We start from the raw sequence: 72,089 nt of genomic DNA, 5'->3' as shown, positions 1-72,089 counted from the left end.
TGATTTCTCAGCATCCAGCTAGTATTTCACACATAAACTGGAGCTTAATAAAGTCTTATTAGATTCCAACTGGATTGCAGTATGGTAAAATTGACCATTTCCTTGGCCATCAATACTTGTACTCTAAACTCCACCATAAATTTATCTCTCTTTCTTCCTCTGCACCCACCTCACTTAAAGTACAGTTTTAATGGAACACCATGGAATATTGGATGGTGGGAGATAAAGATGGAAACCTAGACTTGTGCCAGATGGAGAGAAATATAAAGCATGGCTTTTCTTTCCCATTGCTAGACACACAGCATTAAAGTGTTAAGGGACCTGGCATGCCACAAATATTTTGAAAGCTCGATGGGTTGAGGAGGAAAGACCTTCAAAACCAAGTGTCCATGAGAGATGGACCTAGCCGTTTGTACTACCATACAGCTTGCCTGGATAAAATATCTTTAATTTCTCTTCTGCAAATATTTATGGAGATTTTCTTATTAAATTTAACCTGTGTTCTTTGAAATATGTGGGATTTTGTAAGCATTCACTGATGATATGGAAGTGAAGTTAGAAATAGATGCTCCAAACTTATAAAAATATGAACCCAGAAAGTTTAGCTTTCGGATTCAGCTTTAATTAAATATTTGTCAGGAAATAATGTCAGCCACTTCAATAAAATATTACACTATAAAAGGAAGATCATTTCGCTGTTTAAAAAACTTTCAGTGAAATATGTAGCCTTGTTCCAATAGCATTGTGCCACATTTCATCTGGGCCACAGAAAGTGTTCTAAATATAGTCCCATAGAGGGATCCCAGGAATGGAGCAAAATATAGCCTGGGAAGCTGCTATGCAAAAAAAAGAAAAACACAGATGTACCAAACTTGCAAAAGGTCTTGCACTGTGATACCTCTCACCCCCAGAGAGCATTGCATATAAATTATTACACACAATGTATTTGCTAGAATAGACAGACAGCAATTTTACTCTATTACATATGCTTCACCTTGCACTGGCTTGTCTTAACAGGAATGCAAATTTGCTGGTCTAAGGGACTATTATTCTATTTTTAAAAAAACCAGTTGCAATAAAGTAGGCCTGTTTATCCAAACTTGGGATATTCCTAACTTTTTCCAGATCCTCTAGTCTACTTAGTTTTAAAATCCTTCTCACAGAAGTAACATAAAAGAGAAGATCAATAAACAGTTCAGTTTCATAATGAAGTACTTCCTCGACATCTCCTCAGAGGAAATTTTACACTTGAGAAAAGGTGAGCATCTCTAGAAAAGTAATTGATTTTGTCAGAATATCTTCCCATTCACTTGGCTACAGCTGAAATGTGTTTTAATAAGGCCTTTCTCCTTTATAAGCCCAGTCCTCTTTCTGCTTGATCCCCCAGCAGAAAGAAGAGGAAGATGGCTCTCAGATATTCCTTTGTTACACTAATCAGAGCCAGAAGAGCAGTATTGACTTTCAGCCCTTGGGGAGTTGTACTTCTTTTGTATCTATCTCGTCCAAGAAATCAAGTTTGATTAATTTGTCATAGACGAAAATGTGTGATCTCCTCTGTGCCACTCTTTGAAGAATATGTATGAACTTGAACTGAAAGAAAAGGTCAAGGTCAACAGGTGAAACAAGAGGGTTTGGGAATTTAACAAACTCTTTTCTTTAAAAGCTGCCTCCTTTCATTTAAAACAATTTTGCCCCTTTCAGCCTAGTGATCTAGGGTTGGGCTCTTTTTTCTTTTTTCTTTTTTTTCTGTTCAATGATTTTTTTACAAAGTTACCAGAAGTCTGGGGCATAAGGTAACACCCAGAAAATAGTCACTTCAAGAAGCATGGGTGCGGAATTATTTGACCTTATTTTAGTCTTAAAAGACCACAAAGTGAGTGGAAGAGCAGAGAGGGTTGAGCCTAATGTCATCATGTGTTTCTGGAATGAATAATCTGGGAAAGGGTCTCCAGATGGGTCACATCACAGATGCACATTTCTGGTACATTGGACATGATAATACACCCTTCATTTGCCTCTTAAATTGCTTAAAATGAATAGTATTGCCCTAAGATAGTATATATAAATATATATATATATACTTACTGTCATATTTCCTACTTTGTTATATAAGTTTTATAAAAAAATTGAAAATTCAAAAACAACTTTTACCAAATTAGACAATGTAGTCATTCACCTATCTATGCATTTAACATATTGGTACAAGGAGCTTTATATGACAGTTATTCTTTAGGTATTTTTCTAAAGTTTATATACGTGTTTATGGATATATGTATATATGCATGTATGTATGTATGTATGTATGTGTGTATATATATATATATATATATATATATATATATATATATAACTTTTATTTAGTTTCTTGTCCATTGTTGTTTGCTCTGAGAGAATGTAAACTCGTTGAGGGCAAGGTCTGCTTTAATTTTCCATACATTTGAACTGCCTAGTCCACAGTATTCCTATCATGCAGAAGTACTTAGTAAATGTTTGCTGAAAAAAAGATGGGGAAGGAAAAGAAATAAGCTTTTATGTTGCACCTATTATATGCTAAGTGCCTTCCAAATAACACCTCATTTAATGAATGAATGGATGGATGGATGGTTGAATGAAGAGTGTCTCTACTAACATCCTATCTCCAAAGCCTCATATTTGTCTAGAGATAACCCTGTTAAGCCAAAGAACCTTGCTACTAGCAGGTCTAAGATTTTCAGTACAGTCTGATTATAGACTGTATGTCTCAGTGAAGCAAAATTTCAACATGAGAAGGTAAACCACCACATGATGCATAACATGTTGTCTTTGAAAGAATGGAAGCTCCTAAAATGCAGGAACTGGTTTTTTTTGTCTGTTTCACATATGCAGTGCCTACCTAGAACATGCTTGGTACATAGTAGGCATTTAATAAATGTTTATTGATTGCTTTCTCTTTTCCATCAGAGCAAGTCATGCATGTAATTCAGTAAAGCATAGAGAGGGATCAAGATCTGAATCAGGGAGCGTGGTCTGTAATGGTGAAATTGAAGCTCTTGTAATAAGGAAGTAAGCCCCTCATGGAAACATGAAAACACAATGAATTCACAGGCAATATAAAAGGACGCGGTTTATGGATATGTTTGAAAATCAATAAAAAATTGACAAACAGTTTTCTTCAATAATCATATCTATCAGGAAGAAGGATGTGCACATAGTATTCCATAAAGATTTTTCTTTTGGCTTATTCATGTGTTGGGGACTGTTTCATTTTTTTTTCCCCCATGACTACTTAATCAATATTTGTTGGTTTAAGAGATTTCCTGGGGGCGTCTAGGTGGCGCAGTGGATAGAGTACCGGCCCTGGAGCCAGGAGTGCCTGAGTTCAAATCCAGCCTCAGACATTTAATAATTACCTAGTTGTGTGACCTTGGGCAAGCCACTTAACCCCATTGCCTTGCAAATAAACTCAAAAATAAGTTTTCCTGGCCAAGGAATTGATTTTTAAAAATGGGAAAAAAACTGCACATGTTCAAAAATATTTATAGTAACATTTTTTATAGTGGCAAAGAATTGGAAATTGAGGGGAAATGCCCATCAATTGGAGAATGGCTGAACAAGTTATAGTATATGACTATTATGGAGTACTATTGTTCTTTAAGAAATCATGAGCACCCAGACATTAGAGAAGCATGGAAAGACTTGTATGAACTGATGTTTAATGAAGTGAACAAAACCAAGAGAACACTAAACACATTAACAACATTGTGAGATGATCAACCATGACGGATGCAGTTCCTTTCAGCAGTTAAATGATCAAGGACAATCCTGAGAGATTTGTTATGGAAATTGCCATCCACATCTAGAGAAAAACTATGGAGTCTGTATGCAGAGCAAAGCATACTATGTTTACTTTTTAAAACTTCTTTTATGATTTTTCTTCCTTCCTCATGATCTTCCCCCTCCGCTTAACTTCTAATTCCTTTTCAAAAACATGACTAATGTAGAAATATGTTAAACACAATTGTTTTACCAGATTTTACCAAGTTTTACCAGATTGTTTGCTGCTATGGGGGAGGGGGAGAAGGAACAGCTATAGAAAAATGTGGAATGCAAATTTGTACATGGAAAAATGTTGTAAATTATCTTTACATGTAATTTGGAAAAATGAAATGAAATGATAAAGGGAAACTTTTTTAAAAGACTTTTCATGATGTTGATTCAGTTTTTAAAGGTAGATTAAAGCTCCAGAATGATGACCCTTTCAAATAGGAACAATATTTGAAAAATTCAAAATCTTCATAAAATTGATAATATTGACTTATATCCATAGTGATGGATCAGAAGCATGACCCTCAAAATGGAGGTCTTTTGGTGACTACTCATTACTTCTGTAGTGAAATCCAAATTCCCAAGGATGGTAATTTCCACAACCTAGCTCCAACCTTCATTTCCAATTTTATCTCAAACTCTGCTTCCACCAAACCTAACTTCTGCTTAATCCCTCTCCCTAAACAGACCTTTGCTTGTTCCAGAAATATCCTCCCCGTCCATTTCTACCTAGCAATGTCCAAATCCATTCTTCAAGGTCCAGATCATGTTACCTCCATGCATGTGGTTTATGCCTCTTTTTCTACATGAAGACCTTTGTGATTCCTGTCCCCCTCCCCATCCAACTTAAAATGTCCTTCTGCTAAAAATGTGTAATTATTTTGCATATATCTTTATGTTCTTATATTTGTATATTTGATCTCCTCTGATAGCATGCAACCTACTTGAGGGTAAGCTTTAGTTCATTCTCTGTTTCCTCATCATCTAGAACAGAACCTGGAAATACTTAATGTCTACAGTATTGACTCTATTGATTTCCTGATCTCATCCTTGGCAGAAACAATGTCTTCTTCCTCTGAACAGCTTCAGCAGATATCTTATTGCATTAATCCCATTGTTTTGTATTATAGCCATTTATGAATATCTCTCAACTCTCCTATTAAAATGTAACCTCTTGAAAGCAGCACCAATTTGGTTTCATTCATCTTTGTAGCCCCCCATTGCACAAAGGTATAGTGCCTTCTTCTTAGAAAGAACTCAGGAAATGTTTTTGAGCAAATGAATAGCTATACAAATGAATGATTGAATGGTGTACTTGTCCCATTTCTGGGGTTTGGAAGAGTTATAAAGAACAGAAACATTTTCAGACGGTAGACAGCAGTTGAAAACTGACTTTTAATATGGTATAGACTACATCAAACATGTATGGGTATGCATAAAAGACATTAAAAGGAATATGCAATCCCATCAATGTGAATATTTTTAATTATGCAGTATACATCCCATCCATGCCAGCCAGCCATGTGATTCTTGTCCTTGTCAGTTGAGATTAGCTCTTGTTTAATGTGGTATTAATGTCCTTAGAACAAATATCTCACTTTGACCATATTGTAAGTGGAAAGAACACTGGAGAGCACAATTCTAGATGATTTTTTTTTGCCAGTAACCAGTTATATGAATTTATACAAGTTATATGAATTTATGTGTTTCTACATAATAATGAGGTTTGACATCACAAATTCTCACAAATCTAGCTTTTTTATCACTTCATGCTGAAAATACTATCTATCCATCATCTGCAGTCTTAACATTTCATAAGATTTAAAATTTTCAGGGAATAGAAATTATTGGACTTTTTTTAAAGTTTCAAATTAATAAGCCATTCGACCTTTTCTATTGTTTGAAATCCTCTGATCTTAGGGAGCTAGAAAGGACCCCACAATTTATGCTTAGATATACGGATAAGGGAACACAGGCTAGAGGTGAGTTCACACAGGGAGGGAAGCCACGAACTCCAACTATAAAACTAGGATCTATTCTACGATATAACCCTGTTGGCAAAAGAAGTGCATGTTATTTCATGTTTTATTTCCCAAAGCATGAAACTTTTTTCTACAGTTTTATTTTCTCAACAGTCTATTTTGGGAGGGAAGAAGGAAACGATTGGTTTTTTGAGATGCAAATGAAACTCCTGTGAGGAATTGTCCACATCTTTATGGGTGGGAGCAACATGAATTTGGCTGAACTATCTATATAAATGCTGCCAGATCCCAATATACCTATTATTATTCTAAAGGCTTATGATTTATGATTACTGTTTTAATATGCTTATGATTAAACTTATTTTTACTGGCATAAAATCAGCTAGTCAGCATAAAATAAAGTCTTGACAGTTTATAGAAAGTATATACACAGATATATGTATATATGTATGTGTTTATGTACATTCCTCAATGTATATGTAATTAACTTGCTGTATTGTTAATGCTTCTTTTCCATAAATAAAATATTCATCTTTCTAAAGGTCTCAAAAAATCAATCAATAATCATTTACTAAGCATCTCTTACGTGCTGGTTGCTATACTAGTCACTAGGGCTAAAAATCCTACAAAGGAAACGATCTCTATTTGCTAGGAGCTAACATTTGAATGGGGGACGTAAGTTCATTGACAGGTCTATAGAGAATAATCATATAGGAGAATAAACACAAATAAATACAAGATAGTGAAATAGAAGATGGCATATGAGAGAGGGCACTGGCAATTTTGGGGACTGGGAAAAGCTTCATGGAGAAGATGTTGTTTCAGCTGTTCTGGAAGAAAGATACTAGGAGTTGAAGATGACCCAGAGTGCATTTCAGACCCAGGGTGTTGCCAAAGCATAAAGAGGTGAGCAATGGAGGGTCAGATGTGAGAAATGGAGAGGCTCTTTTGGCTGCATGGGAAGAGGAATAACATTTCATGAAGTTAGAGAGCTTGGTTGAGGGCCAGTGGCGGAGGGGCTTTAAAAGCTAAACAGGGGAGCTTTATTTTATTCTAGAGTTGATTGAGCAGGGGGAAACCATGGTCAGTTATGGATTTAAGGAAAATCATTCTGGCATTAATGTGCAGGATGGACTAGAATGGGGAGAGGATTGAGGCAGGGAGAACAATCTAGACACTGTTGCAGTCATCTACTTGATAAGGAATGAGGACCTGAGTGATTTAATAGCCAATCTGTATGAAAATCAAAAGTAGTCATAAAGGTTATTAATCAGGCTGTTACATGAGGAGGGGAACAAAACAATTGGAGCCTGGAAGCCCTGGATTTGAATCTTAATCCCTAACATTTAACTACTTGTAAGAACATGAGCATTTCTTTTACTACTCATCTGTTGGATGGGGATTATAATACTCATACCTGCCTCAAAGGATGATTGAAAGGCTAAGGTGAGAGCATATTCATTTTTATGCTTTTTATGCCAGTGTGGTATAGTGGACAGATCACTGAGTCAGAGGGCCTGTATTCAGATCTTACCTGTGATACTACCTGTGAGCCTTTTGGTAAGTCACTTAATCTCTACATGCCTCAGTCTCTTCATCTGTTAAGTGAAGAAGATAAATTAGATGACTTTCTGAAGTCCTTTCTGCCACTAGAGCTTGTACAGGCTCCAGTTTGCTAAGATGGCATCATATGCACAAAGAATGCCATCTTGGCAAATGGATGGGCTCTGTACATGGGCTAGATCCTATCACTCTCCTATGAACTTAAAGTGCTACACATCAGTTTTAAGTGTGAGTAAAGGACATGCAAAAAGAAGCAAAGTTCCAGCCTGCAAGGAACTAGCAACCTTGCTGGAAAGACAGATAGTGAACCTCTTTCAAAAGGGTGCCAAAAGAGTAAAAAAAAGAGCATCTAATTGCTAGCGGTAAAGTTTTATTTAATCACAGAAATAAAAACTAAGAAACTGATCCTAGAATTTTTAACGCCTTCTTGTTTTTAATGTTTTACTCTACACTTTAAAAATTTTGAACAAATTGCATAAATCTATTAAGTCTCTCATCCAAAAACTATTTCATTTCTAACAAAAGGTTAGTTAGGTGGTGCAGTGGCTAGGGAACTGATCCTGGAGTCAGGAGAACCTGAGTTCAAATGCGACCTCAGACATTTAAAGCTTACTTAGCTGTGTGACCATGGGCGAGTCACTTAACCCCCATTGCCTTGCCTATTAATAATAATATGAAATGTGGTTTTATTTTAAAATGACAGAAATAGTCAAGAAGTACTTATTTCATCTACAAACCCAAAGAGAATGGGAGGTTGTGTTAAAGGTGAGAGAAAGTGGCCATTTAAATTCAAATAACTTGACTATCAAGTGAAAAGAAGAAAACTAAAAATAAACGGCAAACAATACAGAGAAGATTTAGTCATATTAATTCTGTCATATTTGAAAAGAAGAGTTGATTATTCTGAAGATGAATGCCCAGACACCTACACTGGTACCAGCTGAGAAACAAATAACATATTTAAGTTATTTTTGTTTAAACACTATGGAAGAGAAGAACAATGTTGGGTCAAGAGATACACATAAAATGTCTAAGGATTGGAAGGTGGGTCAAGAAGTCCCATTTTCTAGGTTCACTTATGCCCATCTCCCAGGGCTTTTGGGAGGGTCAAATGAGCTAATGGATGTAAAACACTTGGTAAACTTTAAGGCACTATATAAATGTCACTTTGGGTTATTTTTCTTTACTGAATAACAAAGACCATTAAGTATGCATTCAAATGGAAAAGCTGTAGAATGAGGCAGAACAAGTTCAGTGCCATATATAGTTGTGAACTATTTAATGGCTTAGTTCATTGGAGTGTTATGCCCAAGGTTGGAACAAAATCTCCATCACTTTTGCAGTAAGGACTCAAAAGTTTGTAGTAAGCACATACACTGACAGTAGATTGCTTTATTTTTGAAAAATGAAGTCTAGTCTTACCTGATTGTTGTAAAAATGCTGGAGCAAAAATGACAAACATAAAACCCCCCACTTTTCACATGTATCTGAACATCAAACAAAACACACAATATAAAATCAGAAATAACTAGAACAGAAAAGTTTTAAGTCTGACCTTAAAAATATCGAGCAAATCACTACTTGAAGCAAGATCAAAAGGAAGGGCATTGCTCCAGCTTGTAGCCAGATGTGAAAGAACCCCAACTGCATGGGGCACAGATGGTATGAAAGGGGGGTAGGGGGAAAGCAGATTCAAAACATAAGGCAAATAAACCTGGTTCAACTTACACAAGTAAGACAGACAGTTCTAAAGAATGAATAATTTTGAATAGAACTGATAAGATTTTAAATTTGGGACAAATGGTCCAAGATGTTCCCATCAAAAGTCGGCATGCCCATTTAAGTCCCGAAATACCTTTCAATAATATTTTAATTATTACAAGGAAAAGCTAAATAATCAATATGGGAGAGTTTTGAATGATCTTGATAAAAGAAGAAAACAATATTTTTTCATACTTAACCTTGAAGTTATTTTTAGCGTCACCCAGAATATCAGGGGACAGGCAATTTCTGCCTGTTTAGTTTTTTAAAAAAGAAAGGATGCATTATTCTCTTTGGAGCAGGAATTGTATGAAATAGTAATTATGTTATCCAAAATCCATTAAATTGATTTTGAATGTTGAAAATTTCTATTTGTTTAAAGGCTTTGAATAGTTAAATTTAAATTGGTTCATGTTTATTCCTTTACATATTACTTTCTCATACAGAACAGTCAATAGAATAATGAAATTTATATCTTCAGATTGGTCGTTTTATAGAAAATTCTTTCCCAAACTCATATTTGACTTGATCTATATCTCTATACACTTAGTTCCTAATTGTATAATCCAAACAATGCATGTATGCAAAGTAAAATTACAAGAAACATCAAGTTTAATTGTTAAGAGTTTGACAGTTGGCTTTTAAAATATGCATTTTATATATATATATATACACACACACACACATTAAAAATGTTAGAAAGCTTTTTTAAAAAAAATAGAAGCTTTTTAAAACTTAACCATCAACCAAAAAACATATTTGCCATGATAAATTTCCTCATCCTTAGGATGGAGAAACAGAAAATATATTGAACAGTATTTTACAGAGTATTCAAATGGTAAATTTAAGAAACTTCTGTGCCAATAATGAAAATAATCTTACTAAAAATTTGACTTCCTGACATTTTCTGATCATTCATGCAGTCTTGCTCATTCTTAGATTTGACAACTTTCTCTATTAATAAAACTTCTGATTTAGTTATTACTTTACTGAGCTACTATTAGAAGTGACAATTAATTTTAGTAAAAATTCATCCATAGGCAACTTTGATAGTCATTTCAACAGTTCTGTTATTTTATACGCACTTTTATAGCTCTATAACATGCATTTAATCTTGTTCAATGATGCTGAACCCCAGATGCCATAAGACATTATAGAAAAGTAGTTACTGTACATATGGAGTAACCACTTTTTCTGAACATTAATTTTCTCCTCTAAAAATACTGAAATAATATATAAAAAATAGGACTTGCCATTCTATTGAAGAAATTTACCTATATTATTTTGTGACCCCAGATATCCTTATTATTTATAAGCATTATCTGTGCACATCTAAACCATGACAAGTTTCCTTCCTTAACACTCACAAGATTATTGGCAATATAAATATGAACTAAGTAATTTTAGGCAGTTTGAGGAATTTCTTTGAAACAACTCCCAACTATAGGCAAAATGGAAATATTATAAATAGTTGTAAAATAAAAGATTATGGATTTTTTCTCTTTGTTCTTCTAACATATAAATATTCTTCTATTCACTCACTCAACAAAGCTGCTTATGAATTTTTGTGTTTACTTTATGTAGAGCATTGAAGAAGATAGTGTTGATAGAACCCTTAAACCAATAAATAAGTCAGAGAGACACAGTTACATATATCTATATACCTATATAGATTTATATTTATATAGATATATAGATAGATGTATATGTACATGGTATCTATATGTGTGTATGTATGTATATAGTACATGGAGCTTAAGGTCCAGTAGACAAAACAGAACTTTAAGATATATCAATGCAACATAATTGCATGATGGATGTTGCATGAAAATTGAGAAAGTTTTCTGGAAAAACTGGCCTTTGGGTTAGGTTTTTAAAGAATGATTAAGAATTCAGAAGGTTAAGAAAGCAAAGAAGTTCATTTCAAGTATAGAGAACAGTGTAAAAATAACAAAATATATGTTAATGTACAAAGTAACTTAGTTTAGACTTTTGGTGAATAGACATTTTAATTTTGAATGTGTCTCTAAGGAATTTTTTTTGGCCCAATTTCATTAGATCAATGTGACCATCAGAAACACAGGAGGCCAACCTGTCCAATGCTCTCATTTTACAGATGAAGAAACTGAGCCCCAGAGAGATTAAATTGCAATCCTGAAAGCAGCAATTGTCAGAACAGCTCGATTGGTCTCATATCATCTAAAATGTTGGTAAAATTATGGCTTCATCCAAGTTGCTTTCTGAAATATTCCTCTGGGGAAAAAATGTCAATAAGTATAAATGTTTTGTTTTGGTTTGTTTTGACAGAAGTAACATCTTCTTTTCTAGCAAGTGTTCAAGAATTAACTAAAAATCACTTCCCAAATCAGGCCAGTGACTTAAAAGTCTTATAAAAACAGAGGATAGCAAGGTATTAATGGGGAAAACTTACCTTAGCCACAAACACCTGGTCCAATTTCCTAACTGTGAGACACTGGCTAAGCTGCTTAGTCTCCCTCAGTGCTCCAGATCACTTTTTAGGAATATATACCCTGCAGGGAAGTTATTGATTTGATTTGCATTTTTAAAGGGGGAACTTCATCGCTAGGTATTTCCTTTATCAGTGAATTTGGAAATCAGAAAGATTTGGTGATTCAAGTCTCACTTCGGTTTTGTGCTTCTGGGTAAATTCTTTCTCTGAGTCTCAATTTCCTCATCTGAATAAGGAAGACATTGAACTAGTTGGGCACAGAGGTCCTTTCTAGTTTAAAGCAATGATCCTATGAGCAATTAAGAAAGAGGAAAGCCTTCTGTGGGATATTGTGACTGCAGGAGTAATTCTTGTTGATTATTGAGATGTAGCTAGTGACTAGAGGGAGTCACCAGATATGTTCAATCTAGCCTCAGACTTTTACTGACTGTACATTCAAAGTCAAGTAAAAATTTCTCAGAGCCTCACTTTCTTCATCTGTAAAATGGAGCTGAAATTATTTAAACTGCCTGGCTCATTGCCTGTTAATGTATGCAAAGTACTTTTTTCCCTAATACCTATGTGTAGTTTTTCATGTATTCAGTTAATTACCAGGATAAACTTTCACTATTTCCTTTGATGTTTGCCCTCATCCCAGTTCCAGTTTACAAAACTGCCCTTATCCCAATTTTTGCCTCTTTGTAATGTTCAGTTGTTTAATAGATATGCAAATGAATATTATACATTTATAAAAAAATCACAGAGGACTATTTCCAGTGACCAAATAATCTAGCTGTCACCAAGATATCTGAAATGATTAGAATAAAAAACAGAATATCAGGTAATTTTTCATCAAATAATACCTAAAATTTCATTCCAGTTTGAAATCTGGTGACTAACTGTTGGGGTAGTTATTCTTCCCTTGTCACCCAATAGTGGACTCCCCTTGCTCCACTGCTTCCCAGAAGTTACCTGGTACACCTCTTTCAACTACTTAATTTTATGAATAAAGAAAATAAGGATCAGAAAGCTTAACCTCAGGCCTGAGTAAGCTACTGGAGGGGAATAATTTGGATATTTGTCTTTGTATTTATAGCTCAAAATACAGAACCAGGTTTGTTCGACAGAACTGAATAAAGCAGCAGAGCCAGAATTTGAATCCAACTTGTCTGACCTTAAGTGTAATACTATTGTATGCCAAACTTGCAAAACTCCCAAGAGTGTCCTGAACCAGATGAAAATCTTAATAGGGAAATGTATAACAAAATAAATAAAAATACATTATGATACAGTGTTGATTTGTGGCTAAGTGAATATGTAACCTTCAACAATCCATTTCTATTTGAGTTTGAAATCACTGATCTGCTTTACTAAGCTCCCAACACACTTTAGGTTTATTCAATATACTGCTTTGACAAGAAGGGGGAAGTCTGTTAACTTTAAAAGTTGCCCCAATACTAGTTGCAGGAGAAATATCTCAAAATAGCAGCATGAACGGACATGTTTATTGTATTTTAAGGCTTAAAAAACATTTTTCTCATCATGATTGTGTGAGATACATAATACAAGTATGGCATGTTTTACAGGTGAGTAACCCAAGTGGGGCAGCAAAAGTAGAGCAGCGGTTAGAGTGTTGGGTTTGGAGTTAGGAAAACCTGAGTTCAAACTTAGCCTTTGACACTTACTAGTTGTGTGGCAAGTCACTTAACCCTGTTTGCCTCTGTAAAAGGAACTGAAGAACAAAGAGGCAAACCCCAAATGGGATCAAAGACACAACTGAACAACACAAAGCTAAACTACCCATAGTTATATGGCTAATAAGTGAAGTGGGATCCAAACCTATGTCTATTTGCCTCCAAATCTAGTTATTTCCATGAAATTAGACTTGTGATTTAGCATTGACTTACAGTTCAGCTGTATATTGTGCTTTCTTAATTCAATAAAAGATGCAGTGGGCCCAAGACTTAAAAGATTATCATTGCAAAAGTATTTAGGGAAAATTTTGAGGAGCAAACAATCTTATCAGTCACATAGCCTTGTTCTGTGAAAATAAAGGCAGTTCTTGGGCACAAAGTCCATGATAGGTTATACTCACTTCCAAAGTCATTCACTCTCATGGCCTTCTGGAGGAAATACATTTTAGAGTCTGGGTGGTTATGGATTTGGCACCTGCAATGACTTGGCTACAAATATCAGAATTCTAATGAAAGTCACCGCTTCAACTTGGGTGAAGATTAGTAAAACAGACTGAAAAGAAAGGCACAAACCACACAAAATGCTTACTTGCATCTCTACCTATCATTCCCCTCTTTAATCTAGGAAGTTAATGAGAGGTTTTAAAACTGATTAAATCGGCTTAGCTCATTCAAAGGATATTATGAACCAAATATTCAATTAAAACAATTTCCAAAGTAAAATTTGACAAAATCCTCTTCTAAGGTAATTAAGATGATAGGTTCTTAACATTATGTAAATTAAAGTCTTTTTAACAGTCACTAATTTTGAAAGGTGCTAAAACAATTGCTAAAGTTCATTTGGCCAAAAAGTCATTCAATGTGCCAAAGTCATGTTTTTTTACCTAAATAATGGAAATTAACAAAAATTAAACTAAGCTTCATATTACTATTTTTACTTAGAAAATCTACACACCACATTTGACATATATTTAAAAGTAAAAATGTTTCAGATTCAATTAAGAAAATTTTGTTAAAGATAAATTTCTTAAGCATAACTGCTTGATAAAAATTTAAGAAAATAGTTGAATGTTGGTGAATTTATTAAATAAATGTATCCTTGTCTCCAGAAAAACAGGTCTAATTTCACTTAAATGCAATTTGAAATCAATAAAGCAACTCAATTTTATAAAGTTTTTTATTGATAATGTAAGTGAAGTGCACAATTTATTATTTATAAATACAACTAGAATTCTAAAAATGTTAAATGGAAAATTTCATTTATTTATAAACATATATTTCTGATGACTATCAGAAGTCATATCTCTGCTGTTCAACTTTGCAAAGAGGAGCTAGAAATGTTGGGCAAAACAGTGGTGCTGAACATTGCCCTGTCACAAGATTTATAACCTTGTGCTATTTACTAACAACCCTGAAATAAAGCAACAAAAAGCAACAACTTCCAAAAAAAAAGCACACCAAACAAATCTTGTGCTTTTTTTTTTCAGGTAGGTGAAGGCAGAGACTTCCTAGGATAAAGATAGGAATATCAGTGCAATATGAACAATTCCCAAGTGAAAAGACCAATTTCATTCAGTGGGGACAATGGGGATGCATATTTGCTTCTACCCTGTACTTTCTTATTTACAAAATAAAAAGTAGAAAATGAAATGGCTAAAATCAATAGTTCTTTGGTAGCATAATAAAATATATAAACAATTCCAATAATTAATATGGACAAAATGCACTCAGAATTCAACTTTGTAAATATTCACATTCACACTGCAAATGAGAATTAACTTCCTGCTCCTAAATGAAAAAGGAAGGGAAAAAACTGTCTCCCTTAGAGCACTGTCAATGATATGAAACTACACAGAACACAAGTTAGAAATGAGAATCCATTTAGCAAAATGCGTTATGATTGATTCAAGAAACCTTAAGTAGGTATATATACCCTGAATTCAGAAGGCAGCAAACTTAATTCTAAGCAATTACGTTATCACCTCCCTTTTAAATAAGAAGCATCAGATTTCCTATGAAGAGAAAGCTAGCTCTCTCTTCCATTCTTAAGTAATGCTTTCAAAAAAACAAAATGAAGTCCTAGCTAAAAATTATTTCCAGAATAGATTGATAAGAAAAGGTGCTCATGGTATTCACTCAAAATCATTTCTTGATCTTACTTTTTGTATAAAAACAAACAAAAAAAAAGACCAACCCCTAACCCTCAACCCAACCTATGCATGTACTCTTATCAGTGCAAAATCAGTTCACTTTGTTAGAACAAGTAGTTCAGTTTCCCTTTCTCCTGAAACAAAGACAATGAGCAAAAGCTTCATTGATCGGAATGTTTCATGACAAATAATTAAAATGCCTGGTTCCCCAATCCAGTCTCCTCTATGGACAACATGATCGGGAAGAGCAGCAGTGTCAGGGCTGTGCCTATTTGCCCTTTCAAGAGAAACCAGAACCTTGTACCTCAAGGAGACAGGTCTATGTAAAACAAAAATTAGACTGAAGAGAAAAATAAGAAGATAGGGGGAGTTGGGGAGAACAACTAGAATTAAAAGAGCAGAGAAAGAATCTAAAAGGCCCAAAGCTAGTAATATCACATTCGAAGTCAATCAACACAAGTCTGCCACCACCTGCAAATTGGGAGTATTAAATGCCCAATCTGAAAGGATGAAAAACACAGTTAAAATGGTCATCATCTTGCTTCTTCTCTCCACTTTCCCTCCATGCTTAGATCATGCCCAAAACCAATCAGCAAAGGACCAAGAATTCTGTACTGAGTGCAATTAATGTTTTCCACGTCCACCTTCAAAAGCATGATGTTCTTCATGGGCTAAAAGGGGAAGGAAAAAAGAAGGGAAAGAAAATTTTAAACAAAGAATGGAGTAATCCTTTTTTAATAATCTTATTTTATTTTCTAAATTTATTACTAAATTTCAAACACGTATTTCCCCAATAAGTGTTCACTAACACACTTGTTTCCTGGGATATGTAATTAAAATAAAAAACAAAGCAGAAGGAAACAATAGTAATGCTGTCTGATTCTTTTTGTTGTGTCCAAGAAACTAAGACAGGACAGGATGATGAAGTAAATATGTTGCTCCAAGTGAGACCCATAAATTAAAATATGTTACATGAAACATATCAGAAAAATTACCCAGCTAAGACAATGCTCCCTACAGTCTTGTTTTAAAACACAAACAAAAAACCAGAGTAAAAACAACATGAGATAATAACAATGGCTATGTTGTTCAGTCAGAATACAATCAAATGGTATTTCGAAAAGTTAATACATTTTTGCCCTGAAGTTTTCTTCTGCTTCATTCTCTACAGGGCCAAAAAATAATATCTACGATACTGGTAATCCTTAGACTTCCCCCAACTGTTTAGTCCAGCTGACATGGAGGACAACTACAGGGTGCCGTGCTACATCATCAGCCTCAGTCTCTCTTACAAAGTCATCTGTGTCCAGTGGTCAGATATGAATCAGTACTACTGGAGATGGCCCTGGATGCTAGGTAATCAGAGTTAAGTAACTTGTTCAACATCAAAGAGGTAGTAATCTTTACCTCAGAACTAAGGTAGAAAAGTGTGAGTTATACCACAATCTGTATCCTCCTAAGGGTGCTTCAAGCCTCATACTTTCCAGATACTTCAACTTTGCATCATGCAATTGTCATATTTATATGCATTCAGTTAAATATCCTTTTTTTCCATTTTATTGCTATATTTTGTTGTGACCCAACAATTACTTCCCAAAAAACAAATCCCTACTTTGTTTTTTTTATTTTTTAAAGATTTTGAGTTTTATAATTTTTCTCCCAATCTTACTTCCCTCCCCCCCACACCCACCATGGAAAGTAATCTGTCAGTCTTTATTTTGTTTCCATGTTGTACATTGATCCAAACTGGGTGTGATGAGAGAGAAAAATCATATCCTTAAGGAAGAAACAAGTATAAGAGACAACAAGATCAGACAATAAGATATCTGTTTATTTTTTCTAAATTAAAGGGAATAGTCCTTGAAATTTGTTCCAACTCCACAGCTCTTTATCTGGATACAGATGTTATTCTCCATTGCAGACAGCCCAAAATTATCCTTGGTTGTTGCACTGATGGAACGAGCAAGTCCATCGAGGTTGATCATCACCCCTATGTTGCTGTTAGGGTGTACAGTGTTTTTCTGGTTCTGCTCATCTCACTCAGCATCAGTTTATGCAACTCCCTCCAGGTTTCCCTGAATTCTCATCCCTCCTGGTTTCTAGTAGAACAATAGTGTTCCATGACATACATATACTACAGTTGGCTAAGACATTCCCCAATTGAGGGACATTTACTTGATTTCCAATTCTTTGCCACCCTAAACAGGGCTGCTATGAATATTTTTGTACAAGTGATGCAAAACCCTGCTTTGTAAAGAACACTCCCTTAAATCAATTTTTCAATTGACTACAAGGAGGGATATGTGCTTTAATTTTGATTATATAACACAAATAGTGACATTAGTGATTGATTAGAGTTTTGTTGCTTCTCCACATTGGTTGTAGTCTTGTCCTCACTGTTTGTACTGTTCCTTTGGTTCTGCAACATTTCTTGTAAGTTTTCCCAGGTTTGTCTTAACTATTTATATTTATCACTCTTCATGAATACTGTATTTTAGAACTGAGTATTTCTCACAGCTTTGACTATTTAACTATTTTCTTCTTTTTCCTCCTTCCTTCTTTTGTTTCCCCACTTCGTTACTTTTCCCCCCTCTTTTCCCTTCTTTCTTTTTCTTAGATCTGTCAAGGTTTCTAATTTTAATTTAATTTAATAGAATATAAAAATATTCTAGTTGAAAATTATTCATAAGCAATACAGACAGTATGCCTAATACAGAACCCATCATATAATTGGTGCTTAATAAATGCTTGCTAATTGACTGACATGTAAAATTGCATAGAAAGGTAGAAATGTTCCTCCTACTTTACAGGAAGTCATTTCTCAATCCACTCTTCAAAAGACTAGTACAATCTATTATTTTTGCCTAACATAAATTTCATGGCTAAAAAACAGATTTATACCTATAAACAAAAGTATCATATTGCCTAACTTAACAGCAAAATCTTGCCATAAATATGCATACATACATACATATGTATATACATACATACATACATATATATATATATATATATATATATATATATATATATATATATCATTCTGAATGATTGACTTCCTTGAATAAGTATTAGGTCACTTCTGTGTTTGTAATTTCTGACATGCCACCCAGAATCTATCAATTCTTGAGTTCTTGAACCCAGAACAAAAGGCCTATCTTTGCAAACAATATTAATGAAGTAGGCCCCCTCTATTTAGTTCACTCTGAATCTATTTGTCAATGTCAAATCACTCCAGGAACAAAATTTCTTGCAGTTTCTTGTTTCAAAAACAACTTTACAGTACTCAGAATATAATTCTACTGATCAAAGACTGCCTATCTAGGAGAGAATCAGAAGCATTGTTGGAGTTTTAGTCAACAATAACAATAATAATTTAATCTAAATTAAAATATGGATAATTTGAAATATTTTAATTTAATATATGCTACTAAAATGATTTTCCCTCTCAGAAATGACACTTGTCATTAGCCAGGATTTCTGGTGGCATCTATACTCAGTTTGGCCATTCAGTCTGATTAAATTAGCTAAAAATAAACTCAATTTTTTACTTTTTTCAACTAGCATGACACTTGGTTGCTAAGCAGCAAGTCACACTGCCACATGGTCAATCTTATTAGACCACTTAATGTGGAACCCCAAAACTACTTTGACCAATTTGTGATCCAATTATTTATTGAATGTGAAAATTTAAATTTCTCTGATTCTAAATTAATTCAGATTGACTAGAATACTACATAGAACCAAAGAATTTTAATACTGAAAAGAATCTTAGAGGTCATTCAATGCAACATTCTCTTTCTACAGGAAACTGAATTCCAAGGAAGTTAAATGACTTGTTCACAGTCACACAGCAGAGTCTGGACTAATGCTCAAGTTTCCTGATTCCCAGATTAGTATTCTAAATCCACTTTACCTCTTTGTAACTCTCTAGACCATGGTATCAATCTCTTCATACTATAAAGTTTAATCAAGGTAGTGATATTTAAATGGATGGGAAAGAATAGTCCATCCCAATTGCAAATTAGAACAATTCTGAAGCATCACCTCACATATATCAGATGGCCAATGTGACTACAAAAGAAAATGATCAACGTTGGAGAGGATGTGGGTAAACTGGGACACTAGTGCCTTGCTGGAGGAGTTGTGTACTAATCTACCCTTTCTGAAGAGCAATTTGGAATTATGTTCAAAAGGCAATAAAATTGTGAATACCCTTTGATCCAGCAAATCACTACTAGGTCTATATCCCAAAGAGATCACAGAAAAGGGTAAAAAATTCACATGTACAAAAATATTCATAGCAGCTCTTTTTGTGATGAAAAAAAAATTGTGGATGCCCATCACTTGGAGAATGGTTGAACAAACTGTGGTATATGAATGTAATGTTACACTATTGTTATTTAAGAAATCATGAGGGATGGGACTTTAGAAAAACCTGGAAAGAATTACATCAACTGATGTTGAGTGAAATGAGCAGAACCAGAAGAACATTATTACCACCAACAACATTGGGTAATAATCAACTATGATCATTTCAGCAGTACAATAATCAAAGAAAATTCTAAAAGACTTGTGATGGAAAATACAATCCATACCCAGAGAGGGAACTGTGGAATTTAAATGCAGATTAAAAGCTTACTATCTTCAATTTTTTAAAATTGTCTTATGTATTATGTCATTTTTTACTCTTTAATGTTTGTTCTTCCACTTCAATTTGATTATTCTTTTACAACATGATTAATATGGATCTATGTTTAACATGGTTACATAAGTAGAACCTATACTATATTGCTTTCTGGAAGGGTAGAGGGAAGAAAGGAAGAAAATATAAAACTCAAAACCTTTCAAAAATTAATTGGTGAGGGGCGACTAGGTGGCGCAGAGGATAGAGCACTGGCCCTGGAGTCAGGAGGACCTGAGTTCAAATCCAGCTTCAGATACTTAATAATTACCTAGCTGTGTGGCCTTTGACAAGCCACTTAACCCCATTGCCTTGCAAAAAAAAATAATTGGTGAAAACTATCATTGCATGTAGTTGGAAAAAAACTAAATTAAAATATTTAAATCGAAAAAAAAGAATAATCCATCCTATTCCGTTAAGAAAAACAACTCTGTTCTCAAAAGTATTGTATTTAACTCTACCTATGAGCTAGTCTTATTCTTTAGAACCTGAATTGTCTGATTCCATGCCTCTTATCTCCACTGAAGTCTCCATTCTATATCTTTGATCATAGTTAGCCAATCTCAAAGCACAAAGAATCCTTTCCCATCTTTAAGCCCCCACCCCCCACTTTTTGACAGTGGAACTGGGAGAAAAGTAGGAGAACTGAAAGTGTTTATGAATGTTTGTGTAGTTGGAACATTTAAAATATTTCAAAAAGCTTAAAATGCTGTGTGTCTTATACACAGTAGGCACTTACAGAATGCTCACTGGATAAAATAAGGGGCAGTTCTGGTCTCCAATTTATCATTAAATCCATAACCCAGCATTTGCAGACACTTGTTTAATAGGATGTGCAGAACAGTTTCCATTATAAGAAAAACAATTTGAAAAGTAAACATAAGCAATGGATACAAATTCAAATGGAAATTCTGGGTCAATTCATTTTACCACTGTAAGTGAATAAGTGTATTTTCAGTTTGTGTATTTATAATCATAAGTAATGGAGGAGTGATGAGCATTTCAGAATAATATAATATCATCTTTATATCTAGAACTAACCTTACCTTATAATACAGATGTTATATACTTTAAATTCTTCTTTATGTAAGAAATAATTAAAGGTCTGCTCTCATCTTCTCATATAATAATCTTCAAACATTTTTGTCTTGAATCTAATGCAATCATTCCTGAGTATCACACACACACAACATAATTAAGTCTAATCTTTATATGTGTGTATATATATATATATATACATACATACATACATACACATATAGATAGATAGATATAGGTATAGATTAGGTTGAATTTTTAAAAAAAAATAGCAAATATTTGAAGTATCTTTGTTTTTGACCCACACAGTCACAAAGGAACAAAATCTGGTCTGAATTATGGAAACTATTTTTTTAAACACAGGAATTTCAAGTGATTCTGTGTTCCCTACTTAATAATATATTTTCTATTTTTAAAAGTAATCTACAGAATGATCCAGAAGGGGATAAGTGGACCCAAAGTACTTACGTTTATAAAATACTGCTTTGAAAGATATGTGTGGCAAGAGTTCATAGATCTTTTCTAAGACTGTTGCTTCACTTGCTAAAGAGGCATTCACATTCCAGACTTGAACAACATCTTCTCGATCACGGACACTCACACTAACCCCTATTACATCATCATCTGAATGGAGGACAGACAGGATCAAGGGGAAAATGAGTTAATCTTTTGAGTCAGTCTACAATGATCTTCAGAATATAGCATTTTGCCATAAAATAATTATATTTTAAAAATGGAACATCAGTAAAAAGTTATCAAACAAGTAAAATTATAGCAGCACTTAATTCAATAGCATTTTCGTGGATTCTGGGGCTCCAAATAATTGAAACATTGTTTTTTAGCATCAAGGCTTTACAAATTATTATTATTATTTCATTTGGAGTAGAAATTTTCTAATATTTTGAACATATTTCCCTGACACCTTAAACAGAGTACAATGAAATTAATCACCTCTTTTTTTTTAAGATTTTTACAAGGCAAATGGGGTTAAGTGGCTTGCCCAAGGCCATACAGCTAGGTAATTAGTAAGTGTCTGAGACTGGATTTGAACTCAGGTACTCCTGACTCCACTGCGCCACCTAGCCACCCCATTTATCATTTCTTGATGGTTGCAGATCATCATTACAGACAGCAGTTGCTATAATGATGTACTCTTGAGCTATGGAGATAGGAATACATCTGTTTCACAATAAATTATTTCTCCCCAAGCTCTGAGTTCTAGTGCCAACTTTTAAGTTTTTCTGACACTTTACTGTTAGGCTATCAACTGTTCCTTCTTGCTGATGTCCCTGTACTTGCTTATAACAGCTTCTACCCACATAGTCATGCTTAACTTGGCATTTCTTTTCTGTTGTTAGTTGGGAAAAGGAGGCAATCAAACCAGTTAGAATAGTCCCTAAAAGAAGGTCAAAGACATTTCCAGTGCTAATACAAGGGGATTCGGGTTCAAATCCAAATGCCTAATGCTTACTGTGTGACCTCAGCAGTCATAATCTCCCTGAAAAATGGGGAAACAGGAATTGACTAGATGATCTTTCAAGTCTCTTCCTGATCTAGATTTATGAACCCACATCCTCTTTGGACATTTTTTGCTTACTTGACAGTGTTATGGATAACTGAAGGGCTAATTCAATGACCATTGGATGAGATGTTATTGCAATTATTATGTTTACTTTTTCCATTTTTGTAGATTCAAACAAAATATTAGAGTTCAAAGGAACTTTTGGGAATATATTTTCATGCAAAGGTAGTAGCCTCAAATAATATCTCATAGTAAATATTTGTAACATTCATTACAGTAAGACAAATAAGTTGTGCTATAAACAGAATCACAAGACAACATTCAGAAAGTAAAGTGAAATACACAAACATCAACAAATTTAGAAAATGAAGTCATATAGTTCTTGCTTGATTTGTTTTACAAATTTTAGCAAGTTTCTCTTGCTTTCATTTGGAAGATAAGTTCATTTGTATAAACAGACACAATTTAAGTCAGGATGAGTTTTGTTCTTAAATTTTTTTAAAGATTCACTATATTGCTTTATTTGAAAAAATAATTTGAGTCTAATAAAAGGGGGCAAGGAGAATTAGTAAAGCAGGAAGAAAACTGAGCTTATGGCTAGAAAACCTAGATTCTAGCTTTAGCCCAGGCTGAAGCTATATGACTTTGGAAAGGAGGAAGGAAAAAGGTCTTTATTGAATATTTGTTATATGCCAGAAAATGTGCTGACAAAGAAAGATCACTTCACTTCCCTAGCCTCAGGTATATTCATTTAAAAAAAAAATGAAAGTTGGGATTCAATCTTGAAAATCCATTCCAGATTTACTATTTTATGATATGTGTTTAGAATTTTTTTTAAATGCAGATTGGACTAGATCAGGGGTTCTTAACCTAGATTTTATGAATAGATTTATTTGATAATTTACATAGGCATATATCCTATATAATTTATTTTATGCATTTGGAAACAAGACTCTGAAAACAGGTACATGGGTAATACAAAAAAGTTGAGGAAGCCTTATCCTAACTCTGAGATTCCAGCTTTGAAATTCTGCTATTCTAACAGCTTCTATTTAGAGAAAGTATTTTTTTTAATCTTGAAGTATTAATAAATTGGCTATCACATTAGGGGTGAATAATCCTCTTTCCAATAAATCTAACAATACAATTCTTGGAAAGAGGACTATTCACCCCTAATGTGATAGCCAATTTATTAATACTTCAATTGCTTATGTAAACTATTCTGATTTCATTAAAAACAGAAATAATGGGCTGACATTGTGGGCATACACACATATAAATATGCATGTATGTGTGTATGTATACATTTATATGTATGTGTATATACATATATATACACACATACACACACACACTCACACACACACACACACACACACACATATATATATATATAGAGAGAGAGAGAGAGAGAGAGAGAGAGAAAGATTATGTGTGAGTGTGTGAGAGGTAAATTGTATCAATTGTATCTTACTAGCCTAGCACATCACTTACATGAATTTAATATGTGGGCACCAAAAATTACACATTAAGTAAAAAGCAAATTATATGGAAGGGCACTTCTGGCTATTCTGCAAACCTACCTAATAATCATACATGGAATTAGCTAGCATGAACATGAGCCTATTAAATGTGTATTATTTCAAGAGAGTTGTGTAATCATAGATATTCTTTACTCAAGTTTGGTTAGCTATTTTTACTTAGTTCATCTTTCTTAGTACTTGAAACAGAAATAATTCATACAAAAAATTGCCTCTCAAAGAGATTTCCATGTTTGTAATTACACACGTTATATTTTAAGCAACATTTAGTCAATTTTATTATTATTATTATTATTATTGTTATTGTTATTATTCCCTGCTAATGCTGAAGTGTACTAATAAAATTAAGACTTTAATCATTTATTTGGCTGTAGTCATTAAAAAAAACCCAAAACTTGCCTATGGGTAGTTTCTAGTCCCCCTTGAGGGAATGCTCAGTAAAATCCACAAGATCTAGCAAAATACATTTTCAAGAGTGTGTACTTTATTTAAAGGCCAAATTGGAAATAGAGGGAAACAATTGTTGATTTTATACTTACCCAAAATATCTCTGAATGAAATACCCAAAGAAGAATCAAAATGAAGTTCATGTTCTCTTTCTTTGAGGGGCATTACCTGAATAAGGACCAATAACTTTACAGGACTTTGGGAAATTCATTCAACTTTTTTTTAAATGAGCTAGCAAGGTTCAGAAGGCCCCGAGTTTATCATCACCCATGGAACAATCAGGGTTGTGCAGAGCAGCACAGAGATAGAAGTTAAGCATGAGCCCTGCTCATTCTGCAGCTTCAGTGATAGCTTGGAAATGAGAGTTTGCTTCTCCCAAATAATACAAGAGGGCAAAGGGGCAAAGGGAGAAGGAACATTAAAGACCAAACCAAATGGGTCTACCTTCCCACACTCTTCAGGAGGTACAGTTGACCCTTATTTGTCACTTTCCTGATTCAAAAAGAAGTGAGACAAGAAAAATGAAAACACTTTGTTTAGGTTAATAGCTCAGTGGATTATAACATTTTTTTCTGTTTCCTAGTGATTGTGGAGAAAATACTATGACTGAATTATTTTTTAAAAAATAGGAAATAATTAAAATGAAGCAAATTGTCATGGGTTATATTTTAGATTTTAAAACATACACATAGAAATTTTACCTGTCATGTTTTTATACTTTGATATATGACAGAGTTTCTCCATATGTTTACTGCTTAAGTTTCTATTTCTTTCCTTTTTGTGTAGGATGAGATATATTTATTATATTTTATGGAAAAACTTGGACAGTCAACCACTAAATTGATTAAAATCTTACTTAACTGTTCAACTGCTGAGGCAGCCCATGGACTGGAATAGAATGTCTAAAGAAAGCACCAGAATTTGGACACATAAGAGTTAAAAGACTAAAAAAAAATTTTTTTTCACTTCTGACCTTTCAGTAGGCTACAAAAAAAGATAGTACTAAAAACCACTGGTTACACACACAAAAAATATCTAAGTCAACTACATGGTAACAAAATAAACAGCTTATAAACAACATCATATTAAAAAGCCACAAAAATAAAGCCCAACAACAGCTTCTGCCAAGGAACAAACACAAAAGCCAAGCACTAGGTACATATACGCACATGCAGCTTGAGCCATGATTTTTTTGTTTTTACCTGCTGTAGAACAATCTGTAAACTGTTCCCCGATAGTTGCTAACAACAACTCTTTCCAAACTGTGGGCTAACATGGAAGAGAAATACATACACAAATTTTCAGACAGTGAAGTTCAGGAGCTCAGTGATTGCTTTTTTGTAAGGAAACAGTTTTTCAAGCTCATTTGGAAAATCCAGACATCCCCAAAACATATGGGCAAAAATCTTTAAAGATTTAATGACTCAACAAAAAGCATGCCTTTCCAAAACTGGGCAAGGGCACTAGGGATACAAAGATGAAGAAAGGTAGTTACTATCCTTGGGAGCCAATAATTGAGATGACACAGTAAGAGGGAGACATCTATACAAATAACTGTAACGTAAGTTTGGGTTTGATTAAATGTGGAGGAGTCAAACAGGGTGGTGTGAGAAATACAGAAAAGGAATACGTCTAGAAGGTGGTACCAAGGAACACTTCATGAAGCTGGATGAACTGAACCAACCTTTGAGGAAATAAAACAGTATTTCAACAGGCAGAGATGTAGGGAAGGGTTGATTCCAGGGATTAGATATATAAAGGTATAATGGTGGGAGAAAGCAAAAACAGACCTGGGAATATTGAGTAAGTTAAGATATTTGAGACAAAGTCTATTTAATTTTTGTCTATATAAACCCATTGCCTAGTACAGTGATTGACACATAGTGGGTATCATATATGTGCTTCTTGATTGAAAAATTGATTTGAATTCAAGTAGAAGTGGGAAATAAAGGTTGTGAGAGCTTTGAATTCCAAGCTAAGGAGTTTTTATTTTGTTTAGGAAAAACAATACTGAATGTTTCTGAGCCGGGGAATCATGTGATTAGATCTGTGTACTGGAGAGATTATTTTGGCAGCTGTATGGAGAACTGTAGACAGGACAGGCTGGAGGAGGTTATTATATAACAGACACTTTTATAACAGGAAAAATCATAATGAGCTGTGGTAAACTGAGACAAAGAGACAGAAAGATTAAAGAAAATACATTTCTAGTAAAAGCATTGATAATGTTCAGAATAACTTTAAAAAAATTTTTAAAGTCAATGACACTCATAAGAGATTAGGAGAGATTAAAATTCCCTTTGCAATAGCCAGAATGTGTATATATTTATACAAATATAAATATGTATGTACATACATGTACATATACAGATAAATGTGTGTAATAAGTTTTTCTATTCTTTCTTAAATAAACAAACATATATCTTTCAAGTTTGCAAATAACTTAATTTCTGGGTTAATTTCAAAAGTATCAAAACACTGTTGAGATAGAAATAAATTAACTTGCATATTTTAGGTCTGTGAAACTGCAAGGATTTTCTTGCATTGGACAATGTGTTAAAATGTGAAAAAAAAATTTAAGCTGCACAAAAGACTCCAAAAGAACAGAGAGAATTAGTTTAATTGTTTTTATGTCCTTTGTCAAAGCTGTCACAGTTTCAAAATGTCACAGTAAATAAGTCATTGTTGGAGGGAAGCTAAAAATTTTCCTGTGAGCTAGTGAACTTTTTGCATTGAATTGCAAAGTTAATCTATTGAGCTTAATTCTTAGTAATGAAGACTCAATCATTCAGACCATTAAAAAACATTTTTTTGAGTGTTTTCTTAAGTTCTAGGCAGTGTGTTAATGCTGAGGAAAGGGAAAAACCATGGTGTCTCTTCTCAAGAAGCTCACATTCTAATGGGTGGGGGTGTGGAGTGTCAATGTACAAACAATCATAACTATAAGATTTATATAATGTAAATGGAAAGTAATTTCAGAGGAAAGGTCTAGGTTTGGGGTTGGGGGTGAGTCTTGAGAAAAGCCAGGGAAGTTAGGCTTTGGAGATAAGGAGGAAGACAGTTAATGCAAAAATACATGGAGTCAGGAAATGAAGTATCTTGAAGGAAGAGCAAGAGTCCCCATGAAGCTAGATCAGAGTACACAGAAAGGAAGAATGTTTAAGAAGACTAGAAAGATAAAAGTGGGGCTAGGTTATGAAAGAGTTTTAAATGCCAAGCAGAGGATTTCATGCCCATTTTTGAAATAGGCAAAATCCTTTCAAATATAAAAGTAGAGTTTATTTTATAAATGATCACTGGACTGAAAGAAACCTTTGTGATTCTACCTTAGAAGTCCTTCACTAGCTTTCTTGACACATAGGTGTTATAATGTCATAACTATGCCCCTATGGCAGAAAGGACTGAGACCTTGGCATCTGTCTGGTTGAATCTGAATCTCAGCAGAATGATGTCATTGCCAGGTCTATTTTCTTTCACTCCTCAAGTTTCTCCTATGTTTTCACTGTAGCTTATGAACTCTTTTTTTCACCTTGGTCTCTGTCACTCTCATTCTCTTTTATTTACTACCAAGGAGTTTTTTCAAAGACCTTTTGCTCTTTTTCTAATGTGTCTTTCAGTAGTGACTCTACACAGCACTATTGATTAGGAATGGAGAAGTTAAGATCAGTGAAAATTAATTATCCTTTTGATTTCATAGTTTCTGCTGCAGTTGCCTTCAAGGGAAATTGAGTGCAATGCTACTATGTGTTAATTAAGATTTGTGGAAGGTCTTGTCTACTTGGAGAAAAGGTACTGGTATAATTATAAAACAAAAATCATTACTGTTGGTGACTGTTGCCAACTAAAAAGGCTCTCTAAAAAGAAGGAACATAGTGATTCTGCTATTAAGATTATATTCATGGGTCAGCAGAATAATTGTGGATCTGAGGTCAGAGGATCAAGTTTGAATATGGGCCCAGTTAACTGTGAACTGGGTGATAGAAATCAATCTAATGAGTGTGGTGTCTTCTAACTCAAAATTTAGTATGAAAATGTCATTATTCAAACTCTAAGAATGCTATTGAATGGAAGGGATTGGGCAGGGAGAGAGGGAAAGTCCATCCAGACCACCAAAAAAAAAATCACAACAGCCTTGCATACAATAGCAAAAAAACAAAAGCATATAATCTGAGTTAGTTAATGGCAGAAAAATGGACTATGATCATAAAGGGATACTACTACTACATCATAGGTATTGCAAATATCAAGACTATGAGGAAATACGGGAAGCTGTTGAAGGGAAAAGAAAGCTAAGTCAGAGCAATAGATATAGTAGCAACAACAATGTAAACAACATTAATATAATCCAAAGAAACCACAGAAGTAAAAAGTCAAAAGGGGAAGCATCAGAAAATGGGCATTTGTTAATATTGTTAAAGCCAATGTGTGCTTTTGAAAAACAAATCATAAAAAAAATGAACTTATGGTTTTGTATATGAATGTTTAACATTTTTGAATATTTTGGGATAAAGATAAGGAATTAAGAAATTCCTTTCAAATGAGGCTGATATCAGTTTCTTTTAAAACTAACTAAAAATAAGTTTGAGCAAATAAAAAAGTGAAACTTGAAAAATAAATCTTTCTCTTCCTCCATTCTTTCTCTTTCCCCTCTTTCTCTTCTCCTTCTCCCCCTCCTCTTTCTCTCTCTGCTTACCAAGCCTTATGTAGTTTGTTATTTGCTTCCCTAACTTTTTTTTCTTTTTAATACATATGCCAAGTAACAGTCAAAACTTGGAAGAATGTATCTTGACTAATAGTTTGCACCTTTAACAAATAAATCTGGTTCTATACAACTTAGACATATGGGTCCCTGGAGGGTTTTCAGTTCTTTTGAGCACACGCACATGAAAGAAACAATGGAAAGGTGAGACTGGGTAGTATTATTTCTTTTATCCCTTATCAAGGGCTGTTTTTGGTTTGCTAAGTCTTAAGGTAACATTTTAATGTTCATTTTCGTCCAATATAATAAATGAAGGCCCATGTGGAGATACTTCTTTTTAACTCTCAAGGAGTCTATTGAAGATATCTAAGGCTATGCTTTTGAATGCCCCCACCACAGCAAAGAACTTCACATCTCCTAGGAGTCACCTTGACCTTATTTGATACAAGAAGGAAAGGGGGTCCTAGTCATCAGAGACAAAGTCCAACATCATCCTAGAGCCCATAAATAGTCATAGTTCTTGCCTTATATCCTATAAGCATCCATAAGCAGCCTAGTGTCTCCCCAGTCTTGGAGAGTCACCATATAAGAGTTAAATTTATTGCAGATACCTAATCAACTTAGTCTACTGCAACTAGTCTACTGAAATTAAGCAATCCACCAACTGAGACTTCCCCATTAGAAAGAGATTACAGTTGGACATTACCACATCAAGTATATACTGAAATATAATTATCAAACTACAAAAAGTTAAAAAAAAAGTTCACTGTCCCATGTTAAGAGTCCCTTAGCTTAACATGATCTATCTAAGAAGGTCATAGACTGAGTGACAGAGTTGAAACCTGAACTTTAACTTTTTGATGTTCAATTAAATAAAAAACAAATTCTATTCTAAAGGGGCTTGTGAAAACGTAATCACTATGTAAAAGAAGTGTTCTTTGAAGTTATTCCAAAGAGTTATTTGGAGTTATTGAAAGTCTTTGGAGCTATCCTCTATTTCATAAATGTCCTGCTTAGGGTCTTTATGTTCCAGTGATAGTCAAGATGGAATTTAGTATAATCTTGGCTAACACAGGAGTAAAACCATCTTATATTGCCAGTTGAAAAAAGAATGAGAGAAATAATTTTCTTAGGAATAGTTCCCTTTTATACCAGTCTGCCTAGCCTTGAGTTTTGCAAGCTGTTTCATAAGTCAGCATTGCTATTGCTACTTTATAGAGGAAGAGAAATGATTTCCCAAGGTGGAAGAGTAGGGCAGAGAAGGGGCTAAAAGAATAACACAGGGTTTTTCATCATCACATTCTACTCAAAGTCAACTAAGCTACCCTACTCTGGAAAGCACAGACCTGTCTGCTAACACAATAAACAAAGGTCCAGCTGAGTCATTTCCAGAAAGGCTCTGGTACACATACCGTGCTTTCCTTGGGGACTTTCATTTTCCACACGCCACCCTTTGCATTGCTTTCTTCTTCCCTAATTTGAAGACAAAAAGATTGAAAAAAGGTGTTTGCATGGATTAAATGACTATATCTAAGGTAGATGAGTGTACATACAAGGACATATGTCTATATGCACATATATTTTTTGATGATTGAGTGCATGTGCACATCAAACTATATGTGATTTCTTCAGCCTGGATACTCCACTACTCCCTCCATTCCCTTCTCTTGTATTCACCACAGCCCTTCTAACAAAAGGAAACATCCAAGAAGGACTTTTAAAATTTTCCTTTTTTTAATTATGAACTTAATAGTCATCAAACATTCAAGTAACCAATGAACCACAAATAAGATTGCATATGAAACCACAAGTTTGTCATATTTGCTTTGTTTTTTAAAAGACTCTACAAGATTTCTTTTTATTTAAATTTGTATTTTAAAAGACTATATCCAATTCAACAAGGTTGTTATCAAGTATGACTTAAGTGGAGAGGACAGGACAATAGCCAAAATAAACATAACAACATACTTTAATGGCCTTGGAAAAGAAAACAAAATTAAAGAATCTTCCCCTTGAAGATTCCCTTTATTTCATTTTCTCCATGGGCAAGAGAAATTGATGGGAATAGGTCAGAGGGTTCTCAAATTCAGATCTATAATTTTTTTAATAGTTTGATAATTGAATTTAAATAAAATTATTATTATTATTTTAGGATTTTTTTGCAAGGCAAATGGGGTTAAGTGGCTTGCCCAAGTCCACACAGCTAGGTAATTATTAAGTGTCTGAGCTCGGATTTGAACTCAGGTACTCCTGACTCCAGGGCTGGTGCTCTATCCACTGCACCACCTAGCAGCCCCCAAATTATTTTCTTTTGTAATTCTATGCATTTTATTTTATGTGCTAAAAAAAATATTATTCTGCAAAGGGATTTCTAAATACAAAGAGAGATTAATGGACCATGAAATAGATGGAAAGAAAAGAAAAACAGAAAAGATCATAGATTCTAATCTTCTGCCTTTGGATTTCCAGCATCTATGAACTTAATAGGTTCTTAATAAATACTTTATGAATTAAGAGTAAGAAAAACCCTGGTACCATTCAGGACAATGGGGGTTACAGGGTTTGGGTATATGATCCCAAAGGTGACAACAGATTGAAAAAAATAAGGGACTGTGTGGAAGTCTTAATAGATAAAAAGAAGGGGGGGAGGCACATTGAGAACTGCTAGGTTTGAAGTATAAGGACCTGTGTTTGAGGCTTGACTTTGGTGATTTTGAGCAACTTTTCCAGCTCTTAGTTTTCTAATCTCTCAAATGACAGGGTATGAGGGTGGAAAAGGGTACTTGATGATCCCTTAAGGTCCCCTCCCAGTTCTAAATCTATGATTCCTAATTGCTCCTTCTCTCATATAGCATTACTAATCTATTAGTATTCTATATTTCAAACATACATAAGGTCTATTTTTTAAAAGTTTAAAACATATATTCTACCTTGTCTCTCCAAGAGACTATAAGTTCCTTAGTCCAGGGATCATATCTAACCCAAACTATCAAAAAGAAGGTTTCTTGACCTTTTCTCTGTATTGGACCATTGGAAGTCTGGTGAGGAATACAGACTCAGTCTCAGAATAATATTTTTAAATGCATAAAATAAAATAACAAGATTGTAAGGATATTAAAATAACAAGTTTACAGAATAACAAGACTCTAATACATAAGAGTTTAATATAAATAATTATTTTATTGACAACGAAGCAAAATATTGAGGAGAAAAGGCTGAAAGCTACCATATTGACAAAAGACCTTAGACGACCTAGGTGGGCATGTTTATCTTTCACTAGTAACTCATAAAAAGAATTATTTTCAGACTTAAGTGGTAGAGAGTCATGGTTTTATTCCAAGTCAATACAAATCTATTTGCTTCACTGTGGTTTCCCTCCTACTTTTAACCTGAAATTATACAAGAGTTACTTACCAGAGTGGTCGTCTCTCTCCCCTCATTAAATGATAACTACATCTTAGAGGCAGGTTAGTCACAGGAGGAATATTATTGTACACACTCCAGAATATCTTGGAAAGAAAACAACATATTTTAGTTTAATTCAGAGCTTTTTCATTTAACTTATATGCTACTAAATCAACAAAATTAACACATGCAGGAAAATATGATTCTCATTAAGTTATAGCTATTAAAAATAGATTTTTTCTCATTATCACTTTCAACTTTCCACTAGCAACATTAACATTTATAATGATGGAGAGTTTTTACTTGCTAAAATCATGCCAAGTTCTATGCTTGAGTTCTATGGTTACTGAGCAAATATTCTTATGCAACACGAAATCATTTACAACTAGGAATTGATTGGTATCTAATGATTTTTCTGACATCCTAGATGATTTCTAATTTCTTTCTTAAAAATAATGTTTCAATTTTCTACCTAGACAAAAGGGAGTTCTAGGAATAATGGAGATGGATTCCTTGGCCATTTCCTTTTCCTTTGTGAAGAAGGGGGAAGGGATGAAAAATGTCTAAACACCACCCCCCCACGCACACACACTCAGAATGATGGAATAATGTTCAAATAAATATTTACAATTTACAAAATAGTTTCCTCATAGATCATTTCATTTGATCATCATAAAAGTGTGAAATGAATAGAATAGTTATTGCTATCCCTATTTGACAAAGGAGGAAACTGAGGCTTAGAGTATCTAAATCATGAATTTACTTTTTTTTGTGCCTCAGGTACTTTTAACAGTCTAATGAAAACTAAGGAGCTATTTGAACAGTAACATTTTTAAATGAATTAGACAAATACATAGGAATACAAAGAAAACACAATATATGTATAATTGGCTATATATAGAACATTAAAATATATTAATACATTACATAGATATATAAATATATTGTACATTAATAGTTATTAACATCATATATAAATATATGTGTATGTATGTATTATATATGTATGTATAGTCAGATTCAGATGTCTGTTGTTGCTGTGGTTGTTGTTTTGAGACAATCTCCTTCTCTCATCCAAGCTGGAAATTTAGTGGCCATTCTTGGGTCTGATTCTATTATTGATCAGCCTGAAAGATTTGACTTGCTACTTCCAACCCAGGTAAGTTCATTCTTCAGTGGGTAGATAATAGCATCCCAGTCTTGGAGGCTCACCATGCAAGTGCAGATTCAATGGAAAAATTGTCTACTGCAGCTGTGAATTCCTGAACTCAATTGATCCAACATTCAATTCCTCATTAGGAAGGGATAACAGGTGTACACAACCACACCAAGTAGAATCCAGTTATACTGAAGTACAGTTATGAAACTATTTTAAAAAAAAGCTCCATGACTTCAGGTTAAAAATTCCTAGGTTTAAGGTGACCTGTCTAAATTCATGGATGGAGTGATGGAACTGAGCCCTGAACATTAACTTTTTCACGTCCAACTGTATGAAAACACAATTCTACTTAATAGATTGTGAAAACAATCACTATGTAAAAAAATTAATGATTTTGTGTTACTACTTTCTCCTACATCCGTGGAACAGAGCAGGCTAAATTTCAAGTCATATGGCCAAAAGGCAGTCATTTAGTAGACATCTCATCTAGACATTCACCCTAAAATCATAAAAATCCCTTAAAGTGCCTGTTGTTCACAATGAATAGCTGTGAGTATCCACCATGGGCAATTTGTTCTGGTTATTATGTGGGATGCTTACAAGAATGACAAAAACCACAAACTTTATATATCCTTTTAAGAATTCCAAATCAATTTACATACACATTATCTCTTTTGAGCTTCACAATAATCCTTTGAGGTTAGAAGAGGTATTATCATTTATATTTTACAAATGAAGAAACTGAGGCTTGGAAAATGGACCCATGATCATGTGATCTCAAGTCAGAAGCAGGATGCTCCTGACTCCTAGCATTCTAATTGCCATGCTAAATAATATTAATAATAATAATAAATGAACATAGACAATTATACTAAAAAAGTAAAATCATTATTATTTTATTTCTTTGACATCTTATTGTCAAACTGGGTCATAAACTAATATTTAGTTAATTCTCTTTGTTCAATAATACAATACATTTTAGGAGCAAAATAACTATGACTTTAGAATGTTATCCTAACAATACAACAAAATGGGAAACAGAATAAAATGTAAGTCTAGCCACAATAAATTATACTGACTTCTATGGCATAAGTGCTTTAGAAACTGAGTTTTAACCCATCTATAAAAAAAAATAAATTTAATTTTAGATTCTGAAGAAAAGAGGATTGCCACCAGACTAATTTTTCTCATTAGTCATAAATTTTCTTACATATAAAAAAATGATCAAATTATTTGTTTTGTCAGATGTGACAGGTGGAGATTACAACCCAGGATGACAGAGCTGGACTTAACTCTTACTTAACAGATTTTAAATATTTAAATGCTTGGATATGGGCGCAAAATTGCTTGGAAAAATATCTAATCCACTTAGAAACACTCCTATTTAAAGGCAATAAATCATTCAATCAGTCAACAAGCATAAATAGGTAACAAGCTACCTAACAAGTGTTAAGCAGGCAATGGGAATATGGAAACTAGAGGAAAACAATGATCCCTGCCCTCAAAGAGTTTACATTATGCTAGGAGAGTATAAACTATGCTCACACACAAGTAAATACAAAATGTGTACAAAATAAATGCAAAGTAATAGGAGAAGTTGGGACATTTAAAACTGGGGAAAATCATGGAAAGCTTCTTGGAAGTATATTTTGAGCTGAATCTTGAATTAGGCTAAAGATTATCAAGCTACTTCTTTAAATGAGACTTCATATATATATATATATATATATATATATATATATATATATATATATATAATAAGCTTCCTCTAATATTTAGAATTCTTTGATAAGCCTGAGAGATAGTAAAATGCTGAAGGAAGCAATCTTACATAATTCTTTTGAAATCTATTTTACTGCCAAACTCAAATCATTGTAAGGTTGGAAACTTAATGAGACATAATTTACATTTTCTACAACATTACAGTTTCCATCCAAGATTCAGAAAACAAAAAGCTATAAATAAAATCCTAGCAAATGGTTTTCAAATAGTCTTTACATCTAAAATAATTCTATTTGATTTGACTTGTAAAATAACAAATCAATTCAGTATCTTTGTTTACATATATAGCTTATTATCTATTTTATGTCAATGACAATTGAGGGATTCTCTTATTATTAATATTAAAAATAATAATCATAGCTGACATTTGATAAGTACTTCACATTTTACAAGGTGGTTTATAATCACTATCTCATTTTCTTTTCTATATTTTCCCAGTGAGTTTAATGAAGGCAGATATGACATAATTATAAAATTTAAAAAGAGGGCAGGTTGTTGAAAGAAACAACTAATGTCTTAAACAGTAGTCTGGATGTTTATGGGCTGACAGTCAATAAGGCTGAATCTAGTACAATAAAATATAATAACGATAAAAATAAATTCCTATACTTGGGTTAAAACAAAATCAACTACCAGTATAGAATGGGGGAGGTAAGGCTAGATATATTCCTATTTAAATAATCTGGGGGTTTTGTGAAAAATCTCAATAAGAATAGAAAATATTTTTATTCATTAAAACTCAACAGAGTGATATGATATGCATGTGAATTCACACTCCCAAAAGAGAACTCTAACATTTTAGCTTAGAATGATAGCCAGAACAAGGGAGTACTTGGATCTCTATACTAAACTTGGTCAGTTTATATCTACAGTATATTAATGTCCAGTGCATAACACAAGTTGGCAGAGTAAGTATGATAAATATTTGTTAATTGATGCCAAGTTCCGAGGACCATTTTTAAGGTCATTGGCACGCAGGAACATATCTGGGTCAAAATAACCACCAGGGTAAGTGGAAAATAGCTCATGCTACATGAGTAAACACTGAAGGAATGGGAGACGGTAAACCCAAAAGGGAGATAAGACAATGATCCAAGAATTAAAGAGCTGTCTTATAGAGGAGGAATGAGATTCATCCTTCTGGCTCCAGAAATCAAAACTAAGAGTCATGGGTAGAGACTGCAGAGGGACAGACAAGCTTCGTGTAAGGAAAACCTTCCCAAATGCTAACCAAAAATTAGAATGAATGGCCTCAGGAGGTAGTGGATCCCCTTCGCTAAAGGTCTTCAGACAAAGCTGGATGATCCTTCATCAGGAGTATTGTACAAGAAATCCTTGGTCAGTTATGGGTTGCGTTATAGGAGCCTTTGAGCTCCCTCCCAAGTGAATCTGCAATTCTTACAGCCCCAGTAAAATTGTATTGACGGACCAAATAAGGCTCAGAAAGATGAAATATTTCCTGTCACTCGTCAAATGAAGGACTTGAAACTGATCTGATTTGGTCTACTTTTTTTTTCCAAGACTATATTTCCTAGATTCTCAAAGATAGCAAGAGTAAATGCAGCTAGAACCTAAGCCACATTCTCCTAAATTGAAAAAGGCCCCAAACTAATTTAGATTATATATTTAATTTTGCATGATCCAGATCTTCTTGAAGACTTTCATATCATCAAATTGATATGTATTATATTTCAATGTTCAAAGCATAATGAAATCCCCAAATTGTCTTGAACTCTCCTTTGCCAGTCACTTCAATTGACTCAAGTTGACTCAAAGTTGCTCATGCTCATGTTTCCATCCCCATCCCCTAAAACATAAAAGAAGAACCAAACAAATAGGTAAAAAAAAACACTTTGATCCTACCATCCTTGATAGTAGTAGTCCTATATTTTCTCCTTTCTTTTCTGTTAAACTCCTTGAAAAAATCTATATTCAGTGCCTCCACTTTCTCTCTTCTCACTCTCGTCAACTCTTTTCAATGTAGTTTCCAACCTAAACATTCAATTGAAATTGAACTCTCTGTAGCACCTAACAGTACTGATTACCCTTCTCTAGATCTTTCTCCTTTCTGGATATTCATACTATTCTTGTCTTGCTTCTCATTCTTAGGTCTCTATCTGACTTGTCTCTTTTGATGGATTTTTATCTTTTTTTTATGACTTCTAATTGTAGGTTTCTCCCTAAGGTATATCCTGGATCCTGTTCTTTTTCTATACAATTGGTTCCACTATAACATAACCCAAAAGCACTGTGCTAAGCAAAATCATGTAATAAACACCACAGAGTTTATGGAGAAAATAGAACCAAGATCCAAACCACAAAAATCTCATCAATAATCCACAGAAAGATAGGAACCTAATAAAATATCATAGTTTTATACATGTTAAATCATTTTCAAAATTCATAAATTCTACAACAAAGAGTAATATCTTCAGCCTCAGGATATTGTTGAATTTGTCCCCTGGTTACATGATCAAGTTGGGCAGGTTGTTAACAATGCCAGGTCTCCACAAAAATAGTATAGAAGCAAACTTGAAATTTGTATTATGTTCAAAGTGTTCAATTGTGACAGAAGAAATATACATTTTTGAAACATAGATTATTACAGAGTTGACTCTATATCATCTTCCTTGACAATCAATTACATCAGCTTTAATGGATTCAATTATCATCTTCATACATATGATTCAAGATGTATAAATTCAGCCCTACTCTCTTAATACTGCATCTCTAACTGCCATTTGGACATCTTGAGCGATATGTCTCATAGGCATCTCTAACTCTTCAGTTTAAAACAGAATTGTTTGCTCCCAAGCTCTGTGCCCTGCTGAACTTCCCCATTGTAGATGAGGGTATCACAATTTCCAAGTCACTCAAGTTTGCAAACTCAACTTATTTCTTGACTCTTCATTCTCACCTCAGATAGTCAGCTGCCAAATTCATAGTTTCTATCTTCCCAATATCTTTGATATACATTCCCTTTTCTCCAATAACATAATCAATATCCCTAGAACAGGTATTCATCAACTCTGGCTTAAACTGTTGTAATATCCTTCCTGCCTAAGTCTCTACTTCAATCCATTCTCCCCACAGTAGTCTATAATTTCTTTTTCTTGTTGTTTTAAAAAAAATTTTTGCAAGGCAATGGGGTTAAGTGGCTTGCCTAAGGCCACACAGCTGGGTAATTATTAAGTGTCTCAGTCCAAATTTGAACTCAGGTCTTCCAGACTCCAGGGCCAGTGCTCTATCTACTGCACCACCTAGCCACTCCAGTAGTCCATAATTTCTTAACCATCCCTTTATTCAATAAATTCCAGTGATTGCCTATTACCTTCAGCATCAACTATAAAGTCACCTGTTTGGAATTTAAGGCTTTTCCCAACCATGCTCCTTCCTATATTTCCGGTCTTCTTACACTTTACTCCCTTCCATATTCTCTACAGACAACCAAAGTGGCAGTGGCTTTCTTGCTATATACCTCTCACAGTCATGCCTTTGTGTTTGCTGTATCTCACTGCTGGAATTCTTGTTCTACCTCCAAGTTTCCTGAGCTCCTTTCAAGACACCTCAAAAAATACCTTCTGGAAGAGGTGTTCACACAGTCCCTGTTGCCCCTTGATGCTTCTACTCTGGACTTACCTCTCTGCAATTTCAAATGGATCCTGTTTGTAGCTCTTTTTGGAAATATGGTTTGCCCCATTAGAATATAAGTTTCTCAAGTCAGGAACTCTTTTTGTGTTTTTGTCTTTCTTTTTAAAATCCACAGTGCCTAAATCAATGCTTTTTGAATAATTGATTGTAAAGGAATATAGCAATAGCGTGGGGGGGGGGGCTAAGAAACATCCATTTTCATCATTCCAGAAGAAAAGCAGAGTTTCCTTTTCAGAATTCTGTTCTTTATATTAAAAATAAAAAGCAATGATCTCTAATCTTTTTTGGTAGAATTAATGATCCAACATTTCACAATAAAATAATGCCTGAATAACAAAACAACTTAGCATAGATTGTCAATTAATAACCAGAAAAAAAATGTTACCCACAAGTACATTTGGAGAAAAAGAAAGATTCTTTTGACCTAACAGCTTTCAACCCACACAAAATTTACAGCACAGGGAAAGAACAATAACTGTAGAACAATGCTTAAATGTAACTCAAGAATTAACAAAGTTTCCATAAATTACAATGATTACAATTCCATAGATTACAATGTCTACTTGGTTTGTAGAAATCTTTGCACTCGCCCAGCAGCGTACCTACCTCCAAGGCGAGGTGTCTGTAATTCATACATTACAAGCTTCTTCCTTGACAACAGTCAAGCACAGACCTAGATAATGTCATTTGGATGATGACTGCTGATGTCATTTCCTTCCCTAGACGTACCTTCCCTATGGTTCTCAACATCTTGAATGGTCCAACTTGAGGTTGCTGTTTGCTAGCATTTAAGTGTCCACAGAGCTCATTTGGCAATTAAAATACCCTGTGACAATACTTGAAATCACTAACAATGTTTCTCAACTCATGTAAGCAAATTTCTAAAACATATTGTAACTACCACTTCTTTCTCCTCTCCTATTTCTCATTAGATAAAGATCGGGGACATTCATCCTGCCTCCACTCAGTCCTCAGCTCCTGCCTCTCAATTTCCCTTGGGTAGGTGGATGTGTTAGAACAACACTGGTCATATCTACTGATAAAAGGAAAAGAAAAGAGGCACAAATACCTCAGAATCCCCCATCCTACCCCTTTCTTAGTTTAAGCAGTGATCCCATAGGCAGCAGCATCCCTAGTCTCTCACCTGGAAGCCCATACTGTTTTCTATCCAATGGGAAGTCATATTACCCAAATAATTTGTACAAATTACACACAATTTAACATAACAGTATAGAAGCACCATGCATAATGGTTGGATAAGAGTATTGATTTAAGAGTCAGGAAGCCCTGCCTCTGATTCATCCTGGGTAAATGACACTGTATCACTAACATTTTCAATGCCTCCCAAAAACCCTAAATGTTACAAAAATGGCCAATCTGCCTTGATAGGGGGTTTTCCTCACTAGGATTATTCTTTAAGAATGAAATCACAGATTCAGAGCTCCTCACCACTTCCTTTACCCCCTTAAAAAGCATTAACACAGGGTAAGAAACAAATTTAAGAAAAGGAGTGTGGTAGTGTAGAAAGGGCTGGATTAGAATTGACATTGGGGAAGTCACAAAATCTGAGACCTCAGACTCTTCATCTGTAAAATGAGAAGATTGGGCCATTAAGGTCCCTTCTAGCTCCAAATCCTAGGATCTATGGTCTGAGACTAAGTTTGTGCAAAACAGCATAGGAAGAAGTCAGATTGAGTACTAAGCTTGGGGTCAAGAAGACCTGAGTTCAAATCCAGCCTCAGACACTTACTAGCTATATGACTGGGCAATGCCCTTAATAGCTTATTGCCTCAGTTTCTTCAACTAAAAATTGGGGATTAATAATAGCCTCCACCTCTCAGAGTGGTTACAAGGATAATATTACTAGTACTCTTAGGACAGTGCCTATAACAAAACAGGTTCTACATAAATCCTCATTCCCTTCCCACTAACCAGCTGCAGGCTTGTATCCCATCACCATCTACCTAGATCATTTCACTATCTGCCTTTGCTGTTGATCTACTTCATCTCCCCAGATGAGGATCCCGAACACCCAATCTGAGACAGGAACTTCATTATGGTTCTTCTTGAATTCAACACCCTCCCAAAAAATGCCTAGGGCAGTTAATCCACTCACTTTTGGAATTTCTGTCCCAGGGCTCACCTCAGTTAACTAGTGACTCAGTACATCAAAACTAGCTAATTTAGTCTTTTCTATATACTGGCCAGTCCTAGTCACCAGACCATGCTTTAGCTTTTTAGCCTTCCAGCTAAGTAATGGTGTACCAGGTATCTCACTCTGCCTACAAAGCAGCCATATACTACCATGACAAGAAAAAAAAAACCCAAAACCTCCCCATTCTCTCTTGCTCCCCTCCACTCATGCTGTCTTTGGTAGGACTATCTCTTTTTAAAAAAATATTTATTTCTCAGTGCTTAGCACACAGCTAGCACTTAATAAATAATTTTTTCTCCTTTTATTTCTTTAGTCACAAATGACTTAGCATTACAAATTTCATGGATGAGAGCAATAGAATGAAGTGAGTTAAGTGTGTGGCTCATTCTTCACTCCTAGGGGGCAGCCTAAAAATGAATTTTAATGACAGTGCAAGATCAACGATCCTAGATTAAACACTCAATCACCATAACAAGGTAAAGGAAATTGAAAACCCTTGTTTTCAAAATTGGACCACTGTATGTAACTCCTCCAAGAAGCTTTAATCGTCATGTGTAACATGTAACACATGTGCCACAAAACACAAAATATCTATAATAACATGAGGCCATCCATAATCTCTGGCTTATTATTGAATGTTCATGTAAATTTGCATTGCATTGATTTTATACAATTTGCAGGCATGTGATACAGACAGAGCTGTAAGCTCACTGGGTACAGGGATAATTTCATGTTTTGTGTTTATGTTCCATACTTATCAGAAAGCCTGGCAGAGTTAGCACTTAATCCATTGTTTTATTTGTTCTTCATTCTGGAAGAACATCATGCCTTCAGGAAGATGACACCATGACTTACAAATGAACTAGATGTAAGTGAGGGAAGGCAGTGCAAAGTCGCCAGCCTCGCTTTTCCCTCCAGAGTCGTCTGGGTCCAGAGGCAAGATAGAGATCAGGACAACTGGAGATGGCCACATCTTAATACATAAAAATGTTGTAAATGTGTCTCTCATTGCACAAGCTTTTATCTCTAGTTTTAGATCTGTATGAACCTGACCTTGTAAAGCATTTCTCATGTTCTCATTTATAAGACTTTAGAGAAAAAGCTACTCACTGAAAACATGTACTTAAATAACTTGACCTTTCATTTCTCTTACCTGCACTGTTTGCACTGTGTAGATTTTCTTCAAGTTTGATGCACATTCAGCTGCTGTAGTACCAGGGAGAGACCTAAGTAAAATATCACCCCCCCAACAAAAAATTAAAGTTAATAAAAATACTTTACCAATTATAATTAAGCTAAATTGTAATTAATAGGTGTAACATTTTAAAGTAAAAAGTGCCCATAAATCATAAATAAGTGTTTAAAACTTTTTTAAAAAGCCTTAAAAGGTAAAATTTTGAACTAAAGAGTTGGAATTGCTAGGTTGCTGTTTATTTTAAAAGGTGCTGAAATATTATTCTTGCTTTTTAAAGTAACGTGTTTATTTCTTTAAGGCAGAACCATAGCCAAAGTCCTTGGAAGCTTAACAATAACTAAAAATGAGCTAGGAAAGTTTTACAGTCTAAAGGAGATGAATAAAGTAAAATAAATAAGCTATAAATAGCCTTTTGCCATTGGACCTTAAACTTCATAAACTAGTTATGTTAGTTTACAGATGAAGATGGAAAACATGAAGGATTATTGCTCTGATCACTATTATGTGGCAGAACTAGAAACAGGAGTCATGGAGTGCAGGAAATAAGAGTTGGAGTTGGAGGTAGCAGATCTCAACTTGAATCTCAACTCTGCCACTATTTCTGCGGCACTAGGTAGCATCATGGATAGAGTCCTAGACCTAGAGGCAGAAACCTAGAGGCAGAATTTAAGTTCAAATTTTGCCTCCAATACTTACTAGCTCTGTGACTCTGGGAAAGTAATCTAACCTCCCTATGACTCAGTTGTCTCATACCTAAAATGAGGATAATATCACCTCACAGGGGTTTTATGAAGAGAAGTCCAAGTAATATTTGTGAAACATTTTGAAAGCTCAAAACACTATAAATGCTGCTTCTGAGTATCTGCAAAATGAGAATAAATGGGTAAAAAACCAAAATAAGTCTGTAATGGTCTCTAGTCCTCCTTGTTCCTTTCCTGAGATAAATATATGCTTTCATCTGCTCACTTATCTATGATCATAGATTAAGGGCTGGAAGGGATCTTAGAGATCATTTAGATTTTCTACTTTGCAGATGGGTAAACTGAGGTACAGAGAGGTTAAACAATTTGACCAAAGCCACACAAATAATAACAGAAGGACCTGGAATTTGAACCCAGGCTCTTTGACTGTAATGCCAGCTCTCTTTATAAGTATCAACCTGTTTCTTTACTTGAGGAATAAAGTTTAAAATTAAAATCAAACCTTAATTTAACTGTATTTTCAAGAGGTTTCTAAAATAATTTCCTCTTTTATAGTTAGAATGCACTGCTTCTGGGGACAAGAAACTAAGAGTACTGTACTTTTTTTTTTACAATCAGCTAAATCAAAATGTTCATCATTAATTCACTTTATAGTCCACTAGATGGCAACATACTACAGCATCTCATCTGACATTCTACACAGCAAGAGTTAGAAAACTGTATTAATCTCATTTATTCTTGCTTGGGCTGGATGGGAATGGTAGAGGAGCAGGTAGAGGAAAATGGAAAGAAAGGAAAATAGATCTCAGGAATATTAGGGAGTTAAGGTCCTTAAATTGTGCCACTTTTTTTAGTATCATATTATGGCTGATCTGACTTTAAGAACATTGAACACTTAGGATGATAGGAATCAGGATGAAGAGGAGAATAAATATATTCATAATTCTGCAACCTCACATTGATAATTTGACAAAATTCCAAGGTATAAGGATTAGATATAATGGAAAGAGGGTTTTGGAAGTTAAAAAAAACTAGCAAACAGCTTCTCTATTAAAAACTAAAGAGTTAGGGGCTGCTAGGTGGTGCAGTGGATAGAGCACTCACCCTGGAGTCAGGAGTACCTGAGTTCAAATTCGACTTCAGACACTTAATAATTACCTAGCTTGGGCAATCCACTTTAGCCCCATTGCCTTGCAAAAACCTAAAAACAAAACAAAAACTAAAGAGTTACAAGGAGATGTATAATCTAGCAGATCCCAAATGACTGAGATAGTTTCTTTGCTCACCAAAAGCTTTGTTCTCTGAATTACTTGTAAAAACCCTACAAACTGAGTCTAATGGAGCACCTTGAAAATAATAGGCATTAAATAGTTGATGAAAGTCTGAACACCCTTTTAGTCATCTAAGTGTCAAATTTCTTCTCTTTAGCTCATCATCCATGCCTATTTTTATTTTCATAACATCTCTAAAAACCTCACATTTAGGGGTGGCTAGGTGGCGCAGTGGATAAAGCACGGGCCCTGAAGTCAGGAGTACCTGGGTTCAAATCCGTCTCAGACACTTAATAATTGCCTAGCTGTGTGCCTTGGGCAAGCCACTTAACGCCATTTGCCTTGCAAAAAACCTAAAAAAAAAAAAAACCCTCACATTTATTAAGTGCTTACTATGTGCTAAGCATTGGCAATATAAATGGAAAAAGAACATACAGTCCCTAGCCTCAAGGACCTTGAAGCCATTCTACTAAAATGAAAGTAGAAAGAATGGTGCCCTTGGATACATATTATCTCCTTGGACCAGACCAAGTAATTTGGCCCCTCTAGACCTCAGTTTATTTATCTGTAAAATGAGGGGACTATAAACTGGTCCCTCAGGTCTCTTCTAACTCTACATCCATAATTCTAAAATAATGCATAGAGGGGCAGCTAGGTAGCGTAGTGGATAAAGCACTGGCCCTGGAGTCAGGAGTGCCTCGGTTCAAATCCGGTCTCAGACACTTAATAATTACCTAGCTGTGTGGCCTTGGGCAAGCCACTTAACCCTGTTTGCCTTACAAAAAAACTAAAAAAAAATACTGCATAGAATGTATGAGTAATATATAATAACTCTATGTTAATATTTATATTAAGCAATAAAACAAATATATTTAACAAATATTAATATAATATATAAACATAACTAAAAAGTCATTCAGGTGAGATACAAATAGCAAGTGGAGAAATCAGGAAGGCAGAGGCTCTGCAGCATATACACACACACACACACACACACACACACACACACACACACACACACACACATATATATATATGAAAAGGAAAACTATTTCATACATATAGAACAGGGGAGGAGTCTCTGATAGTTCTGCTTTGCTTTCAATGCAAATACAATTCTCACCCCAGTTGGGGCCCTTCTCACCTCTTGCCTAGACTCCAGTCATAGTTTTCTGTGTATGTATTTAAAGGAACCTTTCCATATAACAAGTGGAACATAAAGAAGATAATATATAAAACCATGCACACCACTTTTTTAATATATTAATTCCACATACTACACTTCGTGCTTCCTTCTGAATTTCCTTCTCAATTCTGTGCATTTTTATATGTGTCAGTGGCCAGGATATTTTTCTTTTTCTTTTAAACACTGTATACATTAATAGTAGTACTGTGAAATGATCAACTATGATGGTCTCAGTTCTCAGCAGTTCAGTGATTGAAGTTAATTCTTTACAACTTTTTTTTTAGGTTTTTGCAAGGCAAACGGGGTTAAGTGGCTTGCCCAAGACCACACAGCTAGGTAATTATTAAGTGTCTGAGACCGGATTTGAACCCAGGTACTCCTGACTCCAAGGCCGGTGCTTTATCCACTGCGCCACCTAGCTGCCCCCGAAGATAATTCTAAAAGACATAATCTCTATTTTCTTTCTTCCTTTCTCTAGTATTTTCTTCCTTAAGGATATGTTTTATTTGTCAACTCATTCGATTTTGATAAATGCATGTCACAGAAACAAATGTAAAGACTATCAGACTGCCTTCTATTGGGGAGGGGAGAGGAAAGGGGGAAGAGGGGGAAATTGTAAAATTGAAAACTGCATAAAACAACTGGTAGAAACTACAATTGTATATATAATTGGAAAACAAATTAAATATTTATATTAAAAAAAAGACATGATGGAAAATGTTATCTAACTCTTCCCTCCTGAAATTTTGTTTTACTTTATCTCTTGATATATTTTTTCTAATTATTGAAAACACGTTTTCCTTTGAGTCTCTGCTTATAGTGGTTATAGAATCACTCTCTCCTTTTGGGTAAGAACTTCAAAGGTCAGTGTATGCTTCTTTTTTACTCATCTCTCTAGTCTTAATTCTTAAAGTATTGTGATAGGGCCAGGATGCATCTACCTATCCCCTCATCCCCACTGTGCTACTGGATGGTTTGGTTGGCCCTACAATCAAGGCTCCACCTGGGTCACTGCACTCAATTGCCATCTTCTGGAGTGTATCTGTGCAAAAGTAGGTTTAAACCCAGTCCCTAATACCTGGATCTATGGAGGTAAGAACATTGGATCTTCAGGTCATTCTATGGTATTTTAACATCTCGGAGAGCCCAATCTCTGTCCTGTTGTGTCCTGACTGAAATTTCACTACCATTTGTGCTTAAAGTCTCTCTTTTGGTTTCTGATCACTATGGAGCTTTCCCTTGGGAGCATTCCAAACTTGCTATAGGTGAATGGACACTCTGGGAACCCTCCCTCTTGTTTGATTGTGCTGGTGCTGGTTTTGGCGGGTCTCTTATGCTGCTATCTGATCTGATTATTTGTACAGTTCTGGGGCCACTTTCTCTAGTTTCTCATGGGATTTCTCAACCATCATTCTATCTTTGTTTATATTTTTCTTGGGACAGGTACGTGGGAGCTGGGCTGCCCACCTCTGGTCAGGCATTTATCTTGACCAGAATTCCTTCCAATAGTTTCTTTACTGATGTTGCTATTTCCCATCTCTTTTCTTCAATTCACACTTCAAATCAATACCCTTAACTCTTAAGTCTTACCATGTCACTACACTGCAAAAAAACCTCATTTCCACTGGATCCCTATTGCCTACAAGATAAAGCACAACATTTTTTGTCTGGCATTTGAACCTTTCAAGGGTCAGCTAGGTGGTGGTGCAATGGATAGAGCACTGGAATCAGGAGGATTGGAGTTTGAATCCAGCCTCAGACATTTGACTCTTACTAGCTGTGCTAGCTGTGTGACCTTAGGCAAGTCACTTAGCACTAAATCACCTCACACCCAGTGTCATCCCCAGTTGTTCTGATTCCTATTTGGCCACTGGACCTAGATGGCTCTGGAAAAGAAAGTGAGGCTGGTGACTAAGCATAGCCCCCCTCACTCAAACCCAGTACATGTGCTTGTCATGGCATCACCTACCTGTTGTTGTGGTCTTCTTCAAAAAATGAAGGACCAAAAAACCAAAAAACAAACCAGGCCCTACAAAATCAAACTTTATCCTTCCAGACTTATTTCATGTTACTCACCTTAATTTACACTAAATTCCAATCAAATTGGCCTACTAGTCATAACCTTAATCTCAGTAAAGCTTTTCATCTATCTTTGTCCAGCCTATCCCACCTCATGTCTAAAATGTACTCCCCTTGCACCTCTGCAGAAGATAGTACTAGGAAGTTTATAAAAAGCTGAATGTGAATCAAAGGACCTGGGGATGAATTTCAATTCAGGTAATTTTTACCTATAATCTTTGAGAAAGTCACTTTTCCTCTCTGGCACTCATCTATAAAATGGGGAGGTTAGACTGGTGGATCTTAAGGTCCCTTTTAGCTCTACTTTTATGATCCTGAACTTTCCTAATGTTTCCACTGAGGGGGTAAAGAAGGGCAATGGGGACTTTTTTTAAGCTACCGGTATCTAATTCTTTCAAATTATCTTGTAATTCACTAATTGTTTCCCTATTATTTTCCCCAATAGAAGATCATCTTCTTAAAGATGGGGGCTATTTATCATTTTTGTCTTCATTATATCTCTAGAACTTTACACAGAATAGAGGCTCAATTTTTTTTTAATTCAAATGGTCGATAGTATGAGTAAATACTTAACAAGGAGTATATTCAATAACAATGACTAGCATTTATATAAGCATACAGTATGTGTCAGACATTTTATTTACAGAATGTATGATAGCACTACAAGGCATTTGGTAGACTGAATATGTCTATGCCTGGATCAACAGGCAGAAGAGAGAGTTGACTTCAGAGTCAGGAAGAATTGTTATCAAATTTCTTTGACATATAATGACAACGATGCTGGGAAAGTCTTGAATCTCTGAGGGTCCCCCTTCAGTTCTCTAAGAGTTGAAATTATATAACATAATCGGATCTGCATTGAGAGAGGGAGTTCCTCACTGGGAGGTCCCAACATCAATGAAATCAGACATCTAGTACAAAAAAATTAGATATGTGTATAATAAAATTATGTGTGAATACACACACGTAAAATTATATGTGTCTATGTGTACAAAAACTACAGGTATACATACATACATATATTCTATAAAATAGATTTTATAATTTTATCACCATACATTCTGTGAAAAAAACACAAAAAAGGAATGCTCTTTATTAGATACTTGTCATGTTATAGACCATTTTAACATACATTCCTCTATTCTGTGCAAGTCTTTATGCTAGTTACTAGGGATGTATAAAGACAAATATTAGGAGGCAGAGTATAAGAGAAGATACTTCTAGAGTTTCAGATGCTTGAATTGTAAGGATCATTATAACTTGATAAAACTCCTTTGGGTGCATAAAAATATCAGAAAAGAGAGACTTTTGTGGCAAGCATCTGCTGCCAACAGAGATAAGTGAAAACCATTAAGTAAATCTGAACTGCTGAAATTCTGGGTCTCCTTTCCTTATTTAAAATTTATCAAGACTAGATATACATACACACATATATGCATGTAAGCATGTGTAATTACTATTGTGATTACGTTTTATTTTCCAATATTAAGTCTACAATAATAACTACTTTTAACAGTGGGGTGGAAATGATACCATATTCAATCAGTGTATTACTAATAAAAGTGCCTTGTGCAATGATTAAACACACATCAAAATGGATTGAATGGACTTATGGCTTCTATGTTATCCCAAGCTTCAATGAAACATTATTATTATTTTATTTTAGTAGGAGTTCTCCATCACTTAAATTATTTAAGAGATGAGAAACATTATATTTTTTTAAAAATAGACTTCTTTCTGCTTCTTTTTATTTTCAATCAAAAGGGTCTTTTTCCCCTATATAGGATTATTCATTCTTTTATTTGGAAGACTTTGTAGAACTCTTCCCTCCGATACATTCAGGAAACATACACTTGGGCTCTCACCAAATCAAACTCAAATCCCAATTAAAGCATTGTCAAAATGGTTAAATCTATGGCCATTTGCTTCAACTCCTATTTCAGTTAACAAGTGTAATACCTTAGAGACCTGTCAGAATTAGGGATCTTTTTGACCTATCTCTTCTTTCCACTTCCCTTGACCTCTCACCTTCCTCCTCCACCTTACTCTTGCTCTTCTCTCTCTCTCTCTCTCTCTCTCTCTCTCTCTCTCTCTCTCTCTCTCTCTCTCTCTCCTCATCTCCTTTCTTTCTCTCTTTCCCTCTTTCTCCCTCCAGATCTGGACCAATTGGTTACTAACTTTTAAACTCAAAACTCGATTAACAGGAGACTATAATATTTTGTTAACTTCAAACCACACTATATTCCATTAACCAGATGTCAGATTAAGATTATATCAACAATTCTGCCTTGATCATAGTAGGTACTTAATAAATACTCACAGAATTTTAAAATATATTTGAATAACACTTAGAAGGGATGCCAGGCTCCCTCTGGTTTAATCCCCTCTTTTAACAGAATAGAAAATCGAAGCCAAAGAAGGTTAAGGGACTTGCCTGTAGTTACACAATGGTAGATTCAAGATTTGAACACAAATCCTCAAATTCAAGATCCATTGTCCTTTCCCTTTTACCTTGCTGTATGACATACAAGTCAAGTTTTATGTAAAAAAAGAACCCTGTCCTTTGACCATCTATTCAAACTCCAGTTCTGAAAGAATTATAAAAATCTAATAATGATTTTTCTGTGTTTCCCCATATATTATATGCGTTTCATATTTTCTAAGGCTTGGTTTCTAATTCCAAAAGAAGATGTTGTAGAGACAGGTGGTTCTCCTATTCTGCCAGGGTCTATCTAATCAGGAGATAAGACATCAGTCATTTGGGAAATGTACTTTGAAAGTATTTCCAATATAATCTGAGGGTCACCTGGCATATGGGTCCCTGAACAATACCAGGTACAGGTGAGAGTACCTATGACAGGTTTCACAAATTCTAAATGATACCAGGATCGATGGTCATATATTATATATTGCACCATTTGGACCAGATATAATCAGCTCATATAATTTTTAATATGTCTGTGTAAAGCAATTTAATCTATTAAGTGAGGGAATAAACTTTAAAGCGAACTCTTTTAAGCAATATATTTATTAGTGCAGTGCTACATAGTATAAAATTAGTATTTAACAAGAAGATATTTCAGAATGTCTTTCAAAATTATTATTTGGCATGACTACAACATAATCCAAAATCAGAGTTAAAAGTCTGCCTCAATTAATAATCACTAGCATTTTTATAGCACTTTAAGTTTGCAGAATGTTTCTCATATTACCTCAGTTGTGTCTGCTACCCCATTGGGACTATTATCTCCTAATTTACAGATGAAGAAACTGAGGTACATAGAAGTTAAGTATAGGGTCACACAGCAAGAAAATGCCTGAGACAGGATTTGAACTCAGATCTTGTTTATTAAATTTAGGACAACACCTGGCTGGTTAAAATATTAAAACAACTCAAGGTTTTAAACTATTACTAAGGAAAATATGATTGGAAAAGATGAATTAAAAAGCATTTATTAGATGTATACTATGTGGAATCAATATCAAGAGTATACATAAATGGGTGGATCAATGATACAACTCAAATCACATAGCCAGTATATTTCAGGGGTGATTTTTGAACTTGGCTCAGAGGTCAGCTCTCTATGAACTTATGGACTACACTGACTCTCATCCAGGTAATAGATAACTGTATTCTGACTAGCAAAGCTGAGGTATTATTATTCATTTCATGGATTTAGAAATCTAATTAATACCAAAGGGTCTGAAGGGTGGAAAAGGGAGGGGAAAGAGAGAATTTGGAGCTCAAAATTAAAAAAAAAAAGATTGTTAAAAACTCTTTTACATGTGGTTAGGAAATATTTAATGAAATAAAAATAAAGAAAAAATGATTAATGAATCTCTGCAACGTTAGAGGACAGGAAGCTTCCTGTTCTAATTAAAGGACTGGTCATTAAGTTCATTGGATCTTTTTCTAGCTCTCTTACCACAGGCAGATTCTTGAACCTCCAGACAACTTCAATGCTGAGTAATAGATAAATTGCTAATCTTCATGTGTAGAGGGTTCATACTTGAAGAGTTACATCTACTGACCAAGTCAAGGTCAAGGTCACAAAAGAAAGTGAAGGAATCTTTGAACAGTGAAACTTCACTAGTCACAATGACCAGAAGCAATTAGAAGATAAAGAGTTTCAATTGTTAAAGGAAATCTCTTCTGCAGATGTTTATTTGTTCTGCAATCAGGCTACTCACTCTTAGAAAATTTGCTGACAAAAAGTTAAATAGCTTCATCATCAGATGTTCCTCTTTTCTTTTCTTTTTTAGGTTTTTGCAAGGCAAATGGGGTTAAGTGACTTGCCCAAGGCCACACAGCTAGGTAATTATTAAGTGTCTGAGACTGGATTTGAACCCAGGTACTCCTGACTCCAAGGCTGGTGCTTTATCCACTATGCCACCTAGCGGCCCTGTTCCTTTTTTCTTAAAAGAATAATAGTGCTTGGAGTGGCTAGGTAGATAGAGCACCAGCCCTGGAGTCAGGAGTACTTGAGTTCAAATCCGGCTCAGACACTTAATAATTACCTAGCTATGTGGCCTTGGGCAAGCCACTTAACCCTGTTGCCTTGCAAAAACTAAAAAAGAAAAAGAAAAAGAATAATAGTTCTTGAATCAGAGCACTTTTCACTCTTCACAGTGACCACATTTTTTTATAGTGATATGTTTACTGGAGAGGACTAACAAGGAAGCAGAATTCCTATTATATGAAGATCACAGAAAAGGATTGTTTCTCTAGATACAATATACATTTAGTCAGCCAGTGCTTTCTTGACTTTTTTTTCCCCCAACTTACTAAGATTCCGGGAGACTTCTGGTCCTGAAAGCAGTCAGTGAAACAAGCATTTATCAAGCTAAGCACTGGATACTCAATGATTCCTCAATGATTTATCAACAACTACAAGAAGACTTAAAAACTTTAAGCAGGATGGAAAGAGAAGGAATTAGGTATTTGCTACTCTTCAGATGACCAGTTCTCCAACTCATCTGTCAGATATTAATGACTGAGTATTGCTTAATGCTACTTCTCCAGGAAGTTTTCCCAAGACAGAAATATTCACTGTCTATTCCATCTATCTCTCCCATAAGTCTCTGTCCTGTTTATGTAGTTATCATAATCTAAGTTTCATGTCATTTCTGATGATGGTGAGCAATAATAACAATAACAGTAACTTTTTTCATAGCACTTTCCTAAGCGTTTTACAATTATTATCTTATTAGATTCTCAGAACAACTCTGGAAGGTGCTTTTATTATCTCCATCTTACAGATGAGGAACAGAAGTAAACAGAGGCTAAATAACTTGGCCAAGGTCTTAAAGTTACTTAAGCCCAGAGACCAGTTTTGAACTCAGGTTTTCCTGACCCAGGCCCACAGCTCACTGTGCCACCTAGCTGTCCTTATCACACACAATAGATTGTAATTCCCTGGTAAACACTTTCCATTTATCTTTGTATCACCCTTAGCACTCAACACAATGAACTGCATAAACTCTGTGTTGATAGAATGAATGAATGGTGGGAAACAAAGTAGACTTCTTTGCCCATCAGATAGAAAGGAAAAGAAAGAGGAGCATGTGAGCTTTAAGTGAAAAACCAACAAAAAAATACCCCGGCAACAAGAGAAGTTGGACCAAAACAGTACAGAGAAAGAGCTTGTTTTATATATCTATATCTGTATTTCCATCTAAGATATATATATATGTACATATAAATGTATCTGATATGCAGAAATACAGATATTTAGACATATAGATGAGCTATAGCATGTATTCTTTTTTAACCCATTACAATTTTACTCCTACTGTGCTTGTTGAACATTCAAGCAAAATTTGACATACTTCCTCATTTTATATTCACAGTGTTTAACACAAAGGAAGTACTTAAGAAAGATTTATTGATTGATACATAATTAAGGAAGAGAGAAGCTAAGTGACCTGTCCAAGGTCATACCATTCAAGATAGAGTCATTACTTAAACCTTGATCTTCTGAAATCCAGATCCAAAGTGCTTAAACTTGTTGTGCTTTTATTATCTCCATCTTACAGATGAGGAACAGAAGCAAAACAGAGGCTAAAAAAACTAGGCCAAGGTCATAAAGTTAATTAAGTTCAGAGACCAGCTTTGAACTCAGGCTTCCCTGACCCAGCCCAGAGCCTGACTGATTTGTTGACTGACTGATTCCCATCATGGCCCAATTGTCTGTATCTTTGTGCTGAGTGTCTGGTCAATCAATGTCTCCTAAATATACCAAGTTATGTGACTTCAAATTTGCTTGCCCCTGATATATACTAGAAATGATGTTCTGTCAAGACACAGACAGATACAGAATTAAGCTCATAGAAAATTCAAGGACACCCTCTTCCTCTAATACTTTTCTTATCCTTGGACCCATTTCCATCCCTTCCTGTTCTCTACATCTTCTCTTGTATCATTTTATCCATTTCTCTTATCGTTTCTACTGGTTGCTCTTTTTGCTCTTCTATTTTCTTTACTCACATGACAAGGTGGAAAAAATTCAGTCACCTCATAGTTAGAAGACAGAACCAAGTATATTTAACTTCTGTGGACCAAGTTCTCTTATCTAGAAAGTGAAGGTATTGAACTAAATAAATGATCACCAGTTAACTGGACAAGTATTTAGTAAGCACTTACTCCATGCTAGTTATTGTAGTAGGTACTAGGGATAAAAAGAAAAACACAAAATAGCTTTCTTAAATGTATGCCCTACTACCTAGCAGACTTCAGTGATTTCATTAGCGCCAGGAATTCTCAGAAGGAAATACGCTCTACCAAGACATTTGCCAATGCTCTGTGATTTTACAGACTTAGGGTACTGCCTGAGATCCTGAGAGGTTAAGGGACTTACCCAGTATGTATCAGGGGTAGAACTTGGTCTACTTGTGTCCTGAACTGTTTCTCTAGCTCCTACACCAGTGTCTCCCATGAATACAACATTTATTTAATTTATTTAATACTATTTAATCTGAGGAGCATCAATTCGGGACACTGGGGAAAGTTTGCATAGAAGATAGAGCTTGAAATGATTCATAAATCTAGCTAAGGATTTTAAGTGGTAGAAATGAAAAGGGAAGATATTCCAGGCATGGGGAACAGTTTTACAAAGGTACAGAGATGAGAGGTAGGACACTGAGTTGAAGGAACTGCAAGAAGGACAGTTTGAATAAAACATAGAATGATTGTCATGAAATAAAATGAATCAGTAAAGACAAGCTGGATCCAGAATGAAAGGGCTTTAAATGCTAAGGTCAGGAGTTTGTATTTTTTCCCTAGAAGCAAAAATGGAGCCATTGAAGCTTCCTGAGTATGGGAGTGATGTAGTTAGAACTGACCTTTAAGTAGTTTGTTTTAGGATACATATATCTTATATGTATGTAAATATATATATATATATGTATATATATATATCAATGTGTACATATATATACACATCAATATATGATGTATGCATGTATATATATATACATGTGTTCTCTATATATATAGATATAGATATAGATAGATAAATAGATAGATATAGTGAAATATATGACCCTAAGTGGTGTTAAAGATGGTGCTAGACTCAGCAGAAACAAAGACAGAGTACTATCCTCAGTAGGGAAGGTCTGGGTTTTAATTCTGTTTTGGACAGTTATCATGAGAACCCAGTGGGGTTATCAAGTGCTTTGTGACTCAGTTTGTCATCTGTAAAATGAGAGGGTGGATCTCTATAACTTTAAAGGTCTTCTAGCTCTAAATGTAAGATGCTATGCTAGATGACCTTTCTGGTCCCTTTTTTCCCCCTTTTGCTATGAAATAAAGGAGAGACGTTGGAGGAAGGACAACTTTAAAATAGAAGGCAGAGAATTTGGACATGCTGAATTTGTGTTGCCTTTGGGTCATTTAAGTTGAAAAGTTCAGTACTCACAAATGTGCTTTTATACTGTATTTCCCGAGAGAATAAAGCTAGATATGTAAGTTTGAGTCATTTTACAAAAACAGATCCTGGGACAGCTAGGTGGCATAGTGGAGGGGTGGCTAGTCGGTGTAGTGGATAAAGCACCGGTCTTGGAGTCAGGAGTACCTGGGTTCAAATTCAGTTTCAGACACTTAATAATGACCTAGCTGTGTGGCCTTGGGCAAGCCACTTAACCCCATTTGCCTTGCAAAAACATAAAAAAAAAACAGATGCCAACTGAATCCAGGGGATTGTAATTGATTATAGGATTAGCAGCATTATGGGGATGGGAACAACTTGATCAATTGGGAACTGGAAAGGAAGTGCTAGGAATAGCCTCTCCTTCCCTCCTATGACTAAGAAAGGTTCATTGCTTGAGTCTACTTGCAAAGTTAGAGATAGGAGACCAGACTGCTTTGGATAACAAACTAGACAACCTTGAAGGATAGTGTGCTGGTATAAAAATACTGGATCCAGACTCCTTACTATCTACCTGCACCCCTCAAGGATAGCAGATTTCCTTGTGGCAAGAATAGCAGTGATTAGCAGGAGAAGTGCACTTTTAAACCTTAGGTCATAGACAAAGAAACAACGAAATAACATGAAAAAATAAAAGTCAATTCTAAAAAGGAACTCCATTAACATTTTAGAAATACTGTCCCTCTGAAGAATCAATAAAAGATGAACATTTTAAAAAGACAACGTTAACATAGCTTCATAGGCTATAAGCCCTTCAGTTCTTTTTATAATTTAAAATTATCATGTCTTAAAATTTAAAATTACCCTTCACAATAGACATAGACAGAACCGTCACTAGACAACCTCTTCTCCACCTCCAGATCCCTGTTTCACTCTCAGGGGAAAGAGAACCATTATTTGGCACTTTTAGCAAATCTGGAGGGTTCACAGATCTGAAAAGAAAGAAACCAGGACGAATAGGAAGAGATGCAAACCATCCTGCCTCGTGCCCCAATAAATCTTTTCTTTCCTCCCAGGTTTGTTTGGTTGTTGTTGTTTTTCCCACTTAGAACTGTTGTGAGGATCAATTCATCTGAGAATCAAAATCAGTCGTGAGACTGCCTAGAACAATGCCTAGGACATAATAGGAATTTAATAAATGTTTGGACCCCTTTCTTTCCTCTTCTGCCTGAAATTCTTTCAAAGGGACTGGAAAGTTAGTTGGGTTAACAAACATTTGCTCTTTTAAAAGATAGGAACTTTTCTCAAATAGATGAGACACTTTCAACCATTAATACATTAATCATTTTGCTCCTAAAATCCATCGTTGAAGAACTGAGAGTTGGGATTGCAAAGGGAGGCGAGGGAGAAAACTTAGGGAAGGAGAGGGGTTGGGGAAAGGCGTTCAGGAAAAAGTAAGAGTTGAGGATATCAAAGACAATGCTGACCACTGGAAAATTTTGCCTATGACCTAGAAAAGGGGGAGGACACTCAAAGACATAGTACTGAATCGGATGACATCAAGTCACGTCCAAACCAATCCTCTCGACTGACAGATGAGAGAACTCTGTAGCTGAGATTTGAACTGGAGTCTTCTTGACTACAAATTCAGTATTTTTCCACTATATCTGAACTCTAATTCTAGCCCACAGAACTCAGATTAGCAGAGTAAAATTGATCTCTTTCAGAAGATACGTTCTGAACTCCAAACAAACTTGAAACACAACTTGTTCCTAAACTGGGAACTGTGTTTATAATTATTACTGATACTAGGTTGGTGGGGTGGAGGAACTGTTCAATAAAAACCATTTCAAAAATTGATCTGGGCAAAATATATTGTTATTATTTGGCATGTTTGAACTAATTATGTTTAATGAATGAATGTAGCCATCAATAGTAATGATTTTTATACTGTGAGGAAAATAGATTCAAATTAATTATTGAGTTACTAAAATGAAAAAAATCCTAAACTCTTAAGTGGAAGAATATTATTTATTGAGTTTTTCCTTTTTTTACTTATCATAAAATATGACCTGTACCTTGTTTAAAGAAAATGTTAGGAAACACGGAAAGAACACATCATTTTTGTCTATCTTCTACCTACCTGGAGAAATCAATGAAAATTATTGTTGTTTCTTGAAGGCTATGGTACAGCTTAAGGCTTGGTCAAGTAGCTCCCTTTAAATTAAATTGAAATAAAAATAACCTTTATCAAAGCTTGGTTTTTAAGAAATCATAAATGAAACTACATGGGACAAAAGAATTAATTATTAGGGGTTTTTTAATGATAAAATAAATAAGTAGGAACGAAAAAAAAAATCTAGCCCCCAAACCTCAAGCTATCTAGTGAGGTTTCAGCAATCAAAATTTATATTCCTTTGAGCAGAGCTCTGACATGTAAGGATATTATTCCCCATGAGGAATAGGGGAAGAGAAGGAAGGGAGGGTGGAGAGAAGATAGGAAGGAAGGGAAGGAGGGTTGGAGGGAGGTTTGGGACAAGAAAAGAGCAAGCACTGCCCAACTCCAACTAGGATTGACCTGTTGGCAGTGGGGCAACTATTATTACTCATGGATTGTTGTACATCTTTTTTTTTTAAAGGTTTTTGCAAGGCAAAAGGGGTTAAGTGGCTTGCCCAAGGCCACACGGCTAGGTAATTATTAAGTGTCTGAGGTCAAATTTGAACTCAGGGATTCCTGACTCACTGCTCCACCTAGCCTCCCTACATTCTTCATTCTTGAAGAGAACCAAAGAGATCCGGAGGCTGATGTACTGACTTTCAAGTCAATTGGATTTAAGTGAGGCAGAAATATAATAAATAAGGTCATCATTCTTGCTCTTTTCTTAGGGCATCTGAATCTAGTGGCAAGACATAGGTCTGAAAATCATCCCAGCTTTCTAAGCTAAGGTCAGTGGTCTTGATTTACCAAAGTGGTTAATAATTAGTCCTAATCCAATCCTCATTTGATAGTGGTTTGGGTTGTGATAGCTCAGAGTAAATTAAGTAGCAATTGTTTTTTTTTTATCTTGGTCATTAATTGTGAGGAGTTTTACCCATCCAGATTAGACTTTTATATTATTCCTTATCTAAACTTAAATCATTCAAAGTATGTTCTCAGAGGAACTGAGTCCTGGGAAAGACCTTGGCTTACAAAGATCAAAGTCTCCCCTGCATCTGGGGTGATCTCCAGTAGTCCTGACCTAAGTCTTGCCTCTGGACTCAGATGCCCTTGGAGGAGAGAGTGAGGCTGATGCCCTTTGCATTGCCCTGCCTCACTTAAATCCACTTCACTTGCAAGTCAACCCATCACCCTCCTGAAGTTACTGGTCCTTTTTGAGAATGAAGGACAAAAGCAATAGCACCAGTGCTTAAAACACTGGCTTTACCTCCCTGGGACTCAATTTGCTCATCTGTACAAGGAAAATCTTATCCTAGCTCAGGAACCTTCCAGTTTAATATAAGCTTTTGATAATTCAAATTTTGTCTAAGGGGAAACACTTTTTTCCATATCCATAACCACAAATCAACACGAGTATTCTTTTAGGCAACAAAATTCCAGAACACTTCAAAAGTGACTATAACACTTGCCTCCCTTAAATATTAGATTCTAAGGTTAAAACCAAGAAGCAGGAAGCTAAAGAATGACTATTATTTTTGTTTAATTCCCTTTGTGACTTTCTTTACCTTTGAAAATGAGTCTTGTCGGCATTTTGCATCTTATACAAAAGCAATCAAATTGAACTGCTTTGGGAAAAAACGAGAGAATGGGTCCTCAGACTCCACCAGCCCCCCCTTCCACTGTGGATCTGGCAAAGAGAATAGCCTAGGGGTCTAAGTCTCCATTCGGAAGAAACTGTAAGAGAGCATTAATTCAGTGAGGAGAGCTTATCCCTTCCAATTTGGAAGATAATGACCACTGTGGATGGTCAAGAATTTTCGATGCCTGTGAAGTGAGAGACTTGCCTAACCTAAGGGATTTTTATATACTTTCACGGCAGATTTGCTGCTAGTCGTTCGTCATACTGGATGCTCTTAAACTAACTGTCCCGGAATGGATTTTGGACAGTCTTTGGGGAGGCCATCAGTTTACCATTCTGTAACGTTTGGGATGAAACTTGCGGCCACCAAAGCTGCTTGCGGAAGTCAGGCAACGTCACCTTCGGTTTGAGCTTTTCAAAGGCTTCGGCCTCTACTGCCTGCCCGTCCTCCGGAGCGGCGGCGAGGCTGAGCGGGCCGGGCGGCGAGGCTGAAGCTGCCGGGCACCTGCCCTTGGCCCTGGGCGCTCTGCCTCGGTGGCCGGGCGGGAAGGCTGAAGCTGCCGGGCGCCTGCCCTTGGCCCCGGGCGCTCTGCCTCGGTGGCCGGGCGGGAAGGCTGAAGCTGCCGGGCGCCTGCCCTTGGCCCCGGGCTGAAGCTGCCGGGCGCCTGCCCTTGGCCCTGGGCGCTCTCCCTCGGTGGCCGGGCGGGAAGGCTGAAGCTGCCGGGCGCCTGCCCTTGGCCCTGGGCGCTCTCCCTCGGTGGCTACTTAAAGGGCGGCGGCGAGGCTGAAGCTGCCGGGCAGCTGCCCTTGGCCCTGGGCGCTCTGCCTCGGGGCCGTGGCGAGGCTGAAGCTGCCGGGCGCCTGCCCTTGGCCCTGGGCGCTCTGCCTCGGTGGCCGGGCGGGAAGGCTGAAGCTGCCGGGCGCCTGCCCTTGGCCCTGGGCGCTCTGCCTCGGGGCCGTGGCGAGGCTGAAGCTGCCGGGCGCCTGCCCTTGGCCCCGGGCGCTCTGCCTCGGTGGCCGGGCGGGAAGGCTGAAGCTGCCGGGCGCCTGCCCTTGGCCCCGGGCGCTCTGCCTCGGGGCGGTGGCGAGGCTGAAGCTGCCGGGCGCCTGCCCTTGGCCCTGGGCGCTCTGCCTCGGTGGCTACTTGAAGGGCCGGGGCGCTGCGGAGCGCAGCCACGGGCTGAGGACGGAAGGAGCGGACCGGCTGGTTCGCGCTCCGGGTCCCGCCGGCGGGGCCGGGCCGCCCGGGGCCCCGGGCCGGAGCGTGACTGGTGCCGCTCGCGGCCTCTGGCGCCCGTCCTGCCGGTGGGAAGCACAAAGCAGCGGGGGCGCCCGGGGAGGTGCCGGGGGAGGAGAGGGGCGCGGGGCGCCCGAGACGCAGGCCGCGGCGGGGGGGGGGGGGGGGGGGGGGGGGCGCGGGGCGCCCGAGGCAGGCCGCGGCGGGGGGGGGGGCGCAGGAAGGGAGGGAGGCGGGGAGGAGCTGGGCCAGCCCCGGCGGAAGGGGGGCGGGGCCGAGGCTCCGGGGCGCCCCCTCCCCCCACCCGCTGGGGCCGCTGGGGCCCGGCCTCACCTGTCCAGCCAGAAGGTCCAGGGGGAGTGCAGGGGGACCCCGCCGGGCTCCGGCCTCAGCTCGGCCAGGCGCTGCATGGCCAGCGGCTCCTCGGCGTCCGGGGGCCCGGCCGGCTCCGGGGGGCTCCGGGCCGTCGCCTCGGCCGCCGGGGGAAGCGCCATGTCCTGCCCTCAGCCGGCCCGCGGAGCCAGCCCCGAGGAAGCCGGGGCTGCGGAGGCCGCGGCTGAGTCACCCCCGCCCGCCCCCCGGCGCCGCCCCCCGTCTCCTCCCCGCCCCCCGCCCTGGGCGCCCTCGCTCCGCCCCGCGCGGGGGGCCCGGGGCCCGGCCCGGCCTGGTGGCGGCGCCGCCTGCCGCTGCCCGCGGGCCCGGAGGAGCGGGGCGCCCAGGGAGGGCGGCAGGGCCCCGGGGGAGCGGCCGCCGCTCCGGGCCACGTCGGGCCGGGCTAGGGGGCGCCCCGGACACAGCTCGGGGATCCGGGGGGCAGCAGGTGGCACCCAGGGGCAGGGCCCATGCGGCTCTGGAGGAGAAAGAGAGGCTGGGGCATGGCACGGCGCCCTCATTCAGAGGCAGCTCGGGTGCTTGGCCTGGCATCGCCTCCCCCGTGTTACGGCCTCTGACCCTGGGGTGCTGTCACCCAGCTAGGGCCCCCAGCTGCTTCCAGGAATCGTGGCCTTCTTGACTACACCACCAATCAGTGAGAACTTTCAGCCCCAATGGGGTCTCCCCCATTCCTCCCCCCCCCCCCGAACTTATCGAAGCCGATGGGGATGGTCAGTATATCCATCACCCCCAAGTGGGGTCCCCCACTTCCACCTCCAGAGAACTTGCCCAAGCAAGGGGGGATGAGCAGGTTGCCCCTATCCGTCTAGCTTTTCTCCTTTCCCTTTTTGCCCTCTACAACTGCAGAAACACTAGAGATCTTAGGAGAGGGCACAAACAGAGACCAAGCTAACCAATACCTTAACCCAAAGACAAGAGTCGAACTCAGTCATCTTCTAATATCCTTTCAGCCCCAATGGACCCCAGCTTCTTCAAGTAAGAGAAACTTTTTTTCATTTAATATCAAAAGATTTTGCAATCATCCTCCATATGAGTTATATTAATTATCCATTGATGAAGAAGGTGTATGTGGAAGAAACAATTCTTGGTGCCATGTGGATTCAAGAGCTCTTGCAATAACCTCTCTCTTCAGGAGTCTGAGTTTAGATGCATAGATTTAGAACAGGAGGGAACCTGAGGGGCCTATAGATAAGTTATTCAAACTCAAAGATAAACCCTCCAACTTCAAACCCAGTGCTTTTTCTACTTCATCATGCGGCTTTCCCATTAACCTTTTTTTTTTTTGATAAAGTCTTTTGGCTTTGCTTAGAGGCAGCAGCATCAGAATGAAGACCCTTATATGTTTCTATTGCCCAAGGGAACAGGGATCCAATCTATTCCTTTTCTTTCTCTTGAGCTTTAGAAAAATGGCCTTACATTTCACCACCACCAAAATCTTCAAACCCCATATGCTTTTGATAGCTCAAGATCGATTCAGTGCCAGAAATGGTTCTGATTCCCAGGAAGCCTTAGAAAGCCTTTCCAACAGTGTCACAACAGAGACTTTTGCTGCCATTCCTGCTGCTTCCAAGAAGGAAATGCCTTCAGTGTCTTCGGTTTAATCATTTGACACTTATGTTACACAGGAGCTAGCTTATGTTCTGAGGCCTTTGGGAAAACTGTCAAACTGGACAGATGTTTACATTTTCGAAGTCTGAAGACTCAGTGCTTTCCTCCAAGTCTTTATACAGAGGGCAAGGGAAGCATAATAGTGATGCTTTCTCAAAGTATTAGTCATTTTTTTTCTAAGGAAAAACCCAGCCTATATTAGCAGGGAGAAGAGGGGCAGGAAACTGGGGGAGGATCAGGGGTAGAAGGTAGTACATGAATGGGCAGATGCCAATGACTGTGATTATATCGAGATAAGGGAATGTGCTAGTTTAATATTTGGATCAATAGGTCCTAGTTTCTTCAAGTGTAAGGCCACAACATCAAAACATTCTGAAGATTTGTACATAATAGCAATTTTACTGCTAATATCCATTGTTTGAGAACTGTAAAATGGCAAGATATCACTGCTTGGTATTCGTTTGGATTCAAAGATCCTTGCAACAGACGCTTCCTTCAGGAGTCTGAGATCCACAGGTTAGGCTCTTGGACATTTAAGGGTACAACCTCCTCATTTTATAGAAATAAGAAGGGGCAGCTGGGTGGCGCAGTGGATAGAGCACCGGCCCTAGAGTCAGGAGAACCTGAGTTCAAATTCACTTTCAGACACATAATGATTACCTAGTTGTATGACCTTGGGCAAGTCACTTAATCCCACTGCCTTGAAAAAACTAAAAAGAAAGCAAAGAGAAAGAGATTAAGTCATGTGCCCAGACAAATCAGGATTTGAAGTTAGATTCTCTGACTATATACTCACACTTGACCACATTTCTTCCCACAGATCTAGATGTTAGATCTAAATATTGAATCAACTGTAGTATACAGGAACAATATAGGTGGTTATAATTTGCAAGCTGTGAAAAAACTGGTACTTTTATGTCCCATCATCATCATCTTTATTAATGCAGTTGAGCACAGATGTGAAGATTTCTTGGATCAACTTGATTAGTTTACAAATAATGGGGTATTTGGGGTATAGAGCATCTTCCTTATAAAGGATATAGAAATACATGAAATACATTTCACCTATTTAGACTCAATGGAATGGGTAGGGGATTCTTTAGATGGTTCAGACTGCTGTAGGATATACCACTCCTTTTTGATCATCTATACGGGGAACCATCTTCTTTGACTGGACCTTCCCCTACCCTACCCCACTTTGCCTTTTCCCCCTTTCCAAACACATGTCAAAGACCAGAGACTTTATTTTTCCAATTGATCTGAATTCTGAGGTTTTTTTTTTTACTCCAGGAAGCTGACACTGGCAAAAATGCACGGGCATACATGTATATTGTCTGGAAGGCTGAATTCTAGAATGCTTAAATTTCGGGGCTCTAGAAAAACCCTCTATGGGGATAAAAGCCTCTATGGGATTGGTTCTAGTCATGTAGAGGTCAAGAGATCTCTAGAAAACTCCCAGTTTCCTAATTCCAGTGGTTTTTCTTCCATCTTCATTGTCCTTGACCTCTCTCTCTATTGCTTGACATAGTCAGCACATTCTGCAAATCAGACACTGTGCTAAATGGTGAGGATACAAATTAAGATGGAAGATAGTCCTTGCCCTCAAGCACCACACATTCTGATGGGAGAGGCAGACAGCATGCCAACATGGAGGATAATTGGAATGGGGAGAGACTTGAGGCCAGGACTCAAATTCAAGGAGCAATTGGAGGATTTAGTTATAGAAGAGTAGAGATATGGGATGATAGCAACCATGGATGATGGATCAAGGGAGGACTTTTTAAGGATTGGTGAGTCATATTTGTGCTTGTATATTTTAAAGAAACTGAAGCTGAGTGAGTTAGTGGAGATGACAAGTTAATTTGCTGGAGAAGATGATATGGAATTTGATCATTTATCCAAATAGAGGATTTTGGTTTGGCCAAGAGAAGGACCGTCTCATCTTGTGAGACTGAGGTGAAGGAAGAGATAGTGACAGAAGGTGTCTGAGTGATATGAGATGAGGTGAGAAATGGGTGCTCTGGGGGAATGATCTCAATTGTGTCAGTTAAATATGAAGCCTTATTCAGCCCATCTCCCAAACCTAGAATGTATTCAGAATCATAGAAGCTTCCATGGAAGCTGAAAAGGACTTGAGCAGCTAGCTAGTACAATCCTAGGGCAGCTAGGTGGCACAGTGACTAGAGTACTGGCCTTGGAGTCAGGAGGGAGTTGGAATCCAGCCTCAGACATTTAACACTTATTAACTGTGTGATTTTGGATAAGTCACTTAACCCTGATTGCCTCACATCCAGGGCCATCTCCAGTGTACTAACTCATAGCTGATCACTGGACCCAGGTGGCTCTGGAGGAAAAAGTGAGGTTTTTGACTTAGCACAACTTCCCCTCATTCAAATCCAATTCACATGCTCATCATGGCATGACCTTCCCTGATGTTCTTCAAGAATGAAGAATGGGGGGCAGCTAGATGGCGCAGTGGATAAAGCACTGCCCTTGGAGTCAGGAGTACCTGAGTTCAAATCCAGCCTCAGACATTTAATAATTACCTAGCTGTGTGACCTTGGGCAAACCACTTAACCCCATTGCCTTGCAAAAAAAAAAACCCTATAAAAATAAAAAAAAATGAAGAATAAAATCAATCAATCATTAATCAGTACAATCCATACCCAGAATATATTTCCACTGTAATATATCTTACTTGTGAGCATCTAGACCCTGAGGCTTCTATTCCTGCAATGAGAGGGAAGCCATAATCTTTTAAAGCAGCCCATTTCACTTTTGAATTGCTCTAATTCTTAGGAAGTTGTTCCCTACATCATTACCTTTGTCGCTTGGCATCCTCAGCTTCTTTCAGGGTTTAAGCAGCACCATCTAGGAACTCCCTTCTCTATTCCTTCTCCCTATAAGTGCTTTCTCCTTTCTCAAATTAAATTTTATTTACCTATTTTCATGTTGCATTTTTCCAATAAAATGTACGCTCTCTGGGGACAGGCAACATTTTTTGGTTTTATTTTTGTATCTCTAGCATCAAATACATTATAGATGTTTAATCATGATTTATAAAATTGAATTGGATTGTCCAAGATGATAGCAGTATATTTTAATCTTCCCATTTAGTCATTTCTCTGCTAAAAAAATTCATAATTATCCCCATGAAAATTTCACATGCTATGAGCTCATTGAAAACAGGGACAGTCTTTTGTTTTTCTTTGTGTCCTCAGTGCATAGGCCAGAACCTGATACATACTAGGTATATAATCAAGTTGACTTGATTTGTATTGATTTGATCATAAAAAATGACTAACTTCAATCAATGCTCATCAGAACCATTGTTCCTTTGGGAAAACTAGATTGAGCCCAGCACCATAAAACCAACTATTTGAACTATTGTTTGTGGCTGACAGTAAGAGAAAGTAACTAACCATTTACCCCATCCCCCATTTCTTCCCAAATAACCCTTGGCCACAATCTGTTGGTTTTATATTCTCAAAGTCTAGCATGGTGCCACATAGTAGATATAAGAAAACAAAGCCCTGAGGTTTTGATATGTAGAAAAGTATGGTCTAATTTCTTCAATGAGCTTTGGATACCCTGAAGGATTTGTGGGTGTCTCTTCTCTATTATCATTTGCTCAAGTTGCCACTGTCAAGAACTTGTGACTAGTACCCTAGTTTCCTGTAACCACTTAATATCGATCGGCTTTTACAAAAAAAGAGATTTATTTCAAAAAGATAAACAAGAAAAGGCTACATTCCCCCCAAAAACTTAGAGACAGTTCCCATGTCCTATGTCCCATTTTGGTTTGTGGAAGAGTGGATTCAAACTTAGCTCAATTCTTTTTTTCTTTTTTTACTTTTTTTTAGCTCAATTCTTACATAGCTTTAGTTTTACAATCCATGACTATTTATGGCATTGCTTCTGAATGAGTGCTCATTCCAGGTACTGTTGAGTTGTATTCACATGAATAGGTACAGTGGTCATAGGTTTTCGAAATAAACCAAAAACATCTTTAGCTCATTTCCTACCACAAGGTACACCTACACCACTAGTACCAATATTAGTTATTATTGAAACCATTAGTTTATTTATTCAACCCTTAGCATTAGCCAAACGATTAACAGCCAACATTACTGCAGGCCACCTTCTTATTCATCTTATTGGATCCGCCACCTTAGCATTAACCTCAATTAGTATTACAGTATCTGCTATTACATTTATAATTTTATTTCTACTTACTATTCTAGAACTAGCTGTAGCTATAATTCAAGCATATGTATTTACACTCCTAGTAAGTCTATATCTACACGATCATTCATAATGACCCACCAAACACTCCCAAAGGTCATTTCTTGGGTGCCTATCCAGACACCTGAAATGAATTGACTGCAAAAGTCTTGGTGCTAGGACACTGGGATGCTGCAATTCCTTCCTCTAAAAGGACCAAAGAACCCAGAAATAGGATTCATAGGTGCATGTGGTAGATTTGATAGAATGGTCCAAAATCTCTCTTATTTTATTGACTCTCACTAAAAACATACAGTGGAATCCAAATGATCCTTCAAAGTACTCTATTAAAAAGAAAATGGTCAAATAGATAAAACTGTGACTGACTCAGAACTTTTTGAAGTTGGTCCAGTTATAACTAAGCAGCAATTGAAAAAGGTTTCTTCTAACCATGTGGCTAGCAGACTGGAATGGGTTACAGATTGTTTATGCTTGTTAAAGTTTTCCAAGTCCCTTCCATTACACATCATCACAATTCTCCAAAGCAGGCTTCTGAGGCTCTCCCACATGGTACTTCTGCATCAGACAAGCATGCTGAACCTCTTGGAACATGTGCTAGTCTTTATTACAAACATTTAATTAGATAAACATTTAACTACCTAATACTTTCCCCCCACATCTCTACAGGCACAATATCCAAGGCACATGGGTAAAACTAATGTCATCTGACAGCAAGGGTGCCTTTCTTCCCCCTTTTTCATTCATTCCCAGAAAGATATCCCCTAAAGACTACTATTCACTCTCTTTCCCCAGTTCTTAAGAATCTTATTTTTCTGCCTTCTGAAAGTTTTGGGAAAAGGTTAATTCTTTTTTTTTCAACTGAAAATAAAATTGAGATGTTGAATGGACAGTCCAACAGTGTGTCTGTGATGACAAATAGTAAAAGAAATCCATACTTCAGTGTAATTTTATATTCTTAGATTTTGTATATTTTGTAAAAGTTCTAAGTGTTTCCTGTTGCAGCATGCATTATTTTTAATATAGAGGACTATTTTTAATCTCTTGAGAGTTCTAACTTTGCTTACTCATTTTAGAACTCAAATTACTTAATCAGTGGCCACTAGATGGCAGACCTAAAGCCTTTACAAAAATCTTACAGGGAGGCAAATGTAGATGTAGATGCCCAAGCTAAACCTCTCAGCTTCTTTATTTCCAAAAGTCAGTTCTGGTGATCCTTTATTTAAAGCTTGAAGGGAACTAACACATCATTGAATACAACCCTCAAATTTTAATGTTTAAGAACCAAGACTGGGGTTAATTGATCTGCTAAAGATCAGACAAATAGTAAGTTGTTGAGTATGTTTGAATCTAATCTTCTGTCTCTGATTCACCATGTTGCTTCATGTCCATTTCCAAAATTATGAATGAGAAGAAGTAAGGTCTTGATGGTTTTGGGTAATAGGCAGAGATATAGGGAGATCTGGGACCAGAAAGGAAGGCTGGCTAATCATATAGGGAGAGATGGACAACTTACATACTGTATTGAGCTCAGGTAAAGCCAAGGGAGCTGGCAGAATCCAACTGATTGTAGGACTCAACTGAAGAGGATTTACAGAAAGGTAGGGAAAAGAGTCACATAAGATGGAAAGGAGGGTTGCCTTGTAGCTTACACTGCAGGAATGTCCTAGGGCCTGCCCTTTACAGTTAATTTCCATTTCTCCTGTATTTTGTATATGTGTATGAATATATACTATATAACTGTATATATATATATATATATATGTATATATACTTTATATCTCCATATATAGTATATAGATATACCTACACACACACACACACACACACACACACACACACACACACAAGATACCTCCCCCTGTTAATTAGAAAATCTGAATAACTCTTTTATGAGTAATGATTGCAGTGAATAGTCCTGATAGGGCCCCTCCATTCTCTGGGGTCAAATAATCAAGTTGCTCAGTTTCTAAATAACTCTAAGGGTTAGCTGATTGTGAATCACTTGAATACCAGTGTTTCTATATAGAACTATGGCTCCTTTGTTTGGAGGTCTTGACATTGTAATTCAGCAACACAATGTTTTTTGTTTTTGTGATGGATCTTCTGAGCTAAAGCTGTGACATCTTTGTAAGCATCTTTTATCTGAGAGTTGTACTGAATGTGAGTAGTTGCTTCAACTCCTACATCTGAGGTAACAAAATATAAATTAATAAACAGGTGTTATTCTTGTTCAAATATGAGCAAATGTGGTATACAGTCTATAGCATCATTTCTGGTAGAAATGTCTACTTGTTCTAGAAATGTTACACATTGACTCTACTGAGCCTTTTGTTCTCTTAAAGTTCCCAAACTAGTTAAGCAGGTCAAAATAGTCAGGCTGTGGGTCTCCTTGAGCCTGGTAAGGAGTGGTCCTTTTTGATACTTGCCAAGGCGAACATCTCCTTGAGCAGCTTGCTCAAAAATTCTCTGTCTTGGTCCAAGTGGATCCTGGTGGGAAATCCATACAGTAAAAAATACTTTCTCTGTAATACTTTGGCAACAGTAGATTCTTTTTGGTATCTGATTGAGTTTTCTTGTACATACCTGATGAAATGGTCAGTTATCACCAAGATATGACTCATATTTTTATCTTTCATTCCATGGATAGAAAGTCAATGCAGACAAGTTCCAAAGGCTTCCTGGTACTTTTGTGCTTCAAGTATGCAGACAAGTTGGTAATGTTTTCTTCTATATACATCTGGCACAATATTCACACTTCTTAATGATATCTGCAGCCATCTTAGGCCAGTAAAATCAGTTACTGCCCACGTAAAATATACCCTGCATGTAATTGCATGTATTTGTTGCTTTATATATGGATGCCTGCTTGGTTGAGTAGGCTTATTTCTTATTTTGCTGTTATATTAATGTGATTATATTTTGTGTTATGTTCATGCTATAGCAATCTATTTAGTATTTTTTTCTGCATATATTCTAATACTAATTTAAGTTGCATTTAATAAGTCTATTGATAGTGCTTTTATTGCAACTAGTTAGCTATGCTTTGTAATCTAGCCATGCTTATTCCTTTTGAATTATATAATCTGATATATTATGGCTATGCATGAATTGTTGAAATGTGATATATCTCAGATGAAGTTTGACATGTTGCCAATGTAGTACCTTTCTCATTAATACTCTGAACATGTCTCCCGAATGTGCTGATAATGTGCCTATTTTATTTAGGTTTCAACAGTACTGCAGAGTTCGTTACCTGGGACAACAGGAAAATCACCCTTGTTCTTTTAATGTGTTGATGCTTACACTTAGATATTTGGTTATAATTTTAGATTTCAGATAATCTTTAGAAGTGACTGCAAAGAGTTTCCAAGGAAAGAGTATAGCCAAAGTCTCCAAGCCCATTTTTATGGGTCTTCCTCCTCTTTGGTGGAAATCAATATCCTGGAACTGCATGTGGGGTGGGGTAGAGTTGTCTAGAATAGGAGAGAAGAGAATGAACTCTTTTTAGGCTCTTCAGGTACCAGAGTACCCTTTGGGCTCTTTCTGGTGTGCAGCTTTGAAGATGAAGAAGGGAGAGTTAGAGTATGGGAAGAAGCAAGCTTGGGGGAACTAGAAATCTCCATCAATTCCCTATCTCTAGATTGTTGAACTAGAGACTTTGGGGAGTTGTCCTTTTTCCCCATGTGGGTGACATCTGGGATTCCCTCTTGATTGAGCTGTTATTCAGCTCCCAGTGTGAGAGCTCCATCACTCTGTATTGGCTGATATATACTCTTCTATGTATATATTATCTCTGATTTCAGTTTTGTTATTAATTTGAATAGATTTCTTTGCACATTTACATATGTGCATATATGTGTCATGCATATATACTGTATGATACATCATATGTAATGCAAAATTTATCACATATAGCATATATGTTGTGTTGCATATATATATATATATTTTTACATATGATTATCTCATTTTATCCTTACAACAACCCTTTAAGGCATGTATTATTATAATCCTCATTTCACACATGCAAAACTGAAACAAACAGAAGTTAATTGACTTACCCAAATGGTTGTTAATAGATTGATTGGTTGATTGGTAAGTTGGTAAGTAGTGCTTACAATAACCAGATCATAAATTCATTTAAAGTGTTAAGGAGATCTTTGCTCATATTTGGACTCTCACCAAAATCCTTTCTTTCTATGTTACCATATGGATATCCTGGGAAAACTCTTTCCAGCACCTTCCTTTCCTCATTTGTCACTCACTCCAAGGACACACCATTTTTAGGGAGGACTATACTTTACCTAACTCTTGTCTGAACTCTCTTCAAATATTCTTCTCCCACCCCCCCACCCCCAGGGATCTTGCTATATGCATTGTCTTCCCCTATAGAATGTTAGTTCCTTGAGGGAAGAGGCTTGATATATATATATCCCAGCACAGGTTCTGGCCTCAGAATCAAGTCAAGCCATTATTAAACACCTATTATATAAGTCTAGTAGCCCACAGTAGGCACATAGTAAATGTTTCCTTTATTATCATTATAAAATAACACTTTTCAAAGAAGACAATTCACTAAAGGATTATATTTACCATGCTTTGTATAGTTTCTCAAATAAGATTGAGACTAGAGTATAGAATAATGTAAAATTCAATTAAATGACTAGCAATCAAAATTAGTATAAAATTTCATTTTACAATAACCTAAAATTATCGAAAAAAATTGGATTTGATTTAAAAACAAATCTTTTCCAGAATACTTGTGAAAAGTGTAATCATTTCATATAAAAAGTATCTAAAGTTCATTTTAAACAGTATTTTAAGCAAACAAAATCTCTTCGGTTACTTAATTTCTTTAACCCTGTTTGGAATTGTGCTCTTCTAACTATAGTGATAAATAATATTTTCTCTTCCTATTTTTTCATTTTATATATATATATATATCTATCTATCTATCTATCTATCTATCTATCTATCTATCTATATATGCTTACATGAAATTAATTCAACATGTTATACCACTAAA

At 36.4% G+C, this 72,089-nt stretch overlaps 1 protein-coding gene across 5 annotated transcripts; it reads right to left on the bottom strand.

The window, feature by feature from the left end:
* Positions 1-14,411: 14,411 nt before the first annotated feature.
* On the bottom strand, positions 14,412-61,372 carry EIF4E3 (eukaryotic translation initiation factor 4E family member 3). Of its 5 annotated transcripts, none has more exons than XM_074198722.1 (7): positions 61,151-61,367; positions 42,640-42,712; positions 32,749-32,843; positions 30,747-30,807; positions 25,838-25,904; positions 21,594-21,749; positions 14,412-16,074 (listed from the first exon to the last, which is right to left on the bottom strand). In XM_074198722.1, the coding sequence occupies exons 1-7, from the start codon at positions 61,309-61,311 to the stop codon at positions 16,028-16,030; spliced, it is 660 nt and encodes a 219-aa protein (XP_074054823.1). In that variant the 5' UTR covers positions 61,312-61,367; the 3' UTR covers positions 14,412-16,027. The 5 variants fall into 5 exon arrangements, with proteins under 5 accessions (XP_074054823.1, XP_074054826.1, XP_074054824.1 ...); XM_074198725.1 differs by lacking the exon at positions 61,151-61,367 and adding an exon at positions 59,913-60,028 and having other exon boundaries at positions 14,413-16,074; XM_074198723.1 differs by lacking the exon at positions 61,151-61,367 and adding an exon at positions 59,507-59,895 and having other exon boundaries at positions 14,413-16,074.
* Positions 61,373-72,089: the final 10,717 nt, after the last annotated feature.

Source organism: Macrotis lagotis, chromosome 8 (assembly GCF_037893015.1).
Source record: "Macrotis lagotis isolate mMagLag1 chromosome 8, bilby.v1.9.chrom.fasta, whole genome shotgun sequence".
Taxonomy (NCBI): Eukaryota; Metazoa; Chordata; class Mammalia; order Peramelemorphia; family Peramelidae; genus Macrotis; species Macrotis lagotis.
This window is presented reverse-complemented; position numbering and strand designations above follow the sequence as displayed.

Coding starts and splice junctions, on each gene's coding strand:
- EIF4E3 (XM_074198720.1), bottom strand. CDS start 61,311: ATGGCGCTTCCCCCGGCGGCCGAGGCGACGGCCCGGAGCCCCCCGGAG. Junction 25,905..30,746: donor AAGTCCCCAAGGAAAGCACG/GTATGTGTACCA, acceptor CTTCCATGTTAG/CCCACAGTTTGGAAAGAGTT. Junction 21,750..25,837: donor TACAGATTGTTCTACAGCAG/GTAAAAACAAAA, acceptor TCCTCCATTCAG/ATGATGATGTAATAGGGGTT.